The sequence below is a fragment of the Muscardinus avellanarius genome (genome assembly GCF_963383645.1).
Source record: "Muscardinus avellanarius genome assembly, chromosome: 16".
Lineage (NCBI taxonomy): Eukaryota > Metazoa > Chordata > Mammalia > Rodentia > Gliridae > Muscardinus > Muscardinus avellanarius.
The window spans coordinates 24,270,756-24,342,390 of NC_137802.1; the positions used below are offsets into that span (position 1 = coordinate 24,270,756).

Genomic DNA, 71,635 nt, shown 5'->3' on the forward strand with positions numbered 1-71,635 from the left:
ATTGCTCCAGTATTATTCCTCTTTCCCATGATTTTGGAAGTTTGTGCCTTCTCTGGGTTCTTCCCTTGGGTCACTATGACTTCACTTAAGGTGTTCTGGATCTCGAGTCAGTATATCTCAGACCCCACTACTCCTTTACTGGGTTGTATCACAGAGTCTCCGACCCAGAGAGTCGATAGAGGCTGCTTTAGACTGTGGGGGGTGCCAGGTTGCACGTTCTCCTATGGTGTGATATCTCTGCCACCGCCCCTCCTCCACTGGGTCAAGTCCCAGGGAGTACAGTACTGGGATTTCTCCTCTGTGGCCCGCAATTTGACTCACTGTTCTTGAGTACGCAGATGTAGCTGTACTGGCTTCGCTGAATTCGCTGCTGCTGCCGCTGGTGGCAATATGGCGCCACTGCTACACCCTCGGCCGTGGGGCTGGTATTTTTTCTTCTCTGGTTTTGATTTCCACTCTGAATCCCTGCAGCGTGTGCTGAGCTCAGCCACTGGGAGCTGTAGATGCTCTCTGCGCCGAGAAATCCTGCCTGGCTGTTCCGCAGCGGTTCACCTCAGCTTGCTGTAGCCGCCCGGTGAACTCCCCGCTGCCACCGGCAGTAAAGCATTGCTGCCGCGTCTGTGGCTCTGTTCTCAGTCTGCTTTCTCTCTGGAGCCTGGTGATTTTTTTGTTTCTCTGGTGATGGTGTTTTCTGGCTATGAAAGGCGCTGATTTTGTGGTAATGGAGATTGGTTGTTAGCAGGGCTCTTAAGCCCCGCTTTTCTCGGTCGCCATCTTCCCGGAAGTCAAGACCCTGTTTTAAAACAAAAATAAAATCTGGGTGTGGTGGCGCACGCTTGTAATCCCAATACTTGGGAGGCTGAGACAGGAGGATCACACAGGTTTGAAGCCAGCCTTAGCTACTTAGTGAGGCTCTCAGCAGCTTAGTAGACCCTGTTTCAAAATAAAATGTAAAATAGGTCTGGGGGTGTAGCCTGGAGGTAGGAATTCCCTGGCTTCCATTCCCAGTACCACAAAAATAAATAAATAAATAAATAAATAAATAAATAAATAAATAAATAAATATGTTCTTTTTCATCAAAGTAGAAGCAGTTGACCAACACATGACAAAGATTAGTTGACAGCAAAGGAGGGGACACAGGATGAAAAATTTGCCTTGAGACTAGCCCTGTTTACTTTCCCTGGGTAGAGCCCCAGAGAAGCAGAAGGCTTAGAAGCCTATGTGCAGCGGTAGACGGTGCTGCTTCACGGGGCTTCTATTTTCTTTTCGAGTCTTATGGCTCTCATATTAGAATTCTCTTCCTTTGTCCCCATAAAATCCCACAAATGCCTTTTGGCTGGAGTTAGAGGAGTGGGTCCTGAGAATTCTGTTCTTGGGGGAATGTCTTCCTGGGAGAGTCCTTAGGGGCAGGCTGCTGGAAAACCAGTTTGATTCTGCACCTCCTCTCGGTGCCCACATGGGGGCTGAGTATATGGGTGTGAACTGCTGGGCAGAAGGCTGCAGGAAGGGTGCTACCCTGGCAACAAGAGCACAGCAGATCTGGGGAAGAGATGATGATAGGAATCTCTGGGCAGAGGGTGGGGAAATATAATTACTGGCACAAAAAGGGCGGCAGAAGTTGTAAAACTGGTCCCCTCCACCTTCCCCGCGATCTCGTTGCCGCCTCTGCTCCTGAACTCTGAGAGGAACGATGCCTCCTCTCTGACGTACCTCCAGCCCCTCATCTGAGCCGGCTCCCTCGGTGCGTCTTCCAGCTGACACGCGTTCTTCCTTCCTCCCCACAGGGCTCCCTCGAGTCACCTCCCTCTCGGCCACTGCAGTGTGGCTTCTGCTCACCTTCCACGGCAATGCCCTCCCGATTTGGCACAGGCTTGGGCTAGGGTACATGGCTTGGCAAGCCGAGCTCGGACTAGACTTCAGCCCCTGCTCACCACACCAGCCTGGTGCTCTGGTACCCTGAACACCCTGCGCGCTGCAGCCCTGGTCCTGTCCTTGGTCCTCTTCCTTTTCTTGTTCTATCTTTTCCCCCTCTGCAACCTTGTTGATTTTTATGGTTTCAGCACTAACCAGTGTGTCATATCTACTCTCTAGATATCTTTTCATAGGCTTCCTAGACTTCTCTTCCTGGATTTCCCATAGGCACCCCAAGCTTACCATAGCTACAACTGAATTTCAGATCTGCAATTTACATACTCTCAAATATGCCTGTTTTTTTCTGGGTTTCTTTCTTGGTTAATGACACCACCTTCTCATTCAACTGAAAACTTCAGGGTTATATAAGACTCTTCCCTTTCTGCAACCCAAGACTTTTGTTACCTCCCAAGTAGGATACTGGAACGACCTTCACAAGTTTCTCCAGAATCTCTCCCTTTCAATTACCCTCCCCTTTGCTACCAGATTTTTTTTTTCTTTGTACAGATCCTAGCATGTTGCTCCTTTGTTTAAAAAACTATTTGGAGCCGGGCGTGGTGGCGCACACTTGTAATCCCCGCGCTTGGGAGGCAGAGACAGGAGGATCGCGCAGGTTCGAAGCCAGCTGCGCGCGCTGGCTTAGGAGACCCTGTTTCCAAATAAAAAAGTATAAAAAATAGGTCTGGGAGTGTAGCCCGGAGGTAGAAGGGCTTCCAGGAACCCCAGTACCACCAAAAAAAAAAAAAAAAAAAAACTATTTGGAGCCGGGCATGGTGGCGCACGCTTGTAATCCCAGTGCTTGGGAAGGGGAGACAGGAGGATCGTGCAGGTTTGAAGCCAACCGCGCTGGTTTAAAGAGACCCTGTTTCCAAAAATAAAAAAAGTATAAAATAGGTCTGGGAGTGTAGCCCAGAGGTAGAAAGGCTTCCAGGAATCCCAGTACCACCACAAAAAAAAAAAAAAAGATAAAAAAAGAAAAAGAAAAAAAAAGAAGCTATTTGGAAGCGGGGCGTGGTAGTGCATGCACTTCATCGTAATCCCAGCACTTGGGAGGCTGAGACAGGAGGATTGCAGGTTTGTGGCCAGCCTCAGCTACTTAGTGAGGCCTTCTGCAACTTAGTGAGGCTCTGTTTCAAAATAAGGGATAAAAAAAATAGGACTAGGAATGTAGCTTAGAGGTAGAATGCTCCTGGTTTCCAGTCCCAGCCGCCCCCCCATCTCTCTCTCACACATACACACACTTTGGGCTTCTAATTAAATGTAAGATAAAGTCCAGATGCTCAGATGTGGCATATAAAACCCTTCATATCCTAGTCCAAACCTACTCTTCCAGTCCTACACACCCTGCCTCTGATCTCAACACACTCTGCTCTTAACCACATCAGCTTATGATGCACAGTAGCTTGAGTGTGATTTCTGCCACGTGCTTTGAGGTCTTGGTGCCTCAGTTGGCACCTTGAATAATCCTCTCCTGTTCTTTGCCTCGTAAAATCCTACCCACCCTTGAAGCTTATGCTCGTGTGTGTGTGTGTGTGTGTGTGTGTGTTAAACAGAATCTCACCAAGTTTCTGAGAATGACCTAGAACCTGCAATGATTCTGACTCAGCTGCCCAAGTCCTAGAATTATAGGCATGTGCTGCCGTGTCCGGCCTCACCTTGTTTCAGAGACCTGTGGCCCAAATGAACAGTTCTCCGTGGCTTCTACGGTGCTTCTACGGTGCTAGTGGTATATTACTATAGACTGTCTAAAAGTTGTTTTACATCTCTCTCCCACTAGATTATTGAGTTTCCTAAGGGCAAGATAAAGTTTGTTAGTTTTTATATTCCAGTACCTGGTATATGGCAGATACTGCATAAAATTTTATTATTTGACCTGGGCAGGGAGCTTGAACACCATTTTGTGGAAAGACAGATACATTCTTTCAGCATATATTTTAGCCTGTTCCTTTTCTTCAGAAAGGGAAAGAATCTCAGAATAGGATGTTTAACGTGCTGCCTTGGAGACAGTTGCTATGTTATAATGCCAAACTTTAGCTCAGTCCCTCTAGGGACAGAGACTGTGATTTCTCAAATGCCTGATTGGAGTCTAGATATAGATTTTTCCAGATATCAGAATTCCTTAGATTCAGTGATGATTTTCAATCTAAGCCCTAGATTCTCCTTGTTTTGAATAGCAAGGTTTCAGTGTTGAGCCAGAGCTATGTGTACTTATTTTTATCTCCCGTGGGTCCCCAAAACCCTGGGAAACTGCTGAGTGACCTTCGGGGGGGGGGCGGTCACCATTTACAGGTTTGCAAAGAGCCTGACAAAACATCCTCTGATGAGTAAGACCTCCGTCACTGTCCTTAGCACAGGCTGCGCTGCCCAGGAGACTCGTGGATGCGGTGAAGCCTGGAATATGTCGTTTTCTTAAAATGGGTGGTAGTAGCTTTTGAGCGGGTGGGAAAGAGATTGGTTCCAAGTTCCCTTCAAGTAGGAGAACTTGGTTTGGACTGGAATGCAAGCAACAGGTTGCCATGTAAAACCCGGCGGCTGGTCAGCACCGGACGCCCCTACCGGAGCCCCGGGGCGGATTTCTAGCGATGGGTGGGCTGGCCCAGCCCGGCCGCGGGCCCGGCGCGGGGTGGGAGCGCGCGGGCTCGGGCGGAGGCCGGCGGCGGAGGCCCTCCCCGGGGCGGGGCCGCGGCGGCGCTGACTCAGCAACGCGCGGGGGTAGTTTTGTCCCTCCGCGGACCCCGTTCGTCGGGCCTCCGCCGCCAGCCAGCCGGCTTCCTTTTCCGGCGCTCGGGTGCGAGAGCAGGTCGGCCGCCGGGCGCGCGCCGCAGCCTTCCCAGCGCCGTCGAGGGCCCGCGGGCAGCGCGCACCATGAGCAGCGCGGGTGAGGCCGGGCCCGGGCGGGCGGGGGCCGGGGGCCTCGAGGCCGCGCCGGGCGGCCGTGCCCTCCCGCCCTCCGCCCCACCGCCCGTCTCTTCTCTCCGCAGGACTGAACTCGGAGAAGGTGGCGGCCCTGATTGAGAAGCTCAACTCCGACCCGCAGTTCGTGCTCGCGCAGAACGTCGGGACCACCCACGACCTGCTGGACATCTGCCTGAGGCGGGCCACGGTGCAGGGCGCGCAGCATGTGTTCCAGCACGCCGTGCCCCAGGAGGGCAAGCCGGTCACCAACCAGAAGAGCTCAGGTGACGCCTTCAGCTCCCGCGCGCCGGGCTCGGGTCTTAGCTAATGGGCCTCGGAGAAGAGAGGTTTGTACTGAAAGAACTTGTAGTGAGTCTCCAGGGAACAGGCCAGGGTCAGCCCAACACGGCGGGCTGCTTCGGTGCGCCCTGGCTAGTTGGCACAGTTAGTGTGGGCGCTGACCGGACGAGCCCACGGTCGTCTGTTTGAAGGCAGTTTATTATATTTGGTCTCGAGGTTCGGTGACAGTCGTAGCCCCGTGGCTTGCAGATCCATTTGTGTTCTTGGTCACAAAACAGACCCTGCCAGATTGTTTATGCCCCAGCGGACTCCCCAGAATGGCCCTGAAAGCATACACTAATGTATGAAATAGAAAAGACACGTAGTTATATCAAGATATCATCAAATGTATTTCTTTTTCTTTTTTCTTGTACTGGGGATTGAACACGGGGCATTCTATCTCCGAGCTATACCCCCAGCTATATTTGAATTTCATTGGAAACAGAGTCTTGCTAGGTTGACGAGAGCCTTACTACTTGCGGAGGCTGTTCTCAAACCTGTGAGACTTCATTCTCAGCCTCCCACGTACTGAGATTACAGGTGTGTGCCACCACACCCAGTTCGAATATTATTTTAAAACACGCTCCTATGTGCTAATAGGCCCGGTTCCTGCTAATAGGCTAGTTTGTAATACATTAAAAAAAAAATTAAGTTCTCACATCTTACTGGTTAAGAGCTCTTGGTCTTGCTTTTTGTTTGTTTGTTTTCGTACTGGGGATTGAACCTAGAGGCATTCTACCTCTCAAGTTATACCCCCAATTCAATGGTTTTTTTTAATTTCTTATTCAGAAACAGGGTCTCACTAAGTTGCAAGGTAGGGGTGAGGCTTGAACCTGCCATCCTCCTGTCTCAGCCTCCCAAGTATTGGGATTATAGTGTGCACCACCACGCCTAGCATTTATTTTTTATTTTGAAACAGGGTTTTACTAAGTTGATGAGTGTCTCATTACTTGCTGAGGCTGTGACCCTCTCTTTCAGCCTCCCAGGTACTGGGATTACAAGTTTGGAAGTTGAACACCCTTGGGTTAAATCCCCAGTACCGCAAAAAAGAAAAACTACTCCCAGTCTCTATATATTGACAGGAAGCACATTACTGCTTACTTAGAGACAGTCAAAACTCACCAAATGTGCTTTTAACATGAATCTGTTTTATTGTATATAAATTGTACCTCAGTAAAATTGATTTTTGTGTGTGCGTAAGGTGCTGGGGATTGAACCCAGGGGCATTCTACCTCTGAGCTACAACCCAGTCCTATTTTATTTTTTATTTTGAAACAGGCTCTCCCTAAGTTGCAAAACTGGTTTTGAACCCGTAGTCCTCCTGTCTCGACCTCTCAGGTATTTGGATTATACGCATGGGGCACTGTACCCAGCAATTTTTAAATTTAAGGAAAGAAATCATGACGTTGCAATAATTAATAGCTTGCTATGGTAGAAAGTGCTTGAGGTGGTGTGGACTGTCGGACTATAAATGGACCAGTTGGTGATGTCACAGTGGTTCTGCACAGTATAGGTTGCAGTGACCTCCCAGGGAAAATATGGAATAGGTCAGATCTTATACATTGTATCATTTTATACACAAAATATGCAAATGGCACAGGAGCTGTGTAGTTTGTTTTCAGTTCAGGTAGTTTCCCTCTACTAGAAATAGAGAGGAGAAGCCAGACTTGGTGGTGCATGCCTATAATCCTAGTACTTGGGAGGCTGAGCAGGAGGATCACAGTCTCAAGGCCACCCTCAGTAACTTTGACCCACTGTAATCTAGTGAGACTCTGTTACAAAATTAAAAAAAATAAAATAGGGTTAAGAGTATAGCTCAAAGGTAGAATGCTCCTAGGTTCAATCCCTAGTACCTCCTGCCCCCCAAAAGGAAGAAGAAATAGAGCAGTGGCATGCAGATAAACCTGAGGTGAAGATGAGCTATACTCATTTTAATTTAAGGCATTGGTGACTTTCGGAAACACTATTTAAATTTTCTTTCTTTTTACAAAATTATTCTTGTTCAATATAGAAAATTTGCAAAGTGCCAAGTGGAGAATTTTTTCTCCATATGAATCTGTCAGGTCTTTAATCTGTGTGTGTGTGTGTGTGTGCGTGTGTTTGTATCTCTAGTATGATTTGGTACCGGACATATTTTTTTTCTTTTTGCCTTTCTCACCCACATATTGTGAATATAGTTGCATATCAGTAAAAAAAAAAATTATACCCGCTGGGCGTGATGCCTCACGCTTGTAATCCCAGCATTTGAGAGGCAGAGACCAGAGAATCGCGGTTTGCGGACAGCCTCAGCTACTTAGTAAGGCCCTTTGCAACTCAGTAAGACCCTCTTTTAAACATAAAAAGACTAAAAAAATAGAGCTGGGGGTGTAGCTTGGAGGTAGAATGCCCTTGAGTTCCATCCCCAGTACCAAAAATAAATAAATTATACCCAAATATAAGTCCCAATTTTTCCCACTGATTTTCCTTCAGAAAAGAGAAAACACTAGCTGGGCATGGTGGTACACGCCTGTAATCCTTATACTTAGGGGACTGAGACAGGAGGATTGCAGGTTTGAGAACAGCCCGCGCAATTTAGCAAGACTCTTCGCAACCGAGGGATACCTGTTTCAAGAACAAAAAATAAAACGAATGGGGATATAGCTTGGAGGAAGAACACCCCTGGGTTCGATTTGCAGTACAAAAAAAAGGCTGTAGGTTAGTGGCCAGCCTTAGCTACTTAGTGAGGCCCTCCACAACTTAGTGAGACCCTGTTTCAAAATAAAATATAAAATAATAGGGCTAGTAGTGTAGCTTGGAGGTAGAATGCCCCTGGGTTCCATTCCCAGTACCCCCACACACACACACATATTGCCCTATAATCAAGGCCTTACAAAGACTTTCAGAATGAGTATAATAAATTTATCTTGAAGTAGCAAATAATTTGGCAAAAACACTACTATGAAATAACTTCAATCCATACAATTTTGGAGGCTTACATTTGATTGAATCTGTTATTTTTTCATTTTTTGTACGGGTCTGGAGATGGAACCCAGGGGCATTCGACCTCTGAGCTACACCCCCTGCCCTATTTTTTATTCTTTTTTCTTGAAACAAGGTTTCACTAAACTGTGAAGGGCCTCACTAAGTAGCTGAGGCTGGCTGTGAACCAGGATCGTCCTGTCTCAGCCTCCCGAATGCTGGGATTACAAGCGTGCACCACCACACCTGGGTTAAGAGGCAATAAAGTTAGATATATAGTTAGTATATTCCTAGTTATATTCCTAGTTAGTTAGTATATTCCTAGGACATGAGCTCACATGGAAATGTTGGGTATCATTGTTAGTAGATCGTTTAAATTAGCATAGGAAGTGATGACATTGTAGAGTTTCTGATTATTTACAGATTTTTTTTTTTTTTTTTTTTTTTTTTTTGCGGTACTGGGGATTGAACCTAAGGGCATCTACCCCCAAGCTACACCCCCAGCCCTATTTTTTTATCTTTAAACAAGGTCTTACTAAGTAGCTAAGGCTGGCCAAAAACCTGCAGTCTTCCTGTCTCAGCCTCCCAAATACTGGGATTATAAGCATGCACCACCGTGCCTGGCAATGAAGAATGTTTTTGTAGAGTTGATGCTTGACATTAGATTTTCAGGACAGCATAATGAATGGATTGAGAACATTGTTACAATTGAAACATGCAAAATGGGGGAAAGATGATATTGTCTGATTGATAGTGGCCCTAATAATGGCAAAGTCACTGATGGCAAGATATACAGAGTGAATCAGTGTGAAAATAAAGTAGAAAAGTGGGAAAAACAGTACTTCTAAATGAGTTTATTATGTTAACATGATTTCAATAGGTAGACAATTATATTTCATCTATGTTTTAATTTCTTTATATTTATTTTAGAGATGGGGGTCTCCCTTTGTTGGGAGCTGAGTCTCCATGCTGGCCTCAAATTCCTGGGCTCGAGTGATCTTCTACCTCAGCCTCCCAAGTATTATCTAAATCTTTACATGTTTATAATCCAGTTAGCCAAATACTACCTTTTTTTTTGGCTCATTACTGAACAAATAGGGGATTGCTTTATGTTAACGTTACTTTTTATTAAAGCATATGCTGTATATTCCAGGTAAAAGGGTAGGGCTAGTTATAGTTTTTGCTAGGTATTATAAAATTGCTCTCGGGAAATATGTACCTATTTAGCTCACCATCTAGAATGATAACAATGCTTATTTCCCCAAGTCGTTGTCAATATTGGATATTGTCGATTAAAAAGAAAGGTTCCCCCATTTACCAGGTGTCTTATGATGAACTTTAAAAATTGTTTGCCGCCGGGCGTGGTGGCGCACGCTTGTAATCCCCGCGCTTGGGAGGCAGAGACAGGAGGATCGCGCAGGTTCGAAGCCAGCCGCGCGTGCGCTGGTTTAGGAGACCCTGTTTCCAAATAAAAATGTAAAAATAGGTCTGGGAGTGTAGCCCCGAGGTAGAAGGGCTTCCAGGAACCCCAGTACCACCAAAAAAAAAAAAAAAAAAAAAAAAATTGTTTGCCATTGGATCTTTTTTGTCCACTGAATGATCTGTTCATGATCTCTGTTCATGTTTTTCTTCTGGTGTTTCTTTGAGGTGATTTGTAATGGGTTCTTCATGTGATATGTATATTTTTTAATATTAAAGATACTAAACCTTTACATATATATATTGAATATAGTAATTCCTACCTGTCTTTTGTTTTTAATGTTTTTCTTTCTGATTTAGTTGTGTGTGTGTGTGTGTGCACACATGTGTGTGCATGTGTTACTAGGGATTGAATTTAGGGGCATTCTACCTCTGAGATATATCCCCAGACTTATTTTATATTTTATTTGGAAACAGAATCTCACTAAGTTGCCCGGAGCCTTGCTAGGTTGCTGAGACTGGCCACAAACCTACAATCCTCCTGTCTCAGCCTCCCAAGTACTGGGATTACTACTATGCACCACCAGACACAGCTCTGATTTAGACTTAATTGTCCAAATGTTGTCATGGGTTCAGTGTTAGGAAATACAGTTAGAGCGCTGTAGTCTATGTGAACATTAGTAATTACTTGTTTTGCTTTCTTGTTTTAGGGCGATGCTGGATCTTTTCTTGTCTGAATGTTATGAGACTCCCATTCATGAAAAAATTAAATGTTGAAGAATTTGAGTTTAGTCAATCTTACCTGTTTTTCTGGGATAAGGTATGGGATCGATCTTATAAGATTTTTTTGTTTCAATAACAACCTAAATAGGAACTACCTCTTCATTTCCTTCCTTTCCGGGTGGGACATCATTTTTTCTGATTTCTAAAAATCAAAAATTGACTCTTTTAAAGGGAAAACATCCCTGTGCATGCATGCGTACGTGTGTATATGTGTGTGCGCCTATTCGCATGTGTGCATGTGTTTTGTTGGTGGTGATTATCAAACCCAAGGACCCAATCCCCAAAACTGCTTTTGGTTGGCAGGTGAATACTTTTTGCAGTAGTTATTTCTACTGACTCATCTTACTGCTTGTATTTCTTTATTTAAAAATTTATGTTCTAGCCAGGTGTGGTGGCGCACGCTTGTAATCCCAGCATTTGGGAGGCTGAGACAGGATGATCGCGGTTCGCAGACAGCCTCAGCTACTTAGGCCCTCTGCAACTTAGTGAGACCCTGTTTCAAAATAAAAAATAAAAATTAGGGCAGAGGGTGTAGCTTGGAGGTTGAATGCCTCTGGGTTCCATTCCCAGACCCGGGGGAAAAAAAAATTATGTTCTGTTTTAAAATCTTGAAAATATAGATGTCTAATAGATGTTTATAATGGAAGGCTATATTTTATTTTAATATTGGAATATTATACACAGTATGTTGAATACTTTATATTTTTATGAAGCTAGATACTGATATTCTGTTTCCAGCTTTAATTGCAAAATACCTATTATATTGGATTTGTGGTAGTTCCAAGATTCCCATTCTGTTGATAATGCCAGTTAAGTTATTGCCTCTGTTTTCCTTTAATTTTATTTAACTTCTGTTACTAGGTTGAACGCTGTTATTTCTTCTTGAATGCTTTTGTGGACACAGCCCAGAAAAAGGAGCCTGAGGATGGGAGGCTGGTGCAGTATCTGCTTATGAATCCTGCAAATGATGGTGGGCAGTGGGATATGCTTGTCAATATTGTTGGTAAGAGCCTTTCTCTAACAACTGGCACCCAGCATGATTGAGCAAGACTTTGTAGTTAGGGATAAGCCATTTCTTTGATGGTTTTGTACAGAGTAGAATTGGTATTCCAAGAAGGCTATATGGTTAGCTCTAAGAACCCATATTTTACATTCTCATCTGCAAAGTACCGTTTTTGTGGGGGGTGGGGGCTTTTTTTCTTTCTTTCTTTTGGTCCTTTCTTTTTGGTACTGGGGATCAAACCCAGGGCAGTGCTTTTATAAAGCAATGCTCCCAGCCCTATGAAGTACCTTTCTTAAATGAGTGATAATGACAGGTAGGTATTCTTAATAAGGAGATGTGAAGTGTAGATTGGGGAAGAAAAGTCAGTATTTAGTAGAACTAACTGTCTGTAATGAAGTTTTATCTCTTATCACATAATTAAGAAACACATTAAAACTTCCAACTGTTTGAAAATGCCCTTACTCAGAATACTACTGTTTGGGAAAGTGTCGTGGAGCTGAGCGCTCTACACAGTATGATAAGTGCCAGGCACGGTGGCGCATGCTTATAATTCTAGTATTTGGAAGGCTGAGACTGAAGGGTAACAGGTTCAAAGACAGTGTCGAGAAGCAGTGAAATTCTCATCAACCTAGCAAGACCCTGTTTCAAAACAAAAATAAAACAGGGCTAGGGATGTAGTTCAGAGTAGAGTGCCCCTAAACTCAGTCCCTAGTAGCTTAAAAAAAAAAAAAAGAAACAAAGTGTGATAAGCAAAAAGAATTATCTGGTGAGGTGGCACAATACCTATAATCTCAATATTTGAGAGACTGAGATAGAAGGATCACAAGTTTACGATTAGCCTCAGCATCTTACTGAGGTTCTCTGCAACTTAGTGAGACTCCGTTTCAAATAAAAAATTAAAAAAATAAAAATAGGGCTGGGTGTATAGCTCAAAGGTAGAGTGCCTTTGTGTTCAATCCCCAGTACACAACACATACACACACGCGCGCTATTTTATTTTTTATTTAGAAAGAGTGAGACCCTCTTTCTAAATAAATAAAATAGGGCTGGAGGTATAGCCCAGAGGTAGAATGCCTCAGGGTTCACTCACTAGCTGCACACACACACACACACACACACACACACACACACACACGAATATAATTAATCCTAAGATAGATAGATAAACATGCACATTAAAATTTTGTTTAATAAAGTCGGGCATGGTGGCACATGCTTGTAATCCCAGTACTTGGGATACTGAGACAGGAGGATCAAGGTTCACAGCCAGCCTCAGCTACTTAGTGAGGCCCACTGCAACTTTGGTAATACCTTATTTCAAAATAAAGAATAAAAAAATTGGGCTGGGGGTGTAGCTTGGAGGTAGTGTCCCTGGGTTCCACCCCTAGTACCACACACACAAAAAAATAGCAATTGTTTAATAATATCAAGCATTTGATTTTCTCAATTAAACCAGTAAAATACAGCTTATTTTTAAAGCAGTGGTTATTTTTGCCAGGGTATCTAATACTGGAATATACTTTTACATTATTGAACACTAAAATTTATTTTTCTTTAGAAAAATACGGTGTTGTCCCTAAGAAATGCTTCCCTGAATCCCATACAACAGAGGCGAGCAGACGGATGAATGACATTCTGAATCACAAGGTACGGCATGTGGGACGGGGTGGGCTGGAGTTCAGTGTACTTACCTGAAAGTTTCTAACTGGTACCAGGCATGGTAGCTAGCACACGCCTGTAATCCCACCTAGTTGAGGGGCTGAGGAAGAGGATATCAAGTTCAAGACTAAACTGGGCAACTTAATGAAACCGCATCTCAAAATTTAAAAAAAATTTTTTTAAGGGCTGGGAGGCCGGGCTTCGTGGCACACACTTGTAATCCCAGCGCTTGGGAGGCTGAGACAGGAGGATCGCACAGGTTCAAAGCCAGCCTCAGCTACTGAGTGAGGTTCTCAGCAACTTAGTGAGACCCTGTTTCCAAATAAAGTGTAAAATAGGTCTGAAAATATAGCTCAGAGGTAGAAAAGCCTCTGGGTTCCACCCCCAATACCACAAAGATAAATATATATATATATATATATATATATATATATATATATGTATGTATGTATGTATGTATATACACACACACACACACACACACACACACACACACACACACACACACATATATATATATATATATATATATATATATATATATATATATATATATATATATGGCTGGGAGCCAGGCATGGTAGACCATACCTGCAATCCCAGCATTCAGGAGGATCATGGTTTGAGGACAGCCTTAGCTACTTAGTGAGGCCCTTTGCAACTCAGTGAGACCCTGTTTCAAAAAAAGTAAAAGACAAAAAATAGGGCTGGGAGTGTAGCTAGGACGTAGAATGCCCCGGATTCTATCCCCAGTACCGATAAAAAGGCGGGGGGGGGGGGGCTGAGGATGTAACCTCAGTAGTGGAACACCTGTCTAGCAAGGGTATGGCCCTCTATTCAGTCATCAGTACCACAAAACCAAACCAAAACAAAAAACTTAACATTATAGAGACGTTTCAGTACAAAGTAGCTACTCATGTCAGTGCCTTTCAAAAGCAGTGTAGCTGCATTTATTAACTAAAAATAATTGGCATTAGAATTTTCTAACACTCCCAATTCATTTCTCTTGATCTTAATCTTTCCATGGATTACGTTGGAAGATCCTCAGACCAGATCTTCAACTGAAGATTTCATGTAGCCGCTAACTGGGTTGTTTTTTTTTTTTCATTTGCTTACTTGTATTTTTGTTTTGTTTTGTTGGTGGTGGTACTGGGAATCGAACTCAAGGGGTCACACATGCTAGGCAAGGACTCCGTTACTGAGCCATCCCCATACCTTTTTTTGTTTGTTTTAAGACAGGGTCTCACTAAGTTGCCCAGACTGGCCTTGAACTTGGGATGCTCCTGCCTTAGCCTCCCCAATTTAGCTGGCATTATAAGCATGCATCACCATGCCTAGCTTGAACTGTTTTTTTTACTGCTTCAGTTATCTTAATGAATTATTTTCATTTCTCCACATAACCCATTTTCCCAAGGAGGGTTATAAATCCTATAAGGATGCTGCTCTGCTAGCCAGGCATCTTTTTTGAGAACTAGGAGTTGCCAACATCTGCTGTCCTTGTCTATGCAGCTAAAATTGGATCTGTCATCCCTGGGAGAAAGATTACATTTTAAAATAAATACAGATGTATTCTACTATTATTAGAATTAAGTTATTTTCTATCCAGAAAACCCTGGGGATTCTTATCCAAAGGCTAAAACATCATTAATAATATAGCTTTACATTCCATTTTGAGTAGAAATGAGATCCTCCTTAGCACTGGTTAAATTTCAGGCTAGCCTTTTTGGGGGCATCTCTCAAAATTAAAAGCAACAAAAACGAAAACTATGTTGGAGGGTACATAGCCATGGTCATAGTGATTCCATGGAGAAGGTGAAGTGGACAACTAACAAAATACCAAAACAAATCTATTAGAGTGACTTAGTGCAGTAGTCATCTTACCTCCTGCTTTTTCTAAGGTGAAAGGCATTATGGAGGCATAATTTTTTTCCCATGCCTGTACAGAGATTGCTCTTAGCTGCAGTACAGGGACTTAGTGTTTGGGGGAATAATGTATGTCTTACCTTCTTATGGAAAGTATTTTTTTTTTTTTTCTGTGTATTTAAGTGAACTGATTGGGGAAAAACATACTTTGCTTCTGTAAACTTTATCCTGGGTCTTGACTGAGTTTTACTTCAAAATAGAATGAGTATTGATCTTACTTTAGGCTTATTTACAGTTTGGGTAACTATTTGGAGTGCTGAATAAGTTTCTGTCATAGATGAGAGAATTCTGTATACGACTACGGAACCTGGTACACAGTGGAGCAACCAAAGGAGAAATCTCAGCTACGCAGGATGCCATGATGGAGGAGGTAATGATAATTGCTTGGATTTTTGTGACTCTTCTGCAGAACTCTGAGAATATGCCCTTCTGTCAAACTGAACTGATTAGGAAGTGTAGTCAATGCAGTGACTAATTAAGTGAAAACAACTTATTTTACAGCCAAAAAATATCTGAGATTTAAAGCCGGGCGTGGTGGTGCACACTTATAATCCCAGCACTTGGGAGGCTGACAAGAGGATCGCACAGGATCAAAGCCAGCCTCAGCTATTTAGTGAGGCTCTCAGCAACATAGTGAAACCCTATTTCCAAATAAAGTATAAAAAAAAAAGCTAGGTCTGGGAGGATAGCCCAGAGGTAGAAAAGCCCCTGGGTTCCACCCCCAGTACCAGAAAAAGAAAAAAAAAATCTGAGGTTTTATTTATTTTCTTTTGGTATGGCTATTCATTCTTTTATGCACTTTGTAGATACTGGATACCTTCTGTGTGCTTGGCACTGAGGAAACACAGGTGGCAAGGTCAGTCTCTGCTGTCAAGGAGCTCAGACTTTTGGGAAGAGGAAAACACTTGAATAATTACAGTAAATCCTATCCTAGATGTGTCAAAAAGGATTTGGTGATTATAGAGCAGGAGTGACTAATTCAGAGAGCTGAAGGTAGGGAGGTATTTGACCCGGTTCTTACAATAGCAGTAGGAATACACCAGGTGAGTAACAGGGAAGCCCATCCTTCCCTACAGGCAAGGGATTGCACATAGTGACAGGGGAGGTGAGGGGTCTCGGGTAGATGGCCAAAACTTTGGGTTTATTCTGTAGGAATAAAGATGAGGAGCTACCAATGGTTATATCATTTAAAATAATGTATGTGAAACATTTTGGAAATTTTAAAAAGCACCAAACAAAGACAAAGTTAATATATATTATCAAGGCAATTAAGAATCTTCCTTACTTAATACTAGCTATATCCTAGCCAGGCATGGTGGTGCACAGGCTGAAACAGGAGGACCACAGTTTCAAGGCCACTGTGTGGTAACTTAGACCTTTCAAAATAAGAAATAAAATAGGGTTGGGGTGTAGCTTGGAGGTAGAATGCCCCTGGGTTTTATCTCCAGTAACTAACTAGCGTGCACGCGCACGCACACACACACACACACACACACATATACACACACACTCTTGCTCCCCCTCCCCTCCCCCTCTCCCCCTCTCCCTCCCTCTATTCCCCTCTCTCTCTACTGGCTGTATCTAGAATGAATATGCATAAAACTATGGAATTGCTTCAAGCAAATAACATTTCTTTTTTCCGTCAGTGGGCCCATTAGTAGATCTCCTTTCAAGACAATTTAAGATGGTTTGTTTTTCACTGCATGGAAAACACCAATCCTTCTCTCATGTTTTCTTTTACATTTTAGAGAAGCAGTACACAGTAGAGGCATAGTCAAGAGCGTAGTCGATAGTCAACTGAGTTCTGGTTTTCTCTTTGCTGAATAGCTGTGTCCCCTCATTCATGTTCAAGCACATGTGGGCCCAGTGCTTATAGTTACTGTTTCTTTTTTGGTGTTACTGGAGGTGGAACCCAGAGGCTTTCTACCTCCAAGCTATACTCCCAGACCTATTTTCTATTTTATTTGGAAACAGGGTCTCACTAAGTTGCTGAGAGCCTCACTAAGTAGCTGAGGCTGGCTTCGAACCTGTGTGATCCTCCTGTCTCGGCCTCCCCAGCGCGGGGATTACAAGCGTGCGTCACCACGCCCGGCTTATAGTTACTATTTCTTACATATTTTTTGAATGGATGAATGCAAAGGTTTCAGTTACCAAACATATTAAAGTTACCTTATTTATTACTCTTTACTTTTTTTATCTTTTTTAATGTTCCTATTGAAGAATGATGTCTTAGTATAGTAGGTGTAAACATAGGCTTTGGAGTTAGATGTACATGAATTTAAATTCTGACTTTCTTTTTTGTGTGTATTGTGGTATTGGGGATTGACACAGAGAAGTTCTACCACTGAGCCACACCCCCATCCCTATTTGCTAGGTTGCTGAGTCTCACTATGTTGTTGAGGCCGTCCTCGAACCTGTGATCCTCCTGTCTCAGCCTCACAAGTACTGGGATTACAAGTGTGTGCCACCATGGTTAGGGTTTTTGTTTGTTTGTTTGTTTGTTTGTTTGTTTGTTTTGGTTTGTGATTTTTTTTGGGGGGTGTACTGGGGATGAAACCCAGGGCATTCTACCTCTGAGCTACCCCCTCAGTTCTTACTAAGGCCTTACTAAGTTTCTGAGGCTGACCACAAACCTGAGATCCTCCTGTTTCAGCCTCCCAAGTACTGGGATTACAGGCTTGTGCCATCGTGCTTGGCTTAAATTCTGACTTTCTTACTTAACCACCTGTGATCTTAGAGAGCTTGCTTTACTTGGGTTTTAAAATATTTTCCTCCTAGAGTTTTATGATGGTGAAAGAAGGGATTAAATATAAGAATGCAGTGCATAGTGCCCAGCACATAGCTGGGATCCAGCAAGTGTTAGCTCTCCTTTCTTCCTGCTGAGAATGGTATTTCTTGCAGAGGCCCTATCTCCTACATAATCTTCCCTCCTCTATGAATAGATGAAGATGGGGGTTAATAGCAGAGATGAAGGTTCTGTAAACAGTTAGGAGAAACGTCCCATATAATACCTTATAGATCCGCCGGGCATGGTGGTGCATTCTTGTAATCCCCGCGCTTGGGAGGCTGAGACAGGAGGATCGCACAGGTTCTAAGCCAGCCTCAACTACTTAGTGAGGCTCTCAGCAACTTAGTGAGACCCTGTTTCCAAATAAAGTATAAAATAGGTCTGGGAGTATAGCCCAGAGGTAGAAAGCCTCTGGGTTCCACCCCAGTACCACCAAAAAAACCTTGTAGATCATAGCATCCTTTTGGCCTGTGCAGTTTGCTTTAACAATTTTTGGATTAATGATATGTCTAAGGTCCATGTCTTTTTTTTTTTTTTTTTTTTTTTTTTTTTTTCTTTCTGTGATACTGGGAATTGAACTCAGGGGCATTCTGCCTCTGAACTCCACCCCAGCCCTATTTTTTTGCTTTTTGTTTATATTTTGAAACAGGGTCTCACTAAGTTGTAGAGAGCCTCGCTAAAGTTGCTTAGGTTGGCCGTGAACCTGTGCTCCTCCTGTCTCAGCCTCCTCAAGCAGTAGGATTATAGGCATGTACCATCACATCTAACTTAAAATCCTTTTTTTTTTCTTTTCTTTTTTTTTTTTTGTGGTATTGGGGATGGAACTCAGGGGCATTCTACCTTCGAATGATACCCCAGACCTATTTTTTTATTCTTTTATTTTGAAACAGGGCTTCAATGAGTTGCAAAGGGCCTCACTAAGTAGCTGAGGCTGGTTGCGTACCGAGACCCTCCTGTCTCAGCTTCCCAAATGGTGGGATTACAAGCATGCACCACCACGCCCGGCTTCCTCAGCCTTTTTTTGCAGTACTGAGGATGGTACCCAAAGGCATTGTACCTCTAAGCTACATCCCCAGCCCTATTTTTTAGTCTTTTTATTTTTGAAACAGGGTCTCACTGAGTTGCAAAGGGCCTCGCTAAGTAGTTGAAGCTGCTGCAAACCACGATCCTCCAGTCTCAGTCTCCTGAATATTGGGATTACAAGCATGCTCCACCATGCCTGGCTTCCTTAGCCCTTTTATTTATTTATTATTTTGAAACAGGATCTCCCTAAGTCACTGAGGCTGGCACCAAGCCTGCAGTCCTCCTGTCTCAGCCTCCCAGGTACTGGGACTGCAGATGTGTACCACCACGCCCAACTAAGATTCCTGTCTTAACCATAGGGTTGGTAGAAAATCATAAGTGACAGATTAATATTAGGGCAGATATGTATTTTACATGTTTTTTTCTCTCCTACTCCTACCTTAGAGAAATAGTATACTACTTTACCAAGTCCTAAGTTTAAGTGTATTATAGGGTTGCTTACTTAATAACTCTGCCTAAACTGTTCACTACAGAATTTTATGTGGTGATGTTTAAATCTTTACAATCCCTCAAATGACTCCTCTTTACTGAACCTGACTCTTTGTTAATGAAGAGTTTAGCTTCTTAGCCACAAATTAGTACCTGTGATTTGCTAAGCCTTGTGGGCAAGTCAAAATAAACAGTCAGGAAGCTCAGGCTGCTTTGAATAAAATATTGATGCTAAAGTCATTCTTTCTGAGAGAAGTGCAGGATATTTGTGGAAGTGATAGGGTAGATCTCTTTTAGAAATGTGTACTTACTGCCGGGCGTGGTGGCGCACGCTTGTAATCCCCGCGCTTGGGAGGCAGAGACAGGAGGATCGCGCAGGTTCGAAGCCAGCCGCGCGCGCTGGCTTAGGAGACCCTGTTTCCAAATAAAAATGTAAAAATAGGTCTGGGAGTGTAGTCCGGAGGTAGAAGGGCTTCCAGGAACCCCAGTACCACCAAAAAAAAAAAAAAAAAGAAATGTGTACTTACTATTTAGTGACTATTGGATATGTTTTCTCCATCTGTCCACTCTAAATCTCTAGTCGCCTTACAGTTATTAACATTCTCTGCTAAAATCCTGTCTGTTAAAAACAAATCTGAAAACAGAGACCAAAATTAGTATTTATGCCAGGCGTGGTGACACACACCTTAAATGCTAGTACTTGGGAGGCTGAGACAGGAGGACTGCAGGTTCAAGGACAGTCTCAACAACATCGTGAGATTTTCAGCAACCTAGCAAGGTCCTCTTTCAAAGCAAAAAGTAAAAAAGGGCTGGTAGCGTACCTTGGCTGTAGAATACACCAAGGTTTTAAATCCTAGTACCGCACTCGCGCGCACACACACACAGACACACACACACACACAAATAGTATTTGTGTCAGTGCCACGAGAGAAGGGAGAGGAGGCAATTTTGATATTGGCCTCCAACAGGAAATTCTATAATGGTAGCTCTCAGCTCTTAAAATAATATTTAGGCTGAGCACTGTGTGCATATCTGTAATCCCTGCTACTCAAGAGGCTGAAGCAGGAGGATCACAAGATGGAGGTCAGTCTTGACAACTTAGCAAGACTCTGTCTCTGAAAGACCTGAGATGTAAGCCAGGCGTGGTGGTGCGCACTTGTAATCCCAGTATTTGTGAGGCTGAGACAGGAGGATAACAGGTTCGTGGTCAGTCTCAGCTATTTAGTGAGGCCCTCTGCAACTTTAGTGAGACCCTATTTCAAAATAAAGAATTAACAAATAGGGCTGGGGGTGTGGCTAAGAGGTCGTTTGCCCCTGAGTTCAGTTTCCAGTACCACCAAAAAAAGAGTGCATGCTAATCACGTGGGGATCTTGTTAAATGTGCAGATTAGAGCCTGGTATGGTGGCACAAGCTTAGAAGACAGGAGCATCACAAGTTCAAGGGCAGCCTCAGGAATTAAGATCCTCAGCAACTTAGTAAAATCCTGTTTCAGAATAAAAAGGGCTGAAGGTAGAGTGTCCCTGGGCTCAATCCCCAGTACCAACAGTGGTAAATAGAAATAAAATACAGCATGATTGAGTAGGTCTGGCGTGGAGGCAGAAGAGTCTGCTTGTCTGTTTCTTTTAATCCCAACACTACTCTAAAGCAATCTTAAGATTGTTACTTGACTCTTAGCTACCCAGATGAGCTCATTCCCTCTATCTTCCTAGAAGGAGACATACCTTGAGAGTCGACCTTTACATGGCTTTCTCTGCTGAAAATACACTTAATGCCTGCTTTTCCTGCTCAAGTGTTGGTTGTGTTTTTAGCAGATCCTTGCCCTTCTCTCACTCTCCACCAGGTAGCAGTAGTGAGCTGTAGCTCTTCGCTCCCCTTTCTCTGCGCGTCTTCATCAAGTTCACTTACTCCTTCCTCTAGTTCACTACCCACGTCCCTGATGTGCCTTTAGAATTTACTCTTTTCTGTGACCATTTAGTATCTTTATTCCCACACTATGATTAATAGATTGTTTTAGCTTTGGTCCTAGTTTCTTGATCAGTTAAAAAAAAAAAAAAAGTAGCCAAGCATGGTGGCATACTCCTGTAATCCCGGTACTTGGGAGGTTGAGACAAGAGGATGGCAGGTTTGAGACCAGTCTCAGCAGGTTAGCTAAACCCTCTGCAACTTAGTAAGATCCTGTTTCAGAATAAATAAAGTAGGCCGGGCGTGGTGGTGCACGCTTGTAATCCCCATGCTTGGGAGGCTGAGACAGGAGGATCGCACAGGTTTGAAGCCAACCTCAGCTACTTAGTGAGGCTCTCGGCAACTTAGTGAGACCCTGTTTCCAAATAAAATATAAAAAATAGGTCTGGGAGTATAGCCCGGAGGTAGAAAGCCTCTGGGTTCCACCCCCAGTACCACCGGAAAAAAAAAAAAAAAAGAATAAATAAAGTTGGACTGGAGGTAAAATGCCCCTGGGTTCAATCCTTGGTGCTACAAATAAAGACGGGGTAAATGACTTAAGAGCATTGCTGCTTTGCATTTTACAACAGTAGAAAAACCTAATATTTTTGTGTGCTTTTGACTTTATTGCACATACTTTTAACAACCCGAATTGCCAGCAGAAAAAGAAGGTTCTAACATTCTGTGACTTCTGCAGTGGTTCCAACCATTGAAATCTTCTAGTCTACCACTTTTGCTCTCTTTACAGGTAGTTTGAGCATCTTGAAACTATCTTCTCCTTCTAACCTTTCCACTGACTGTGTCTGCCTACAGCTAGCTTTAAGCCCTTCTAAGTATTCCTGATTGACTTCAGCCTCTTATACCCATGCTCCTCACCTGGCTACCTTGCTCCCTTCCCAGACTCAGCCGTGGAACAGATGGGAATTGACTTGGTCTTATTCCTCTTCAAACTGGGATCTGTACATTCTGTCCTCAAGTTCCCTAGCATGTTTTCTATGTCTTTTCTTTTTTTTTTTTTTCCCTAGCCTGATTCTATTATTTACCATGTTAGACTTCAGCAAATCTTTTAAAATAAATGTCTTGTTGGGCATAGTGGCACATGCTTGTAATCCCAGCACTTGGGAGGCTGAGACAGGAGGATCGCACAGGTTCAAATCCAGCCTCAGCTACTTAGTGAGGCTCTCAGTAACTTAGTGAGAACCTGTTTCCAAATAAAGTATAAAGAAAAAGTCTGGGAGTATAGCCCAGAGGTAGAAAAGCCCCTGGGTTCTACCCTCAGTACTACCAAAAAAAAAAAAAGTCTCCAGTTGGACATGATGCACACCTGTAATCCCAGTACTTGGGAAGCTGAGATAGGATATCAGTTTTGATGCCAGTATGCAGTAACTTAGCGAAACCCTATTTTAAAGTAAAAAACAAAAAGGTTTGGGGGTATACTTAGTGGTAGTATGCCCCTCTGAGTTCAGTCTCCAGTAAAACACAAACACACACACACAATCAATCTCTCTTTCTCTCTCTCTCTCTCTCCCTCCCTCCCTCTTTCCCCCTCCCTCCCTCCCTCCCTCTCCCCCCTCTCTTCCCTGCCCCCTCCCTCTCTCAGAGGAAGATGTGTTTAGATACCAATTTCAGTGGGGTTTCTTTATAAAATTAGTCTTGAAAAGTTATACCCTTCTTCCTAATTTGTACGTCTCCTTCTTATGAGATGTATTTAACTAAAAATAGTACCCGATATCAAAGGTAGCTTTTCTGATGTGTTATAAGTTGGTAGAAAGGGATTACTTAGCCACAAAGTAAGATTAGATTAAACTTCCATTTAATTAGCAGGGATATAAAATCTTAATCAGAAGCCATATGGTCCTAAGAGGCAGGTGCAGATGCAGCTGTCTCAGCATGGTTTCCACTCCTTGCCCGCCCCCACCCACTGCCAGGGTACAAGGGAAGTCTCAGTGGATGAAAAAATTTAGGATAACTTTCTCTAATAATCTATATTTAGAAGAATAATTACAGATGCTGGATTCTTTATGGGAGGAAGGGTACTAACATTTGAACCCAAGGCCTCACATATGCTAGGAACACTCCCAGCCACTTTGTTTTGTTGGTTTTGTTAACCAAATTCAAAGTCCAAGACCACATTGTTTTTGAGTTGGAGAGTTGAGAACAGAAGTTGAGAACAGAGAGGTTGGTTCACCTCTCTGCTGTTAGCATTCCAGCACTGTGGAAAACTCATATTCCCTGAGCCTACCCCCCTTTACTCTATTTTAATGTCTTATCCGGTTGGTTCTGATATTAAATTTGGTCTGAAGTCACGATCACAAGTAATGTGTTCAGTAAATATTTCTTTCTTTCTTTTTTGGTGGTACTGGGGGTATAGCCCGGAGGCTTTCTACCTCCGGGCTATGCTCCCAAACCTATTTTATATTTTATTTGGAAGCAGGGTCTCACTAAGTTGCTGAAAGCCTCACTAAGTAGCTGAGGCTGGCCTCGAACCCGTGCGATCCTCCTGTCTCAGCCTCCCAAGTGAGGGATTACAAGTGTGTGCCACCACGCCTGGCTATCAGTAAATATTTCTTTGCCACATGTACCTGGCACTGCTCTGGGTATTGGGGATTCAGCAGTGAACAAAACATAAAAAGTCCCATCTCTGTCTAGTTTACTTTCTAGTAGGGAGATAAAACAAAAAATACAAGAAACATAATATGCCAGAAGGTAAGTGCTGTGGAGAAAAATAAAGACTAGAAGTACTGAGAGAGAGTATGCTATTTTAGTTAAATCACAAATAGAGCTGGGCGTGATGGCACGTGCCTGTAATCCCAGTACTCAGGAGGCTGAGACAGGAGGATCACAGGTTTGCAGGCAGCCTCAGCAACTTAGACCTTCTACAACTTAGACCCTGTTTCAAAGTAAAAAATAAGGCTGGAAGTGTAGGTAGGAGGTAGAATGCCTCTGGGTTCAATCCCCCCAGTACCACAAAAAAAGGGAAGAAAAAGTTCACAAATATATTTTCCTCGTTGGGCTAGTCGTGGGTTTCAGTATGTGATTATACCCTGAGATTGGCTGTACTGTTCTCTACGTAACTCATGTTTAATGGCCAAGACCTTGTTTTGTCCTGAATGCCAAGTGCGTTTTGTGAAGTAGGTGACACTCCTGCATTGCCCACCAGGGAGCAGACTTGGATATCCAGAGCTCACTCTCAGTTTTGTGCCGTTGAGAATAAGCAGAACTCTTATCAGGGACCTTGGAGAGTATACTTTAGAGAATTTTTTTAAATTAGAGTTCATTTAACTAACTATTGTTACTTGAATCAGAGCCCAAAATACCTATTTGAACCAGAGTCAAATATACATAAATATACATTTATATGACACACTAAGTGTTACATAAATGTGAATAGCTTTGGATAACACCCATTGTATTCAAATAGTATAAAACAAAGCCATGGCCAGGTGTGGTGGCGCACGCTTGTAATCCCCGCGCTTGGGAGGCTGAGACAGGAGGATCGCGCAGGTTCAAAGCCAGCCACGCGCGCTGGCTTAGGAGACCCTGTTTCCAAATTTAAAAAAATTGTAAAAATAGGTCTGGGAGTGTAGCCCAGAGGTAGAATGGCTTCTAGGAACCCCAGTACCACCAAAAAAAAAAAAAAAAAAAAAAAAGCCACCGGTCTCAAGTTCAGAGTCTATTAGTATCTAAGAAGAAGGAATGTCACTCTTATCCGCATATATGTCTTAAATGTATATCTGATAAAATTCACATTTACAAAGCATTTATGATAGGGCATAAATATTGTCTTACAAAATGATTCACCTTAGAATCACTTAGAATTCATTTAGATAATAGAAATGCAGATTTTCTTTAATGCCATTTTAATTTTTTTTTGTCAGTGCTGGGGCTTAAACCCAGAATTTATTTTTTTTTTTAATTTTTTTTTTTTTTTTTTTTTTTTTGGTGGTACTGGGGTTCCTGGAAGCCCTTCTACCTCCGGGCTACACTCCCAGACCTATTTTTGCATTTTTATTTGGAAACAGGGTCTCCTAAGCCAGCACGCGGGGCTAGCTTCGAACCTGCGCCATCCTCCTGTCTCCGCCTCCCAAGCGCGGGGATTACAAGCGTGCGCCACCACGCCCGGCTAAACCCAGGATTTATGCCTGTTAGGCAAGTATTCTCCCACTGAACTTTGTCCCTAGCCCCACCAGTGCATTTTTTGGGAGAAAGAAGGAAGAACTTAATACTTTGTACCTCAGATAGGGAGTCAGATGCACAGGAAGGTACTATATAAAACATTCATATCCATCTTTTGTGTGTGTGTGTGTGGTACTGGGGTTCCTGGAAGCCCTTCTACCTCCGGGCTACACTCCCAGACCTATTTTTACATTTTTATTTGGAAACAGGGTCTCCTAAACCAGCGCGCACGGCTGGCTTCGAACCTGCGCGATCCTCCTGTCTCTGCCTCCCAAGCGCGGAGATTCCAAGCTTGCGCCACCACGCCCGGCTTCATATTCATCTTTAACCGAAATTCACTTAGTTATCATAGCCTTCATTGATCCTGACCCTGGATTCCCTCCCATTTCGGCCAGAGCCTGGCTGAGCCTGATTCACCACCTGGGAAAACTGAGAATTGAACGAAATGGTTTCACAGATACATACACATACATGTATGACAGTAATTCGTAGCTGAAAACACAGTCTGTAGCCCTCCTAATCTTGATATAGTTCAACTACACACTTATTATCATCGATAGCTACCAGTGGCAATAGCCTCCTCATAATGATATATTCCTAAAGCTGCCCTTTGTAGCCTGGGTCCTGGGCATGCACAGGGACTCTGATCTCTGTGAACCCCAGGCAAAGCTTATTAATCCATGGCTGGAGTAACAATTACAGTTGTATATGTGCTTCCTCGCCTCTTCTCTGTGCTCAAAACCAACCCCAGAAGGATGCACTTTAAAAGAGGGGCAGTTTATGGACCAGCTGTTCAGCCTCATAAAACACACAGTAAATCTAATAAAGGAAGGTTCTCTCTTGGAAAATAGAACAAAACAGAATGAAAGGCAAGTAACCTCTTTTCTAAGTTAACCTTCTTCTATAAAGATAGTAGAATTGCACGGGGGGCGTGTCACGCACGCTTGTAATCCCTGCGCTTGGGAGGCGGAGACAGGAGGATCCTGCAGTTTCGAAGCCAGCCTAGGCTGGCTTAAGAGAACCTGTTTCCAAATAAAATATAAAATAGGTCTGGGAGTGTAGCCCGGAAGTAGAAGGATTACATCCCCAGTACCACCAAAAAAAGATAATAGAATTGTAACAGTAAAGAACAAATTGTTTATACCTACAGCAACATGAGTGAGTCTCACAGACATGTGAACCAAGGGAAGCCAGACACAACAGAGAATATGCTTTATGATTCCATTTATATGAAGTTAAAAGAACAGGCTAAATGAATCCATGGTTACAGAAGTCAAAATGGTAGTTACCTTGGGGAAGTTGTCAGTTATTTACTGCAAAGGAGCCAGGAAACCTATTTCTGCAAGTTCTGTATATTGATATGAAAGGTGGTAAGTGTGTACATATTTGTTTAGAGAATTGAATTTAACTGTACATTTAAGGCATGGTGGCGCACACTTGTAATCCCTGCGCTTGGGAGGCTGAGACAGGAGGATCACACAGGTTCAGAGCCAGCCTCAGCTACTTAGTGAGGCTCTCGGCAACTTAGTGAGACCCTGTTTCCAAATAAAATATAAAATAGGTCTGGGAGTGTCACTTGGGGATAGAAAGCGCCTGGGTTCCATCCCCAGTACCCCCCCCACACACACACACATAAAAAACACAAGTTTTATAGTAAAAAAAATAAAAAGACAAGGACATTTGAGATAGGGAAGGGAGTACTTTATATATTTTGATCTTGTACAGGGCTTACCTCTAGAGTTCTGTTTTTGTCATTCTATGAAATGACAGTAAACATTCTTGGATTGCATTGATGCTACTTGAAGATGTTGTGATCATCATTAGAAAATATGTTGAGTCAGGCGTGGTGGTGCATGCTTGTAATCCTAGTACTGAGGAAGCTGAGACAGGAGGATCTGGGTTTGCAGCCACTCTCAGCTTATTTGGTGAGGCCTTCCACAACTTAATGAGACCTGTTTCAAAAATAAAGAATAAAAAATGTGGCTGGGGATGTAGTTTGGGGGTAGAATGCCCCAGGGTTCCATCCCTGGTACTGCAAAAAAAAAGAAATATGTTACTGTTTCACAACCTAAAAAAGCACGATACTATAAATTCTGCTCTAATATTTTTTAAAAGGTATCATCATCCAAGCTTCACCTGAAAAGTTTATGACTATTCTGAGTACAAACCCCTGCCGTAATCAAAGGAAAGAATGTATAAAGAGAAGGAAATTTATCTGCAAAATATGTCATTTGTACTTGAAAAGTAATCAGTAGAGCAGCAACTTAGACCTTGTTGGGTGTCAGTGGTGAGCAGTTTCTTAGCTAAGGAAGTTTAATTTGCAGGACAAGCACTGAGCCATAAATATTAACATTACAAAATTGCATTGTTCAGTGTTATATTTGAGAGCTGACTGAACTTATATTTGATAGCAAGTTGACTGATACCAAGTCCCGGACATCAGCTTTCCAGTTTTGGAGCAATACTAGATTTCTTGTGAACTTTCTGGCTTGAATTTAGTCACAAACTTCTTATGTCCCTCAAGCTTGATAAAAACAAAGAGGTTAAAAAAAATCTTTCCTCCTAGCCAATGCTCACCCATCCTCTTCCTCTGTTCCAGGTATTCCGAGTGGTGTGCATCTGTTTGGGTAATCCCCCAGAGACATTCACCTGGGAATATCGCGACAAAGAGAAAAATTATCACAAGATTGGCCCCATAACACCCTTGGAGTTTTACAGAGAACATGTCAAGCCACTCTTCAATATGGAGGATAAGGTTGGAGACTGGCACTGGCAGCCCCTGGCTGTTTACTTTTCAAATGTCTGTTGACTGCAAGAAAGGGTATACGACTCTTGAATCAACATGCAAGGTCATCAAATTAGACACTAAGCAAACTTTTTCTTTCTTTTTCTCTGAAGTATTTTATGCACCTAATAAAGCTGGCCATGCCGAGATCTGTATCACCTTTCCACGGTGTTTCTCTTCAGAGACTGTAGGCCAGCAGTTTAACTGCAAGGTGCTCCTCTAATTTGGGCCCAGAATCATTCTCAGGTTAAGAAAGTACCCGATGTTTCTTACCATGGATTCTGAGCGTCTTCATGCTGCAGGCGCCTCTGGGAACTTTCTTGTTGAAGGGAGCATTGTCCTGTGCTGCGTCTGCCTGACAGGATGACCAGAGCCTCCTTCCTTTGTTGGCTTCTTGACCCTCTTTTATTTATCTTTTTTTTTTTTTTTTTTTAACTGGGGTTCCTGGAAGCCCTTCTACCTCCGGGCTACACTCCCAGACCTATTTTATATTTTTGAAACAGGGTCTCTTACGCCAGCATGGCTGGCTTCGAACCAGCGCGATCCTCCTGTCTCCGCCTCCCAAGCGCGGGGATTACAAGCGTGCGTCACCACGCCCGGCTTTATCTTTTTAATGGTGCTGGGAATTGGACTCAGGGGCATTCTACCTCTGAGCTATACCCTAGCTTTATTTTTTATTTGGAATCAGGGTCTTGCTAATTTTCTGAGGCTGGCTTTGAACCTGTGATTGTCATGTCTCACCCTCTCAAATCCTGGGATGACAGCTTTATTTTTTATTTGGAATCAGGGTCTTGCTAATTTTCTGAGGCTGGCTTTGAACCTGTGATTCTCATGTCTCACCCTCCCAAATCCTGGGATGACAGGAATGTGCCACCACGCCAGGCTTCTTGACCCTCTTCTAAGCAAATGGCACTGAGGAGTTGTTGGGCCTGTGAGAGCAGGGGTCTTACAGGGATGAGATCTCCATATTTCTTTACTCATACATGCAGATTGTGTGTGGGTATGTGCATGTGCACACATGCTCTGTGGTCTGGGGATTAAACCCAGTGGTGTTCTACCACCGAGCCACAACCCTAGCCTTTTTTCTTTTCTGTTGTTTTTTGGTTTGGTTTTTTTCTCTCTCTCCCTTTCTTTCTTTCTTTCTTTCTTTCCTTTCTTTCCTTTCTTTCTTTTTTGAAACAGGGTCTTGTTGCTTTACTGGGTGTTTGCTTTGAACCTGTGATGGTCCTGTCTTAGCTTCCCAAAAATGGGGATTATAGGTATGCACTACCGTACCTGGCTGCGTATAGTTTTTCATAATTAATTTTGGGTCAGCTGTTGAAGGTAGGAAAAACAGACTGATGCAGCTCCCAAGTGTGTCCTTTGCAATAATTAGAATTTTCAAGGACCTGTCTCACATGCCCGTTGCCTCTTTTTGCTTACTTTACAGTGAGACTGTAGTGCTTATTTTTGTAAGCAGAGGTGACAGCTTGATGAGGACAGAACCTAAGGAAAAATGCATCTTGCTTGACATTCCTGGTTTTGTGCTCTAACCAGTATGTTCTTGATCTCAAAAGATTTGTTTTGTGAATGACCCACGGCCCCAGCACAAGTACAACAGACTTTACACAGTAGACTACTTAAGCAATATGGTTGGCGGGAGAAAAACTCTGTATAACAACCAGCCCATTGATTTCCTGAAGAAGATGGTTGCAGCCTCAATCAAAGATGGAGAGGTTGGTATTGTTTTATGTCTCCAACACTGGTTAAAATAGCTTCTTTAGTATAATAGGAAGATAGGGTTTGTGCTGACTTTCTTCCTCTGTCCTCTATTTCTAGGCTGTGTGGTTTGGCTGTGATGTTGGAAAACACTTCAATGGCAAACTGGGCCTCAGTGACATGAATATGTAAGTGCAGTTAATTTAAAACAGTCATTTGTGGGCGTCACTGTTAGTGTTAGTGTGCTCTTGGTAGAGAATGACTCCTGAGGTTCATCTGGAGATTAAGGTTGGCCTAAGGGTGGGTCTCTGCATACTGTTGCGTTTGAGGTCTCACAGCAGAAATTTCACATACTTAGCTGCTGCTCTGATCCAGGAAATCAAGACTACACTTCAGCAGAACTATTGGTCCTTCTAAAAAGCCATTCTATGTGAGGAGACTATTTTCAAAATACTGGTGCACACTTGTAATCCCAGCATTCAGAAGGCTGAGACAGGAGGATTGTGCAGGTTCGAAGCCAAGCCTCAGCTACTTAGTAAGGCCCTTTGCAACTCAGTGAGACCCTATTTCAAAATAAAGAATAAAAAATAGGGCTGGGGGTGTAGCTTGGAGGTAGAATGCCCCTGAGTTCTATCCCCAGTGCCGCAAAAAAAAAAAAAAAAAAAAAAGGTCTCCAATATTTGTGGTATAACAGTAATATTTAAATTTCACAATTAGCAATGGTTAAATGAATTCAGAAACTGGGTTGTTCTACCAGTCAGAAAGAGACCACTTTTGTAAGAAGTGTAAATAAGTATAATTAACCTTTCTTCATTATCTTTTATTTATTTTTGAAACAGGGTCTCACTATTTGCAAAAGGTCTCATTAAGTAGCTGAGGCTGTCCTCAAACCATGATCCTCCTGTCTCAACCTCCTGGATGCTGGGATTACAAGCGTGCGCCACCAAGCCCGGCTCATCTTTTTTTTTTTTTTTTTTTTTTTTTCTTGATTATCTTTAAAAATTTTCTCACCAAACTGATAATGCAAGCTGATTTTTTTTTCCAGTACTGAGGATGGAACCCAGGGGCATTCTACCTCCAAACTACATCCCCAAACCTATTTTTTTGTTCTTTATTTTGAAACAGGATCTCACTAAGTTGTGAAGGGCCTCACTAAGTAGCTGAGGCTGGCCATGAACCTGAGATCCTCCTGTCTCAGCCTCCCAAGGACTGGGATTGCGAGCGTGCTTGTGTCACCACTAAAAGAATCAGAGCTGATATGGGGAATTTTCTTCATTTGTTTCTTATTTTTCTGCATACTCTTGTAGCACATAAAGAATGGACTCTCATTGAGAGACTAAACTTGCATGCACCATATTTCCTCTGAAGAGCTATAGCAAGAGCCCCTACTTATTTGGAGTTGTTGAACCTCTTCGGTTTCTTCTGTGTTGCTTTTATAATCAAAAGCCACAATTGTACGCCCTTTATTTTGTACTATTATTGTTTACAGCTATGACCATGAGTTAGTGTTTGGTGTCTCCTTGAAGAACATGAATAAAGCTGAGAGGCTGGCTTTTGGTGAGTCACTTATGACCCACGCCATGACCTTCACTGCTGTCTCAGAAAAGGTACGTGTCTGGAATGCCTGCAGCAGCGTTGACACACATGGGTCCACATTCTCCCACACGCTCTATCCAGCAGAGCTTTATTCATGGTATACATGATTTCTCTTAAAAATTAGCTGCCAACTAAAACATTGTACCTGTGTCACTTGGGGTTTGACTATATGCTGAAATGTAGTAAAAATAGGAACAGAGGATTTTTTTTTTTTTTTTTTTTTTGGCAGTACTAGGGATGGAACCCAGGGGCATTCTATCTCCGAGCTACACCCCCAGCTCTATTTTATTCTTTATTTTGAAACAGGATCTCACTAAATTGTGGAGGGTCTCACTAAGTAGCTGAGGCTGGCCTCGAATCTGCAATCCTGTCTCCCTAGTGCCTCCCAGGTACTAGGATTACAAGTATGGGCCACTATGCCTGGCTCTGTAGTGATATATAAAAGGAAAATGAAGCCAGGCGTGGTGGCACATACCTCTGTACCAGTACTTGGGAGGCTGAGATGGGATTGCAGGTTTTAAGACCAGCCTCAGCAACCTAAGAGAGCTAAGCAACCTAGTAAGATGAGATCCTCTTTCAAAACAAGAAATCAAAAAGGGCTGCGGTGTCGCTCAGAGGTAGAACAGCCCTGGGTTTACTACCTAGTGCCAATACACACATGTGCACAACATCAGACACCTAATTTGCCAGCCTTAGAAACTGTAGTTTAATGTTGTTAGTACGAGTGTTTGAAACTTGTAGATTTGTTTGTTGGCTAAATCTGAGCCTGAAAATTACTGAGATCTAAGAAAATTGCAACAGAAGAGTGTTCAGGTCAGCAAAGCCAAAAGGAAACTAATCCCAAGTAGGTAGGACTCATCACGCAGCGATATGCAAATGGGAGTTGACAGGTGAGGTCACTAGCAGATAGTACAAGGGTCAGCGCTTTTCTCTTGCTATGAAGGTTTCAGTGGCTTCAACATGGGCATGTCCTGGGTTCACATGACAGGGAAGCCTTTCCTCAACTGGACCCTACATTTCGCCCCTCTGTGTCACTGTATAAGGGTATAAATGAAGGTGTTCCTAGTGAGTGTCACTGCCTCTTTAAGAAGATGAAAATTGAGCTTCTTTTATTAATGAAGAAAGAGGAATAATGAAACTGCTTTGGTTTTGTTCATAAAAATGGTCTTTTTATTTTTGCTTTTCCGTTCAATCTGTTATGTTAAATTCAATAATTATGTAACTGAATTGGTAAAAGAACACATTTGGAAGTATCATTACTTGGTTTCCTTAAATAGAAAATCAGGCATTATGATCAGAATATGTGCATTTTATTTTGTTTTTTAAAAGCACTGACCAAGCCAGATGTGGTTTCACACACCTGTAATCCCAGTATTTGGGAGGCTGAGATGGGGATCACAAGTTCAAAGACAACCCCAGAAACTTAGGCCCTCTGCAGCTTAGTGAGATCCCATTTCAAAATTAAAAGAAGAAAATAGGGCTGGAAGTATAGCTGAGAGACAGAGAGAGAATGTGACCCTGAATTCAGTCCCTAGCAACACACAGAAAAAAACGTTCTGACCAGGTCTCAGAATTGTTTCTAGAACAAAAGCAATAGGATGCCTTTTCAAGTAATTTAAAGCAAAAGTCCCTAGTTTCATATGTTGTTCACTGCTTTTAGTAATTTAGTATATCTTGTTTTTCTTAGCCAAGTAGCATTTTTATGTTTATTTTCTATGTGGAATAGAATGCAAAGGAGAAGTGTTTATTGCTTTGTTAGCTTTATTGCATTTTTACCTCAAGAGATTGAATTCTGCTTCTTTTGGCACATCGCTTTAGTGATAGTGGGAAGTGTGTGGCCCTGATCATGTGTATTGTCACTGTGTTGAGCAGGCTGGGTTTTAAGCCCTTCTACCTCCGGGCTGCACTCCCAGACCTATTTTTACATTTTTATTTGGAAACAGGGTCTCCTAAGCCAGTGTGTGTGGCTGGCTTCGAACCTGCGCGATCCTCCTGTCTCTGCCTCCCAAGCGCAGGGATTACAAGCGTGCGCCACCATGCCTGGTTTGTTTTTTGTCTTTTTTTGTGGTACTGGGAATTGAATCCAGGGACATTCTACCTCCAAGCTTTATACCCCCAACCTTTTTTTTGGTGTTTGTTTGTCTGTTTGTTTGTTTTGAAACAGTCTTGCTGAGTTGCTGAGGCTGATCTCAAACCTGCAATCCTCCTTTCTCGGACACTCAAATATAGGATTACAGGAGTGCACCACCACACCTGGCTAGACTGTTCATTCTTAGTAGTTGCAGAGGAGCTAAAATGACATAACACCTCAGGGGGAAACCTGGTTTCAGACTAGACTGTCATCTATTTTTTTACAGGATGATCAGGATGGTGTATTCCTTAAGTGGAGAGTGGAGAATTCATGGGGTGAAGACCACGGGCAAAAAGGTGAGCTTAATGTTGAAATGCTGCTACCAGGTGACTGGGTCTGCTCCACTCTGCCTCTTTGGGTGGAAAGTTGCTGTACTATGGAGAGTTTTTTAGTAATTGGCCCCATTGGCTAATGTGTTCTACAGAAACGTGAGGATCTGGTTCATCCCAGGGTTTCTCAGCCCCAGGTTGTGTCTGAGTCAAGCCTGGTGGCATTAATTAGTTCCAAACCATGCTGACTCTACTGGACTGCTATAACAGAGCCCTGTGGTTCACAGAAGGCCGGGTGCCCCTCGCCAGGGTGCTTGCCACATGGTATTTGGGGTGCTTTCGGCTATCTCACCGGCACCAGAGAGAGAAGCTTCTGAGTGAGAGAACAGGATTGGCAGGAAACTGTATTCAGATATTTCTGAGGACTCTTTTTTTTTTTTTTTTTTTTTTGGTGGTGATACTGGGGTTCCTGGAAGCCCTTCTACCTCCGGGCTACACTCCCACGGGCTATACTCCCAGACTTATTTTATTTTATTTTTATTATTATTTTGGTGGTCTGGGGGTGGAACCCAGAGGCTTTCTACCTCCAGGCTATACTCCCAGACCCATTTTATATTTTATTTGGAAACAGGGTCTCACTAAGTTGCTGAGAGCCTCACTAAGTAGCTGAGGCTGGCTTCGAACCTGCGCGATCCTCCAGTCTCAGCCTCCCAAGCACGGGGATTACTACAGCGTGCGCCACCATGCCTGGCATCCCAGACCTATTTTATACTTTTCTTTTTTTTTTTTTTTTTTTTTTATGTGGAAACAGGGTCTCTTAAGCCAGCACGGCTGGCTTCGAACCTGCGCAATCCTCCTGTCTCCACCTCCCAAGCCCAGGGATTACAAGCGTGCGCCACCATGCCTGGCTCTGAGGACTCTTTAAAACCTGTGAAGTTAGCCGGGCGTGATGGCGCACACTTGTAATCTCCACGCTTGGGAGGCGGAGACAGGAGGATCGCGCAGGTTCGAAGCCAGCCTCACCGGCTTAAGAGACCCTGTTTCCAAATAAAGAATATAAAAAATAGGTCTGGGAGTGTAGCCTGGAGGTAGAAGGGTTTCCAGGAACCCCAGTACCACCAAAATAAATAAATACATAAATAAAAAAGAGAGCCAGGCAGGGTGGCGCATGCTTGTAATCCCAATACTTGGGAGGCTGAGACAGGAATATCAGTTTCCTGGCCAGCCTGAGCTACTTAGTGAGGCCCTCTGCAAATTAGTGAGACTCTGTTTCAAAAGTAAAGAATAAAATATAGGACTGGGCTGTAGCTGGGAGGTAGAATGCCCCTGGGTTCCATCCCCAGCACCACAAAAAGTAAGTAAATAAATAAATAATTTAAAAAGAAAAAGGAAGTAAGGATCTTGGTTACTCTTTGCTGTTGCCCCTCTGTGTTTAGAATGGTAACATTCCAGGCCAGGTGTGGTGTCACAGGCCTGTAATCGCAGGACTTGGGAGGCTGGAACAGGAGGATCACGTTTTCAAGGGGAGCCTCAGCAGGTAGTCAGATTCTCAGTAACTTGACGAGGTCCTGTGTTTTAAAAAATAGCAGTAAAATTGGGCTTGAGGTATAGCTCAGAGTTAGAGGACACCCCTGGTTTCAATCCCTAAGACTCCTCCCCCCAATTAAAAAAAAAAGAATAGTGAATACTCAGCCATGTTTCTCAGATCCCTGGAATTTCCAAAAACAAAGGTGAAGGAGGGTTGTGGAAGTTTGGAAGTGAGCAGAGGAGGCTTTCATGGCTCATGTTTGAGAACTGTCTTAGCAGAACCTGTTAACTATGTTTTAACTTGACATGACTTTGGTATACTGGAGCAGCCCAGGCAAAATCTGAAGGCTTCATCTGCCATTCCAGGCCTTTTCGTCTCCTCATGAAGCCGAGCATTGGTAGCTTTTGGTAACTGTCCCTGGTTGCTGCTGTGAGATCCAGCAGCTCAGTGTTTACATAAACAAGCACAAGCACTGCTGGTGCGTTCTCTTCAGCATCAAATAGTTGCACATCCCTCTTCTGGGATTTCTGTGATATAGGGGTGCTTTTTTCTACCTCTGAGCTACACCCGCAGCCCTATTTTTTATTCTGTATTTTGAACCAGGGTCTCACTGAGTTGCAAAGGGCCTCACTAAGTAGCTGAGGCTTTCTGCAAACTGCGATCCTCCTGTCTCCGTGTCTACTAGCATGCACCACCACGCCAGCAGGAGTGCTTTTTTCAATATAGTTGTCTTTATTACTCTAAACCTAAATGCCTGCTCTCAGAGAGGACACTGGGCCACTTTGCTGATTTATTTCTCCATTCAACTGCATCTCTTTACTGCTACTCAAGGCAGGTTGTGCTACTCCTGCTTAGTCATTCCATTATGTCGAAAGAACTGGGATCTCAGTCCCTAGACTGTGCTTGTAATCCTTCCTAGGAAGTCTGTACCAATCTAGTAAAGATTCAACTAATTTTTGTTGTTGTTGTTGTTGTTGTTGTTGTTGTTGTTGTTGTTTGGTGGTACTGGGGATGGAACCCAGGGGCTTTCTACCTCCGGGCTATACTCCCAGACCTATTTTATATTTCCTTTGGAAACAGGGTCTCACTAAGTTGCTGAGAGCCTCTCTAAGTAGCTGAGGCTGGCTTCGAACCTGTGCAATCTTCCTGTCTGAGCTTCCCAAGCTCTGGGATGACAAGCATGCACCACCACGCCCGGCGTTGTTGTTCTTAAATAATTGCCCAAGATTATACAGAGCTAAAGCATTTCAGGAGAGAGCCAAAAGATAGGAAAGTGGAGTGGGAGTGGGGTAGGGATAGTTCACCCAAAGCCAAAATAAATTAGTCTTGTGTATTTCTTGGTAATGTTCTTTCTGACTTAACAGGAAGGAAGGAAAGAAAACATGATCTAATTTAATTGGCACACTTAGCCTGACCTTCAGAAAGCGCCTAGCGTGTTATTCTGGTGGCGACATGTGTTTACCCCCATGGCCCTCCTGTCTCATCCTGGTGGGCATTGGCGGGCACAGCTAAAGCAGGACCTCTTTGTCCTCTTTTAGAAGACAGGACAACCTTAAGTAACTGGGATTTTGTTCTATAGATAACATTGTTAGCAGTTTGTTACTATTCTCCTTGGAATTTCTGCCTGTTAAGATTGATGTTTGTGGGGAGAAAGCAAGGCTGATAATAAAGCAGGAGGTAAACAAAGCAGAGATACTTGGGCAGCCCGCCCAGCCCTCTGCCTGCTGGCTTTGATCTTCCCATTGGTCTGTTCATGCCCTTTCCTACCTAGGAACTGTTATGTAATTCAGATAACCTTTCTGTTTCACAAAATGGGCAGATCCCTTCTGACCCGGAGAGACATTATAAGAGAAATTAGTTGTTATCTTGTTGTACCATTTGGGTTACTTCATGTTGGTGAATTTGAGCATTCATATACTGAAAGTCGAATACATGCGTATTGGGCATGTGCCCCAGTGTGGCATTTTTTTCTTCCCTGTTTGTGGAAAAACTGTGTGTTTTGTATCTTGTTTACAGATCATATCAGAAGTGGATTTCAGAGTTAGATGAGGGAACAGATCTTGATTTTACAATTAGATGAAGGGATTAGGATTGGGATTCTCTCTCTCTTTCTTTTTTCTTTTCCTTTCTTTTTTCTTTTTCTTTTTTGTGTATTAATGGACATTCTACCTATGAGCTATACCCATACTAACCCCTTTTTATTTATTTTTTTTGTTTGTTTGTTTTTTGGGTTGTTTTTTTTCGGTACTGGGGTTCCTGGAAGCCCTTTTATCTCCGGGCTACACTCCCAGACCTATTTTATATTTTTTATTTGGAAACAGGGTCTCTTAAGCCAGCGAGGCTGGCTCCAAACCAGCGCGATCCTCCTGTCTCTGCCTCCCAAGCGCGGGGATTACAAGCGTGCGCCACCAAGCCCGACCTTTTTATTTGTTTTTGAAATAGGGTTATGTTAGGTTGCTGAGAATCTTGCTACATTTCTGTAGCTGTCCTGTCTTAGCCTCCCAAGTACTGGGATTAGAGGTGTGCCACCATTTCTGGCTGTTATGTTTCATTTTTAAAAGTGGATACAGTAAAATATTTAAGAATTTAATTTTTTTGTGGTACTAAGGATGGAACCCAGGGACATTCTACCTCCAAGCTGCACCCCCAGCCCTACTTTTTTATTCTTTATTTTGAAACGGTCTGAGTTGCAAAGGACCTCACTAAATAACTGAGGCTGGCCGTGAACCCAGATCCTCCTGTTTCAGCCTCCCAGTGCTGGGATTACAAGTGTGCACCACCATGGCCTGGGTAAGAATTTTAAATTTTTTTAAAAAGAATTTAAATTAGAAGAAATAACCATTGGTTGCTCTAATTTTGAGTCAGAAATGCATCTGAGAAGAATCTTTAGGCAAAGCAAGCTGCAAGCTCCCTCGCTAATCAACAGTGAGCCAGTCTGGCACCAGAGCCACTTTTCTTAACCACTAAACTACTGTCTTTCACCTTCTGTGTTGTGCTCCTACCCAGTCCACTCATGGAAGGTCAGTTCAGAGTCACTGGTGATCAGAAACACTGGCTGAGGGGAGATAGACTCTATCAGGGGTCTGGACACATCCTATGAAGTCCTGATGCCAGGAGAAAAGGCTCCTAGCACGTCATTCATGGCTGGCAGTCTGGGTAAGGGGCAGGGAGTGTCTTGTGAAGGTTTGTGTCCAACATTAGCACAGGTGAGTTGGGAAGTAAGAAACTGTACATCCACCCAAAGCTTCCCTCAATTAATTTTGTTCATGCTCCTTTTTAACAAGGTTTGGGGTTTTCTTAACTTTTTATCATGGACAGTTTCATACATCAAACATACAGAATATTAAACATACAAGTGTGTGTGTGTGTGTGTGTGTGTGTGTGTGTGTGTGTGTGTGTATTTATTATACAGGAGGTTAGGAAACCTCCCATGGTCCTGTCACCCAGCCTCAGGTATCAACATTCTGCCATGCATGTAAAAAGTGTTGTTGGTAGTCAGTAGATTAAGTACTTTGTTGGTCTCTCTAATTGTTTAGTCTTATTGTGGAACTTTTTTCTTTGAGGTTGGTTCATTAAGCCTGAGATTGTATTCCTGTTATAAGCCCAATACAGCAAAACTCTTAGTGTAGAATTCTCATAATATAATTCTCTCTTTTTTTTTTTTTTTTTTTTAATGCAGGACTGGGGATAGAACCCATGGGCATTCTACCTCCAAGCTACATACACCCCCAGCCCTATTTTTTAGTCTTCTCATTTTTTGAAGCAGGGTCTTATTGAGTTGCGAAGAGCCTCGCTGAGTAGCTGAGGCTGTCCACGAACCACAATCCTTCTGTCTCAGCCTCCCAAATGCTGGGGTTACAAGTGTGTGTCACAACACCCGGCTTTGAAAGCATTTTTTAGACTGCATACAATTACACAAATCTTAAGAGTTAAAAGAAGCCGGGCATGGTAGCACATGCTTGTAATCCCAATACTTGGAGGAGGATTGCAGGTTCGAGGACAGCCTCAGCAAGTAGTGAAACTCATCAACCTAGTGAGACTGTTTCCAAATAAGAAATAAAAATTTAGGCTAGGTACATAGCTCGAAGGCAGAATGCCTCTGAGTTCAATCCTCAGTACCACACACAAAAAAAGAGTTAAATGAACATTCCATATTTTGTGTGTGTGTGCATGTGCACACACATACATACACGCATTTTCTGGGTTCAACCCCAAGTTCCAAAAGAAAAAAAAAAAGTTTGCTAATGTGTTTGTATTTATTTCTCTTCATTGCATCAAGGTAGGATAACCAAACTGAACGTGGGTGGTTGTACCATGCTTTATTGTGAAGGTACTGAAACTTATTGAAACTTTTTTTTTTTTTTTTTTTTTTTTGGTTGGTTAGTTGGTTGGTTTTTTTTTGGGTGGCACTGGGGTTCCTGGAAGCCCTTCTACCTCCAGCTACACTCCCCCGGGCTACATTCCCAGACCTATTTTTATACTTTTTTATGTGGAAACAGGGTCTCTTAAGCCAGCAAGGCTGGCTCCGAACCAGCGCAATCCTCCTGTCTCTGCCTCCCAAGCTCAGGGATTACAAGTGTGCGCCACCACACCCAGCTATTGAAAGGTTTTGACTTATTTAGGTTGTTCTGGATCTGGAATAGAATTGGAATTCAGGTCTCACAGAGTTCCTGAAAGTATATATGATTTATAAGAATAATTATTTGCTGATCTGTCTGTGGTTCACATCTGGATTTCTAGGTCAGATAATATAAATTATAGGCAGTGTTGAATTGCACTTGGTGAAACAAGAATAAATTGTAAGCCGAACACAGTGGTGCACGCCAGTTATCCAGTATTTGTAATCCAGGAGGATTGCAGGTTAGAAGCCGGCCTCATCAATTCTAAATAAAAAATGAGAGGGCTGGCAGTGTAGCTCAGAGGTAGAACTCCCCTGGGTCCCATCCCCAGTTCCCAAAACGAAGGAAAGAAAAAAAGATAAATTATATGAACTAAAAATAGAGATTTCAGCCGGGCGTGGTGGCGCACGCTTGTAATCCCAGCATTCGGGAGGCTGAGACCGGAGGATCGCAGTTCACAGGCAGCCTCAGCTACTTAGTGAGGCCCTCTGCAACTCAGTGAGACCCGGTTTCAAAATAAAGAATAAAAAATGGGGCAGGAGGTGTAGCTTGGAGGTCTAATGCCCCTAGGTTCTATCCCCAGACCCACAAAAAAAAAAAAAAAAAAAAACCCAGATTTCTAATTTCCTTTAAAAAGGCAAGGTGCACGAGTATTACGTCAGAGTTTTCGGGTCTCTCCAGGCTTGAGGAAAGTGCTGCTGCCATCAGAACTAGATACCTGAGTTCCTTCTGAGTACTTTTTATTGTCTGTCTTCATTAACCAAATGGCCTATGTGACTCAGGTATGCATGCTTGCACTTCCACCTGGCTCTAACCTTGGTCATAGTACTTAGCCTTCCAAGCCTCAGCCTTCTCATCTGTAAAACAGGGATAACACATTTGCTTCACAGGTTGAAGTGAGAGCCGTGTCAGACACAGAAGTACTCAAGACTCCTAGCTGTCACTTCGCTCTGCGAGTGCTAGCTGTGGCCTAAGGTGAGCAGGAGCAAGAACAGCAGGCTCCCTCCCCTCCCCTTCCAGAGGAGAGCTGTCTAACTCGCCCAAAGCTGATCGCACCGATCTCGCAAGAGCCCCCGCCAGCATGGCCACTGTGATGCGTCGCTGGAGGGATCTGGTTGTATGGGTTTAGTTTCATGGGAGGAAGTACAGAGATGAATAAGCCTGGTGCTGAGGAAAAACCATTAGCCATGGCATCAGCTCACGTTTATTGACAGGATGCAGGGAACCGTGCACGAGCTGTGCCAGAATGAACATCTCTGGCCCTCAGAGGAATTTATACCGCATCACCTGGGACACGGGAACGGGATTTGAAAGGGGCTGTGATGTGACAGAAGTGGCATTCGTGGTGTGCTCCGCAGACTGTAAGATATAGGATAAATAGACCGAGAAACGCAAAGAGGGCTGCTGTCTCCAAGAAGGCAGACGACAGATAAAGAGGAAGCACCAGGCAGAGCCCTCAGCAGGGAGGCAGTAGGAGGACTTCTAGGTGAAGGTTATTGGGAGGGCGAGGGATGGAGAGGGGCCCCAGAAGCCAGAGGACACGGTGTCAGGGAGAATGTGGTGGTGCTTAGTGATATAGTGCGGCAGACAGGAAGCGAAGCGGGGGGAGATGTGGGGCTGGACTTGAGGGTGGTTAGGACGCTTTAGGACAGGTAGGGTGCTAACTAGCCCAGCCATCCAGTTCACAGGACTTTGGTACCCAGCTCCTTCAGATGCTAGGTACGGGAGCAGGGGAGATTGAGGCGGTAGATCTCCATCCACACATACGACACATGAGCACTGGAGGAAGCTCAGGGAACGGTTGGCAGGGAGAGGGCGAACCACTGGAACTGCAGCTTCTCCTTGGGGCTTCTCAAGGCTGAGCCAGCTTTAGGAAGGTTAGGGCTTCCTGTTAGGCTTGTGGCTTTTTTGGAACGGTTTGAAGGCCAGCCAGGGAGATAGTTGAGAAGGGCAACTCTTGGCATAAGGAGCATGCTGCGGACAGGTCAAAGGCATGAAGCCAAGAAATAATACAGCCTGCCATCCATGGAGCTTTTGAGGAAAGACCAAAAAGCAGGCTTAGCCTGAAACAAATAGAAGTAGTGTTAGTCCTGGGGTCAGAGAGAAGTCATTGAGACTTGGTGAGAAAACAGACCCTTGGATGACATCGCACTTTGTGCTTTCCTCTGCTGGTTCCACGTCAGAGATCATGCCTGAGCCGGTGTGCTCACCAGCTGGGGAAGGAGAAGCCAGCCCTGCGGTCACTGGGCTCTTTCTGGGCTCCTTAGTAGAGGACACTTCCGTAGGACATGTGCGTGTCTGCTGGCTGAACTTTATTGTGGCTTGATGGCTTAAAAAAATGCAAACCACAAGCCCCAACATCTCCTTTTCCCCACTGCATTTTCCACTACGAGTTTTTTCTGGTATCCTTACTAGGGAAACAGTACCTTCTGTAGCCTTTGTTTCTGAGAGAGGCCACCAGTAATATCCGGCTCTGCGAGTATCTCTTCTTTAATCAACAAAAGGTTCACAAACATAAATGTGTCCTCACCCCAGAGCCAGACTTTATGTTTATTCTGGAGGAAGAAGGAGCCTCCTCAGATCATTGTCCAAATGCAGTCATAATTGAAAATAGTTGTTTGGTTCTTTTCCCCAGGCTTTTTTTTTTTTTTTTTTTTTTTTACCTCTAGCCCATTCCATTCTCCTCTTTCTAAATGCACACACTTAAGACATGAGGCAGCTCTGATTTAGAGACCAAATACCTCATAATGGACCTTATGGAAACTGTTCCTGGCTGTTGACATGGCGTTATGAGCACACAGGGTTGACTCCAGACAGGTCCTGAGATAGATTGATAGTCTCCTCTGTCACTCAAGCCGTAACTACTGTCAGGGCTCTGTGCTGCTGAGAGCTCTATTTGAGGAAGCCGGAGCCCTATGGAATTAAGACCTGGGTTGATGTGGGCTTTGCTTCCTGGCTGTGTGGTTAGACTACTGAAGTCAACCCTGCCTGCCTCGGTGTTGCTGTGAGGGTTAAAATCAAAGCATGTGGGCCACTTTCCACTTCTAGAAATGGACCATTCTAGATCCTTTCTCTGAAATGTAACCCCTTTCTCATGGCCTTCTCTTCAACTTTGCCCCCACTTCCCTAAATGCTTAAAAAAATTCAAAGCATTATGAAGTGAAAGTTCCCCACAATGTGTGTAGATATTGTTTGCTATAATTATTTGAATAATAAAATTGCATTGTTCTAAAATCAAAACACAAAAGTTACATAGGAAGGAATCTTGCTTTCATTTCCGTCACTCTCCACTCCAGTCCCTCTCCTCCCCTCGAGGGCTGGCATTCCTTTTCATCTCTGCTGCACCTTTCCACTCCTGTGTGTGCACTCACACATGCACACACGTGTGTTTATAAATCCACTCTTGCTTCTTCTGCGAGAGGTGGCCTGTCTCCCCCGCCCATGTTTCTCCCCCTTCTTGGAGGTGCGCCTTGGCGTTTCCACATCAGTGGCTTCCATTGTCAGGATGGACCAGGTTTATAGCCAGTTCTCTTAGCAGTGGAATTGAATGGTTTTCATTCTGTCGCTTTACAAACCCTGCTGCATGAGTTAATGTGTGTTCAGTGTGTGGGACAGTGCCTCGCCCTCCTGAGTGCTGAATGCATGTAACGGTTAGGACTCATGAGTAAATACATACTGTGTGGGTGCAGCTCTGCGCACATAGGGTGCCGCCCTGGAGCCGGCATTGCCTAGTGGAGGGGGAAATGCACCTGGGATTTTTCTAGATTCTGCCAACTTCAGTTTCATAGGATTGTATCACTTCGCACATTTGCAACAGACTAACACGTTTCACACATGGGGACCCAACTACAGGGGTTCACATTTGGCACTTAATTATATATTGAAATTATTATTTTGTTTGGGGACTAGATGTGCCCAGGCCTCAGTGAACCTGTAGGGTTTTACATTAAGACTGTTTCTCATGATTTTTTTTTTACCACTTTCCCTACTTTTTTTTGTTTATTTTTTCATTATAAAAGCAGGAAAATGCAAGAATAAAGTTGAAGTTAGAAACCAAAAAGGACTTCTTTTATAAAGAAAATATTAATAAATAAGACTTTATAAGAACAGTAAATTTTAGTAGGCCAGAAGATGTAAGCTAAATTAAAAGGCATATACATAATAGGAAGAAAAGTTTGCAGCCAGTATAAATTTAGAGTGTGCTATTATTGGTCACTAATTAAAAAATGGGCAGATATCTCAAACAGGTACTTCATAAAAAAAAACTATACAAACTTATAAAAAGGTTCAGTTGGACCCAAAAGAAAGTTGGTAATTATATATAGCAAGTATTGGTGAAGCTATAAGAAAATTAAATAATATGAATATGTATAAAGATTTAGTTAAGCCGGGCGTGGTGGCGCACACTTGTAATCCCAGCACTCGGGAGGCTGAGACTGGAGGATCGCGGTTCGCGGACAGCAGTGAGGCCCTTTGCAACTCGTGAGACCCGGTTTCAAAATAAAGAATAAAAAATAGGGCAGGGGGTGTAGCTCGGAGGTCGAATGCCCCTGGGTTCCATCCCCAGACCCACCAAAAAATAAAAAAGATTTAGTTACAGAAATATTTATTAACAATCTGTATTCCAACAATAGGTGATTGGTTAAACATATTTTGATTTAATCATGCAGATTCAACACTCAAAAATTATGATGTGAACCAAGTGTGGTCGTGCACGCTTGTAATCCCAGTGCTTGGGAGGCTGAGACAAGTGGATCGCAGGTTCTCGGCCAGCCTCAGCAACTTAGTAAGGCCCTCTATAACTTAGTAAGACCCTGCCTCAAAATAAAAAATAAAATAGGGCAGGGCATGTATCTAGGAGGTAGAATGCCCCTGGGTTCAATCTCTAGTATCACACACACACACATAAAAATTAGGGTGTAGGTAGCTATTTTTCTTTATTAAAATGAAAATATTAATTAGAAAAGCAACATGTGTGGTACTTTGTAATAAAAGAGCACATATGATATATTGTTTTAATGAAACATGTAGAATCTACATGTAGAAACTATCAAAGAAGGTTTGTAAAATTTGAATAAGTTTTATCCCTAGGTTGTAGGCAGTTTTTAGACTTATCTTCTCCTCCTTCCCTTATTATGCTTCAAAATTTTTTTATAATGAGATTGAATTCTTTGTATAATGTTTAAGGTGTCAGAAAGCAATTTGACATTTTAGAAATTTGGGGGAGAAAAGTCACTTACCTTTATTCAAAATTACCATTTTAGCCGGGCGTGGTGGCGCACGCTTGTAATCCCCGCGCTTGGGAGGCTGAGACAGAAGGATCGCACAGGTTTGAAGCCAGCCTCAGCTACTTAGTGAGGCTTTCAGCAACTTAGTGAGACCCTGTTTCCAAATAAAATATAAAATAGGTCTGGGAGTGTAGCCTGAAAGCCCCTGGGTTCTATCCCCAGGACTACAAAAAAATAGATTTAAAAATTATCATTTTGTAATTGCTTTTATGTTCATCTGTGTTAATATAATTGTAATTATATAGGTTATACCATTTTATATACTTTTATCACTCAACCTTTGTACATTGCTAATCTTTGTAACTTCATTTTATTTATTTTGTTTTTTTCCCTTTTTTTGTAGGTCTGGGGATGGAACCCAGGGGCATTCGACCTCTGAGCTACACCCCTAGCCCTATTTTTATATTCTTTATTTTGAAACCGGGTCTCACTGAGTTGCAGAGGGCCTCATTAAGTAGCTGAGGCTGGCTGTGAACCACGATCCTCCGGTCTCAGCCTCCCGAATGCTGGGATTACAAGCGTGCGCCACCACGTCCGGCGTAACTTCATTTTAAATGATTGGCTATTGTTCAATAATGAGGTGGTTTCTTATTCTATAATAGGAAATTTAGAATGTCAGACAAGTAGCCAGGCATGATGGCACACACTTTTTTTGTTTGTTTTGTTTTGTGGTACTGGGGATGGAATCCAGGGTTGTTCTACCTCCGAGCTATACCTCTAGCCCTGCTTTTTATTCTTTATTTTGAAACGGTCTCACTGAGGCTGTGAGCCCGGATCCTCCTGTCTCAGTCTCCCGAATGCTGGGATTACAAGCCTGTGCCACCACGCCCAGCTGGCATACACTTTTAATCCCAGTACTACAAAAAGAGAGAATGTGAGTCAAGTAATGTAGGAGGTGTGATGGACACCCCTGTAATCACTGCAACCTGAGAAGCTGAAGAAGGAGGATCACACACTCAAGGCCAGTCTAAGCAAAATTTAGCAAGAGCCTGGCTCAAAATAAAAATGAAAAGGTCACCAAGCATAGTGGCGTAAGCCTGCAATCCCAGTACCTGGGAAGCTGAAACATGAGGATCATAAGTTCGAGGCCACCCTTAGCAACAGCATTTTAGCAAGGTCTCTTGGCAGTTTAGTGAGACCCTGTTTCAGAATGAAAATTAAAATAGGGCTGGTTGTATAGCTCAGAGATAGACTGCCTCTGAGTTCAACCTCCAGTACCAAAGTAAAATAAAAGGGCTGGAGGTGTAGCTCAAAGGTAGATTACCTGGGTTCGGTCTCCAGTGCTCTCACACAAAGGGAGGGCAGCACGGGTTTGCTTTCCTTGCTGGAGCCTTCAGCCTTCAGTTAGGACCCCCGGCTGAGAGAGTGGCGTTGACTTCCTGAGGTCTGCCGTCAGCTTCCTTTGGTCCATGCTTCTAGACCATCCACCAGAGCAGAACAGATAACTTGGTTTTATCAATTTTTTTTTTTTTTTTTTTTTTTTTTTTTTTTTTTTTTAGTGGTACTAGCATTCCTGGAAACCCTTCTCCGGGCTACCCTCCCAGACCTATTTTATATCTCAAATATTTTTTAAAAATAACAAAATAATAATTAATCACAGTCATCTGTTACTGAAAATACCTCACAGAGCAAAGACAACAGAAATACAAAATATTTTAAATGCAGCCAGTGTGGTGCATATTTGTAATCCCAGTTCTTGGGAGGCTGAGAGAAGGAGGATCACAGGTTCAAGAACAGCCTTAGCAAGTAGTGAGACTCATCAACTTAGTGAGACCCTGTTCCAATATAAAAATAAAATCAGGTTGGGGGTGTATCTTGGAGGTAGAATATTCCTGGGTTCAATCCCTAGTTCAGCAAAACGCATGTTTTTTAAATGCCTAAGCAATATTCATAAATGAAATTTGTCACCTTATCTAGTTTGAGAGGTATAAATCCCTGGCAGGACTTCAGAAAACTGTTTTCTCTGGCCAGCCTTTCCTTCTCACTGTTCCGACAGATCCTGCTCTTTCTCTTAAAAAATACATTGCCAGTTTCTTTGAGGGACTGGTCACTTATTTTCTTTCTCATTCCATGTAAGACATCAAAATTTAAATTTCACCTTAGTTTCTAGAGTTTACTTTTTGTGTGTGTGTGGTACTGGGGAGGGAACCCAGGGACATTCCACCTCTGAGCTACACCTTCAGCCCTGTTCTTTATTTGTTTTTTTGAATTTATTTGTTTTTTATTTTTTTATTTTTTGCAGGTCTAGGGATGGAACCCAGAGGCATTTGACCTCCGAGCTACACCCCCTCCAATTTTTTTACTCTTTATTTTGAAACAGGGTCTCACTGAGTTGTGAAGGGTCTCACTAAGTAGCTGAGGCTGTCCGCAAACCATGATCCTCAGGTCTCAGCCTTCTAAAAGCTGGGATTACAAGCGTGCGCCACCACGCCCGGCTTCCTATTCTTTATTTTGAAACAAGGTCTCACTGAGTTGTAAAATACCTCACTAAGTAGTAGCTGAGGCTGTCTGCGAACCCTAATCCTCCTGTTTCAGCCTCCCAAATGCTGGGATTATAAGCATGTGCCACCACACCCGGCTACAGTTGACCTTTTTAATTCATTTATCTTATGTATTTTCCTCAGTGTTAGTCTTGGGGTCCCATTTTGCCTTCTTTTCCTTCTTCCTTGAGGAGTGCCCTTGTTCATGGCCAGAGTGCTCACACTAGCTTCAAGGGCTGGGACCGTGGCCTTCCTCAGTCCACTACCACTGTGCCCGCCACTGCCCTGCTCCTCAGGCAGCCCAGGTTCAGACACTGATCCTAATCTCAGTCAAACTCCAAGATGCGGTGTCAACAGTTAGAGCAGCCACAGTCCGTTATCTGCTCAGGGTGCAATTACTTGGCAACCACCTAGACCGTGAGGTTTTTGTGGCCCCCAGAGAATTCATATCCTGAAGAGAGACACTAATCAGGCAGGTCCTCTTGGCGGGGACATTGAACCAGCGCATTACAGTTGATAGGAGTTTTAATTTGTGAGAACTTAATCTGATCTGCTTTGGAACAAGATAGTGTAGATGTACTTCTTGTCCATTTTCTCTGGGCTTTCTTTGAAGATTCATTTGATCGTATGTTGATAGGATTGTTATGAGGACACAGAGCTTTATTACATGAGGCTGCCTCTGTCCTGCCCAGTGCTGCTGCGGGGCACATCCAGCCTGGTGGCAGGGAAGAGGGCTGACACCTCAGTGGTGTGGTGCAGGCATCCTGCTGCCTGCCCTCCCACAGCTCCTTTGGAGAAGGCAGAGACTTGAGTTTCATGGGAAGCAAATCCTTGCAGTGCAGCAGGAAGTGGACTTGGTTGCTCTTCACCTGACAGAGCTTAGGTTGCTAGAACCAGGAGGCGCTGGTGTAGATGACATCAGGTCCTGACTGACTAACCCAAGCAAAGCTGGGGGCTTTGGGTGTGTGATGGGGACAGACCAGAGCACTGGCCTCCAGCACTTCCTTGATTTATTTGCTGTTTTTGTATTTTGTAGTGCGGAGGTGGAACCCAGGGCCTCACACACTAGGCAAGCGCTGTACCGCTGAGCTAGGCCCCAGGCCCCTCAAGCACTTCTGCAGGGTATTGTCTCTTAAGGGTAAACATGCATCACATCAGAGTGAGCTACCTGACTTCTGTCAAAGGTAGAAAGTGGAATTGGGCACACCCAAGCAGTGTCTTCAATTTAATGATGTACTCTGTCGTATCATTTAGCTTCCAAACTGTTGCCTTTTAATTATTTAAAGCAGTCTTAGCCAGATGTCGTGGTGCACGCTTGTAATCCCAGCATTCAGGAGGCTGAGACAGAAGGATCGAGGTTCATGGACAGCCTCGGCTTCTTAGTTAGGCCCTTTGCAACTCAGTGAGGCCCTGCTTCAAAACAAAGAATAAAAAATAGGGCTGGAGGTATAGCTCAGAGGTAGAATGCCCCTGGGTTCCATCCCCAGTACCGCCAAAAAAAAAAAAAGATTAATAAAGCAGTCTTAAGCAAGAGCAGCAGTTCCCAAAGTATGGACTGAGGCCCCGTGAGTGCCAGGGACCCTTTTAGAGGGTTCAGAGGGTCTTTCCTTCACCAACAACACACCAGTGTGAGGCTGGATTTTCTTCATCCACTTCGACAAAATAGCAGATTCTTACAGGTTAAGCAAAGACACAAGAATTCAGCTGTCTTCTATGAAGCCAGACATTGAAATGAAAAAACAGTGCTACTGTTCTAACTAAAACTGTTCTTATTTTGAAGAATATAATTATTTTTTCTAAAAATATTTGTATTAACATTTTTAATTTATATTTTTAAATGAGTTGTTTTGTTTTTTGGTTTTTTTTTGAGGCACTGGGGATGGAACCCAGGGTCATTCTACCTCCAAGCTACACCCCAGCCCTATTTTTTATTCTTTATTTTTGAAACAGGGTCTCACTGAGTTGCAAAGGGCCTCACTAAGTAGCTGAGGCTGTCTGCGATCCTCCTGTCTCAGCCTCCCAAATGCTGGGATTACAAGTGTGCACCACCACGCCTGACCCTTGGAGTCCTCATTTTAAGCGTATAAGAGAAAGCTAGGCATGATAGCACACCAGGTGTCACTGAGTTGCAGAGGGCCTCACTAAGTAGCTGAGGCTGTCCGCGAACCACGATCCTCTGGTCTCAGCCTCCCGAATGCTGGGATTACAAGCGTGCGCCACCATGCCCGACTGAGTCCCAGCTTTCTAACTGGTAAAAATGCAGCCCTGCCTGTCCTGTCTGCTCACTGGAGTACTAATAAGACTTCAATTACTTGATTGTAGGGGGAAAGCTGAAGAATAGGTGCAAACGTTAGCCTTGTAAAAGGCGTCTTCGTGGCACCCACCCGGGCCTGCCCTTCGCCCGCCCTCTCAGTTCACAGATTCCTGCTCTCTTCGCAGGTTACCTGTGCATGACCGACGAGTGGTTCTCCCAGTACGTCTACGAAGTGGTGGTGGACAGGAAGCACGTCCCAGAAGAGGTGCTGGCTGTGTTAGAGCAGGAGCCCATCGTCCTGCCGGCGTGGGACCCCATGGGGGCTTTGGCCAAGTGATGCGGCCTCCAGCCCCTTCCTCCTCCCATGGGACCTGACGAAGCTGCAAAGGACAGATCAGGGACTGGAGCCAAGTTACACAGGCAGCTGTGTCCCCGCAGGACACAGTCAGCTTGGATTCCCAGTCTCCTCCAGGAGCCTCTTTGGGAAAATGTGCTTTATGCTGAAACAAAATATTCATAAAGAAAAACAGTGGGAAAGATCAGGTCATATTCTCTACTCATCTCCAACAGCTCAGGATCTCTTAGCGTTCTAATCAGTTGTAATTGTCTTAACTCTGTCCTAAAGGTCTTCTGGGGGCTGGGGTAACGCTCAGGGGTAGACCTTGCCTAGCATGAATGAGGCCCTGAGTTCAGTCCCCGCTACCACATACACAAAAAGGCCTTCCATGCCTGCTGCGGTAAGAGGCGGGGATGAGCAGCCGAGGTGTATGGAGAGACCTAGCGCTCCTTATTCCTAGCTTACAGCGGGTTAGGGCTGCCTGAGATTTGAGCTCCCGCGTCAGCATGCGGCCTCCCAGGCCACGAACAGGAGGTTGCTGGGGTCTGACATGGCTCCTCCCTGTTCTGATCCCTGGGCGCAGCTCTGCTGAGTCAGGTTAAACGGAGGCTTAGCTTAGACAAGGTGGGCCAGAGAACAGCCAAAACCTTATCATGATTTCTGCTGGAATCATTAGGCGGAGCTCCAGCCAAATTTCAACCTCTGCCTCTGAGTTGGGGGTTGGGCGGGCAAGAAAAGGTCATATTCATTCTTTCTGACAACTAGATGGTGCTGAGAAGCTTTTGAATAAAACACTTTGCTAAATGAGAATGTGTTGGCTTATTTGATCCAAAAAGTATTTATTTAGCTACAAATGAAAGCAACCAGGTGGCTTGTTTTCCAAAGTAAAAGGCAGGAGGCACTCAGGGCCCCTGCCTCAGCTCCTCGGTGGGTGTCTGGTCCTGCTCACACCGGCCCTCCCTAGTGCTCCCAGCGCCCCGCCGTGTCACCAGCCCAGCTCTGGTCCCTAGGAGGGTGAGAAGTGAGGCTGTGCCTGCCGGGCAGCCTTCGAATGAGCTGGAGCGCAGGTGACGCTCTAGGCCAGCTCATGGGCTGCAAAGGAGCAGAGCCCTGGTCCCATTCCTTCAGTGCCTGGGACTCCTGCTGGCCAGGCTCGCCAAGACAGGCTTGCCAAGAATTTCCCCAGGCCTAGAAAGGGATGTTGTCTGTCAGAGCACTTTACAAGTAAAATTAGATAAAGGTTCAAGCTTTAGCCAAAGTGTTTCTAATATTCCAGCAAGACTTTTCGAAGCAGGATAAATTCATTTCTAGATACATCACAGTAAACTAAAAGCATCTAGGAAGAGGACAGATAGCCTCCAAAATGAAGACAATTAGATTGACAGAGAACTTCTCAGCAGCAACTGTACGTACTAGAAAACAGTGAGAGGCTTTAAAGAGCCGTGAGAAGCTCGCTGTGAACCTAGAATTCTCTCCATTCAGTAAAACTCTTTCAAGAAAAGGTTGAAATAAGCGGGGCCTGATGGTGCACGCCTATGACCCCAGTCCTGGGAGGCTGAGGCAGGAGGATCGCGGGTTCAAAACCAGCTTCAGCAACTTAGACCCTCAGCAATGTAACAAGACCCTGTTTCAAAATGAATTCTAGGTCTGAGTACTTGGGAGGCTGAGGCAGGAGGATTACAGGGCAGAGCTTCTCACGGCTCTGAACCTGGGTGTGGTGGTGCCCACTTGTAATCCCAGTACTTGGGAGGCTGAGACAGGAGGATCACACAGGTTCGAAGTCAGCCTCAGCTACTTAGGCCCTCTGCAACTTAGTGAGACCCTGTTTCCAAACAAAATATTAAAAGTAGGTCTTGGAGTGTAGCCTGGAGATAGAAGGCCCCTGGATTCCATCCCCAGTACCACACACACACACACACACACACACACACACACACACATACACACACACAAGATCTGAGCTGGGCGTGGTGGCGCACATTTATAATCCCAGTATTTGGGAGGCTGAGATGGGAGGATCGCGGTTCGAGGACAGCCTCAGCTACTAGTTAATGAGGTCCTTTGCAACTCAGTGAGACCCTCTTTCCAAATACAGAATAAAAATAAATAAGGCTGGGTTCCATCCCCAGTACCGCAAAAAAAAAAAAAAAAAAAATCTGTAGTTTACTGTGAGGTGTCAAGAAATGAATTTATTTATCCTATGATGTGGCTCAGAGGTAGAACACCCCTGGGTTCAATCCTCAGTACCAAAATTAATAATTTTAAAAGGGCTAGAGATACAGTTCAGAGGCAGAACACCTGGATTTTTTTTGGGGGGGTCGGTACTGGGTTGCAAGGGTCCTCACTAAGTAACTGAGGCTGTCCACAAACCGTGATCCTCCTGTCTCCGCCTCCCGAATGCTGGGATTACAAGGGTGCGCCACCACGCCTGGCCAGAACACCTGGATTTAATCCCCAGTACCACACACACAAAAAAAGATGTATCGAAAACAGTACTTAAAGAACTTTTATAGCATTTGAAATATCAATAGTGTTTGCCGGGCGTGGTGGCGCACACTTGTAATCCCCAGGCTTGGGAGGCTGAGACAGGAGGATCACGCAGGTTCAAAGCCAGCCTCAGCTACTTAAGTGAGGCTCTCAGCAATTTAAGTGAGACCCTGTTTCCAAATAAAAATATAAAATGGGTCTGAGAGTATAGCCCGGAGGTAGAAAGCCTCTGGGTTCCACCTCCAGTACCACCAAAAAAATAAAAAATGAAATATCAATAGTGTTTATTAGAATATAAGGCTTAAGATTAAGCTATTTATTTGAAGAATTATTTTTAATGGTACTGGAGATTGAACCCAGGGCCATTCTACCTCTGAGGTACGCCCCCAGCCCTATTTTATTTTTTACTTTGAAACAGGGTCTCACTGAGTTGCAGTGGGCCTCACTAAGTAGCTGAGGCTGTCCACGAACCTGTGATCTTCCTGTCTCAGCTCCCCAAGTACTGGTATTACAAGTGTGCCATCACACCACGCTATTTCAAGAAATTTGAACAGCAAAATAAACCTAAAGGAAAATATGTACAGAAATTAAGCATAAAATCCAATCTAAAAGTTAGCTCATTATTTTTTTTTTAAATAAGCCTTTAACAAGACTGAGCAAGAAAAAAAAAGCACATGCACTGGGGTGTGGTGGTGCCCACCTGTGATCCCAGTACTTGGAAGGCTGAGACAGGAGGACCACGGGTTCAAGGCCAGCCTCAGCAACTTAGACTCTCAGCAATGTAGTAAGACCCTGTTTCAAAATCAAAAGAAAAGGGCTGAGGTTGTAGCTCAGAGATAGAATGCCTCTAGGTTCATTCCCCAGCATCTCTCCATCCATACCCCTCTCTCTCTCTCTCTCTCTCTCTCTCTCTCTCTCTCTCTCTCACACACACACACACACACACACACACACACACACACACACACACGGAGGATATCATAGATGCTTGCAGATGTGGAAGAGACAAACTACTAAGCGACGGTGAGAAGACATGTTGACGTAAGTCCACCTGCTCTTGAAGACCAGGCAACAGTCGTGTTTGAAGCTGGGAAGCAGAGGGGATGTTGGGTAGCCGGGCTGAAAAGGCTGACTCCTGAGCCAGTGGCAAAAGCCAGCGATAAAGCGGCCAATTTACAATGCACAGCGCCAAAGCTCAGAGGGGACGGCGCCAGGCCTCCTGAACTGGGGGTAGGAGGTGCCTGAAGGGCTGAGTATCTGTTAGATCCCTCCCTCCTCTGGCATCTGAGTCACCACCCTCCTTCATCACCCATTAAAGATTTCCCTGGAGAGGGAAAAATGGCCGATGGTGTAGAGGTTAGGAAGAGGGGGAGACTGGGCCCTCACGAGGACATTAGTAACTTTCACTCCTGGCTGTGCTTGGCCCGTGGAGCTGCCGGCACCCTAACGGGGACATGGAAGTCTATGCGGAATCTTGATTAGCCCAAAAGGAAAAACTAGTTTATGAGCCTAGACATAGATTCCCAAAGTTAGTGCTAACACCCCGCAGAGGCGGGGATGCCGGAACAGTCCAGGGGATGGTAGTAGCCTTTTGTTCATTTGTTTTGAAAAGGGGGTGGTCAGCCAATAGGTTTAGGAATGTATGGGCCTCACATAAACCGAACAAAGATGGGAGGGAAAAAAGAGACAGGTATGGCGCACACCTGTAGTCCCAGTACTTGGGAGACTGAGACGGGATTGCAAGTTCGAGAACAGCCTCAGCAATACAGCAGGACTCAACAACCTAGTAAGACTCTGTTTCAAAGCAAAAAATAAAAAGTCTGGGGTGTAGCCTGGAGATAGAATACCCCCTGGTTCAGTCCCCAGTAACACACACACAGATAGAAAAAAAAAAAACTTACATACAAATCTCCTAAATGTAGATGCAAAAGTCCTAAACCAAATCAATCAATGTATAAAATATAATAATCTTCATAAGCAAATACTTAAAAAGCCATTTCACCCATGAGGAGAAACAGAAGGCTGAGGGCTTTGCTGGAGGTGTGAGCTGGGGGAGCTCGCGAATGCGTGCGCGCGTGCGCGCTGGGAAACAGGCCCTCGTGAAACTGTCCGCCCTAAGCATGAGGTCGCCGGCTGACATCCGGAAGGTCCAGCCAGCCCAGGCCCTCAGGGTCAGCCCTTAGCGCGACTCGCTGCAGGGTGCGCGCCTTGCGCTCCTGTCCTCCGGGAGGGGCGCGGCGTCGTTCCCAGCGCTGGCTGCGGTCCTTAGTTTAGCTGGATGCGTCAGCCAGTCCCGATGAGCCCCCTCATGGGTGGCCACTGGGAATAAACTGGCCACAGCGCTTCTCTCCCTTCTCAGACTTCTTCACACATGGCCACAGATGGAAAGGAAGGAAGGGGGAGCCGCCGCTCCTGCCGGCAGGTCTTTGGGGGCAGGGTTGGTGGAGGCGGCAGCCCCTGCGCTCTTGTCCCAGGTCCTGCGTGAACGTCCTTCTCACTCCTCTAGAGAAGCTCGCTCCCGCTGGACGCGATGGCGCACACGTAACCCAGGATTTAAGAGGCTGAGTCGGGAGGGCCGCAGGTTTGAGGACAGCCTCAGCAACTTAGTGAGGCTCTGAGCAACTTAGACTCTATCCAAATAAAATATAAGAGCTGTTTGTGGTGGCGCACGCTTGTAATCCCCGCGCTTGGGAGGCGGAGACAGGAGGATCGCGCAGGTTCGAAGCCAGCCCCGCGCGCTGGCTTAGGAGACCCTGTTTCCAAATAAAAATGTAAAAATAGGTCTGGGAGTGTAGCCCGGAGGTAGAAGGGCTTCCAGGAACCCCAGTACCACCACCAAAAAAAAGTATATATATATATACACACACACACATATATATATATATATATATATATATATATATATATATATGTATATTGAGAGAGAGAGAGAGAGAGAGAGAGCGCTGTTTGTGGTGGTACATGCTTGTAATCTTGGTATTTGAGAAGCTGAGACAGGAGGATCAAAGGTTCAAAGACAGCCTCAGCAACTTAGTGAAACCTGGTTTCAAAATAAATAAAATAGGGCTGGGAGTGTAGCTCAGAAATAGAATGTTCCAGGTTCAATCCACCGTACCACAAATAAATAAACGAATAAACAAACAAACAAATAAATTAATAAAGAGAAAGAAAGAGAGATAACCTAGCTTCATGGTACAGCTTGATGTGGATGGCATTGGCTCTGGAGCCATCTCTCAGGTTACCCCATGACAGATATGAGTGTGCGTGTGTGTGTGCGTGTGTGTGTGTGTGTGTGTTGTACTGGGGATTGAATCCAGGACTTTTCATCTCTGAGATATACCCCCAACCCTATTTAAAAAACAAGTCTTGCTAACTGGGTGTGGTGGCGCACGCTTGTAATCCCAGTATTTGAGAGGCTGAGACAGGAGGATTGAGGTTCATGGACAGCCTCAGCTACTTAGTGAGACCCTCCACAACTTAGTGAGACCATGTTTAAAAAATAAAAAATAGGGCTGAGGTTGTAGATCATAGGTAGAGTGCCCCGGGTTCAATCCCCAGCACTGCAAACAAAACAAACAAAACAAAACAAAACAGGGTCTTGCTAAGTGCTGAGGGTACTGCTAAATTGATTGCTGAGACTGGCTTCAAATGTGAGGCCCTCATGCTTCAGCCTTGCAAATACTGAGATTACAGGCATGCATCACTATGCCCCTTCCTTCCTTCACTCCTTCCTTCCTTCCTTTCTCTTCCTTTCTTCCTTCCTTCCTTTCTTTCTTTCTTCTTTCTTTCTTTTTTCTTTCTTTCAGCAACTGCTGTACAGAAGGATAGGACAGCTGCACAGGGTGGACAGAGCGAAGCCCCAGGGCTGGGGCTGTGGCTGAGTGGCAGAGCACTCACCTGGCATGTGCAACCCAGGGGGAAACTTGCATTTCTGCTTCTCACCTGTCAGGGCCGTATGAACCACTGGTCTAAACAGAAGCCGTTTAAGTTCTACTTGGGCACATTCAGCTTCGGGGATGCACAGCCCCCACTGTGCTCACCACCCCCCCCCCGGACCCAGCCCACGAGCTGGCCCTGCTCCAGCCAGCCGCCCACCTGCTTTGCCCTCACGCCTCACCCCAGCCCTGCCTCCTGCGGCCCCAGCCTCCCTGGGCCCTGTGTGTCTGGCTTCTGGTCACTCAGTTCAGGCTCCCCCGCCCTGCCTAAGTAGCCGACTTCCCCTCCGCACCTGTCACCCGCCCGCCAGTTCTTGGAGTCTGTTTTCTTCCCAGTACTTAACATCACTTTCTGAAATTACCTTGTTTACTTATTTATTTATTTACCTATTTATTTATATATTCATTGCTGTCCCCCAAATCAATAGTCCCTGTCAGCTTCCCAAGGGCAGGGATTTCGTCTTGCCCACCGGGCTCTGGCGCCTGGCTGGTAGTAAATACCAGGAGGACGACTGATTGAACGTGCCCTACATTCCGACAGCTACGATCGTTTAAAGGTTTATACTTAGATCTGACGTCTGCTCCCCTGTAACCGGCTGGGGCGGGGACAAGAACAAAGCCCCGGCAGATGCTTAACAGAAAGGCCCGGAGTCCTCGAAGGCTGCTTGCACTAGGGGAGCAGGAGAGGTGAGGAGAAAGCCACAGAGCCGGCTTCGCTTTCTCACTTCTGAGCCTTTCTTACTTCAGATCAGCCCAAGCCAGTGGGCAGAGCCCGCGAGCTCAAACTGGCCTCCCAGGCAGAGGCTGTGCAACCCTAGAGGAGTCATTCAGCCTCTCTGGGCTTGTTTCCATCCTACCTGTATTGAAATCCTATATTAAAATGTATTAAATATAATTAGGTGTGGTGGTGCACACCCATAATCCCAGTACTTGGGAGGCTAAGACAGGAGGAACTCAGGTTTGAAGCCAGCCTCAGTAACTTTGTAAGGCCCTCAGCAATTTAGCCTTTTGCTAAATTTAAATTGCTAAATTAAATTGCTAAATTTAGCAATTTAGCAAGACCTTGTCTCCAAATAAAAAATTAAAAGGGCTGGGAGTGTAGCTCAGAGATAGAATGCTACTGGGTTCCATCCACAGGGCCAAAATAAAATTTAAAAGTTGCTTTTCTGACAAAGTTTTATGAAAGTATAACCTGAACCTGGCAAATACATTAGTACAAAAGGGCGTCCAGGGGAAGGGGCTCCCTCCTGCCCCTGCTGACACCCCACCAAGGCACGCTCTGTCCTGTTTCTTCTATACACTAGAAGACCTCTCCACACATCAGCCCCGCCCGCTCACTCTCAACAGGAGTAACTCCTGACCTGGGCTTTGATTTTTGCTTTATTTATCAATAAAATCAGCCCCTGTAAAACTGCCTTTGCTGATAACCAGAATTTCCTCTCCAGCCTCTGGCAGCACTGTGCTGGCTAGAGGGAGCGGTGTCTTCCCGGCCCTTCGCTGCTGAGTCGTCTGCGGGACGCTGAGTGTTGCAGATGCGAGACCCTGTCCCTGGGGCTCCGAGCCTCCTGAGGGTTGGGGCGTCTAGAGGGCGGGGTGTGCTCCGACAGGAGCACACGGGCCTTCTGGGGACTCTGCCCCCCCCCCTTCCCCGTCTTCAGCACCGAGGGAGAAGGAATCTGCTGCCCTGAGGGAAAGGAAGCTGCAGGGAACCTGGGCAACTTAGCAAGACACTGCCTCAAAGTAAAAAATAAGAGGGCTGGGGATGTGGTCAGGTAGAACGCCCCTGGGCTCAATTTCTAGAACCACCACCAAAAAACTAACAAGTCTAGCTGTTCTTACTAGCATTAGGATTTGCCTGACAGTAGTCCTGGGAAGGTTTGGAGTGCTCACAGGGCATGCAGTGTTGGAACTGTTTCGGTAAAGGAGCCGTCTAAAGCCAGGCATGGTAGTGCGCATGCCTATAATCCCAGTACTGGGCAGGATGAAACAGGAGTATCACAGGTTCAAGGCCAGCCTCAGCAACTTAAAGGAACTCTCAGACACTTAGAGAGAATCCATTTCAAAATAAAAAGTGGGCCGGGGGAGCCAGGCGTGGTAGTGCAAGTATTTGAGAGGCTGAGACAGGAGGATTGTAGCTCAAGGATAGCCTCGGCTACTACTTAGCGAGGCCCTTTGCAACTCAGTGAGATCCTGTTTTAAAATAAAGAATAAAAAATAGGGCTAAGGCTGTAGCTTGGAGGTAGAATGGCCCTGAAGTTCCATCCCCAGTACTGTAATAAATAAATAAACAATTTAAAAAGTGCAATAAGAGCCGGGTGTGGTGGCGCACGCTTGTAATCCCAGCATTCAGGAGGCTGAGACTGGAGGATCACGGTTCGCGGACAGCCTCAGCTACTTAGTGAGGCCCTCTGCAACTCAGTGAGAACCTGTTTCAAAATAAAGAATAAAAAACAGGGCAGGGGATGTAGCTCAGAGGTCAAATGCCCCTGGGTTTCATCCCCAAACCCCACACACAAAAGAAAAAAAGTGCAATAGGGTTGAGGATGTAATTCAGAAGCAGAATGCCCCTGGGTTCCAGCCCCAGCAACATACACACACACACACACACACACACACACACACACACACACACACGAAGGTGCAGTCTAAGAGGAATGCTCAGAGTTGTGGAGACTGAAGGGGTGAAGCCACCCACACTGCCTTCCCGAGTCATCACCTCTCCCTGCCCTGGGAGGACGGGGTGTATTTAGCACTTGACCCTCTCTGTGTCTAGGTTCATAAAGAATTGTTGAGAAGGGGCCAGGGAAGGCAACTAAAGTCCACCTACCGCCGAGTGAGTGTTTTCCTCCGTCCTGGTGCTAAGCCCGACTCTGCCATTCCTCTCCCACACCCAGCGGTCACCCTGCTGCCCTGGAATCCCCTTACCTTGCGTCTCCCTCAGGCGGGCTGCACAGGTGGCTGCAAGGGACCTTTGCAGGGATCAGCCCAGGGTCACCGCGGCCGCAGAGGGGACCAGGAAAAAGAGGATTTGGGGATGTGGATGGGATGGAGCAAGGACTGGGCATGCTGTCAGCCTTTTCCTGGGCCTTGGAGCAGAGGCAGGTCACATGGAGGGCAGGAGGGCTTCCAGAGGGAGAGGCTTGGTCCACAGGCTTTGTTCTTGCCTGGCTAAACAGAGCAGCAGAATCACGACTGGGTGTTGAGACTTCCAGGAGTGAGTTCTTCTTGGTGCATTGCAAGTGGACAGATATAAACTTTTTTTTTTTTTTTTGGTGGTCCTGGGATGGAACCCAGAGGCTTTCTGCCTCCAGGCTATACTCCCAGACCTATTTTATACTTTATTTGGAAACAGGGTCTCACTAAGTTGCCGAGAGCCTCACTAAATAGCTGAGGCTGGCTTCGAACCCGTGTGATCCTCCTGTCTCAGCCTCCCAAGCGCGGGGATTATAAACGTTCGCCACCACGCCCGGTCAGATATAAACATTTAAATGTGCTTCTTAAGATATACACAGTTGCCCATGCCTGTAATCCCAGTACTTGGGAGGCTGAGACAGGATTGCAGGTTCAAAGACAGTCTCAGAAAGTAGTAGTGAGACTCTTAGCAACCCTGGGGGGTGGCAGGAGGAAGAGAAGACACTCGTTGGATAGAGGGTGGCCACCTGGATCGATCTGGTGCTACGCCAGAGGGGCAGTGGGGATGAGGATGCGCTGCAGGCGTGGCTGGTGTCCTTTCTGAACACCCCTCAGCCAGGCAGCAAGAGGACGGGAGATGCCTGGGGAGGCCCCAGCTAAAGAGAGGATGGGCTAGGCATCCCCTGGGAGAAAAGGGCACGGTAGGGGGCTCCCTCCCCACAGCAGGCTGGGGCCACCATTGTTATCATGCTATCTCACAGATAAGGGTCAGAGCCGGGGTTTCAGCAGGCACCCAGAACCCCCTGCCCACACCAGCACCCATACGGGGAGGGCAGCATGGGAGGGGCAAGGGCGCCCAGAAAGCAGGCCAGGAGTGGAGAGGCTGACAAACCCACGAGACTGGACAGCCATATCTAAATCACATTGAAGCCGGCGCACGCCTGTAATCCCAGACACTGGGCAGGCTTGGGCAGGAGGATTGCAAGTTCCAGGCCAGCCTCAGCAACTTAGCAAGACCCTATCTCAATGTAAAAAAGAAAATGTAAAAAGAGCTGGGGGTGTAGCTCAGGGTGGAACACCCCTGAGTTCAATCCCCAGTACCCCCCCCCACACACACACAAAGTTGAGACACATGAGGCCAGCTGGGGTGGAATCCAGAGCTGGGGGGGGGGGGGCTTGTTTGGACTGTGACTGATTAAGGAAGTAGAGCCTCCTCCATTCTGCAAGAGGTCGCAGAGGTCGCGCAGATACAGAGGGGTGTCGAGGCTCCCCTGCATGAGCTCAGGCCCCAGCAGAGCTTTGGGGAGGCAGAGTTACCCCCAAGAGCCTTCCTTTGCTTTCGGACCCCTGTCTGCCCTGCACCTCCTGGGAACTAACTACCTTAGGTTTGGGCGGCCCCTTTACACAGTACCTACACCTTCATTAAGGAAAAAGGACGCACAGACCATTGCGTCCACCTGTCATTGACAGAGACATGGGACACCAAAGACTGTCCATGTGACGCCCGCGCCAGCCAGGTCCCCGGCATGCTGGGGGCTGAGAACACTCGCCGCTCTCCTTGCAGTCCCGGCCCTGGCGCCTAGGTGGCACCAAAACCTCGTTCTTGTCCCTCTGGGAGGGACCCGCCCACACCTGCGCCCCGAGGTCCGTCTCAGGCCCTCCCGGCGCTGAGCTGGGCACCTGGGCTTTCTGGGCTCGGTTCCTAGATACCAAGGGGCGACAGTTCCGACTGTAAACCCGTCAGTACTGCTTCCATTGTGGCTCTGAGTTTGCTACAGTCCCTGCCTGGCTGGTCAGGCTCGGCCTTAGCCCGAAGCAAGTATTCCATCTATTCTTAAAAAAAAATTAACTTCATTTTAGTTTAACAAAGGTAATGTAATAATATTACACTCAGGTCTTATTTTATTTTATTTTTGGTGGTTCTGAGGATGGAACCTAGGGGCATTCTACCTCCAAGCTACACCCCCAGCCTTATTTATTTGCTTATTTACTTATTTGGGAACAGAGTCTCATTAGAGCCTCGTTACTTGCTGATGCTGTGCTCGAATCTGCAATCCGCCTGTCTCAGCCTCCCGAGTACTGGGATTACAGGCATGTGCCACCACGACCAGTTTACATTAGTTCTAAAGCGTGTTTTTTTTTTTTAATGGAAAATTATCAACAAGATAAGCTCGTAGTTCAAAATAATGCTCTCCTATTGAACTGTGAGTTAGTTCAAATGTCGTAGTATTTCATCCCTGTCCAACACCACGGGCAAAAGCGCTTGTGCAGATTAACCTGTGTACACTCTTGGTTTGAAAATCGGGGTGTGTGTGTGTGTGTGTGTGTGTGTGTGTTGCTGGGGATGGAACCCAGAGGCATTCTACCCCTGAGCTATGCCCCCAGCCCCATTTTATTTTTTTATTTGGAAACAATAAAAAATTGCTGGAGCCTTGCTACGTGGCCGAGGCTGGCTTCGAACCTGCGGTCGTCCTCAGCCTCCAAGTCCTGGGATGACAGGCTCGGCGGGCGCAGCCCTCCACCTGCGGGGCGGGGCGGGGGCTCAGCGAGCGGCGCGCGGCCGGGCGGGCGGACCCCGAGGGCGGACCCCCCCCACCCCACCCCGCCCCGGGCAGCCTCGGCCCGGCCCCCGCCCCGGGCAGCGGCGGCGCAAAGTTGATCCGCTTCGAGGTGACGCAAAGGCTCGTGCGGAGCTCCCGGCTATCTGGAGATCAGACCATGTGAGGGCCGGGGGTACAAATAGGCGGCGCGGCGCGGGCTGGCGGCGGGCAGGTGGCCGCCTGGCGGGCTCGGGCTCCTCCACGGCTGCGGCTGCGGCTCCGGCTCCGGCTCCCAGCCTCCCAGCCTCCCAGCCTCCCGGGCTCCCAGCCTCCCTGCCTCCCGGCCTCCCGGCCTCCCTGCCTCCCTGCCTCCGGAGCCCGCGCCCGGCCTCCCCGGGAGCCCGCACAGCAGCCGGGGCTTCTCCAGCGCGGGAGCGCCCAGGACTCCGGGTAAAGCTGGCCTTGAGCGAGGCGCCGGTCCTAGGGTTGGCGAAGTTGCTGGAGTCCCGCGCGTGGTGTAGGTTTAGTCTCTGCTCGGCCGTCGGGGCGGGTGGCTTTCCAAAGAGGCGCGTCCGCACAGCCGGAGAAATCTTTGCGTGACCTCGGTCCGCTCGGGCGGCTGCGCTGCCGCGGGCTCAGATTCCTCCCGGGCCATTCAGAATTGATGTGACACTCCAGCGGGCGGTTCCACACGCCGCTGAGATGTGGAGCCCTCGGCGCTGGGGAAGCGTGCACCTTCAGATCTGCTGTGACCGAGCTCTCCAGGGCTGAGGCAAGCCGAGGGGATTGCCTCTAGCACCGGGACTTTTGCAGGTGGAAGTGTTTCGGGTTCCAAAGAACTTGCGAGGGGGAGACTTTCCAAAGGGTCAGGCATTACAAAAGCCTGTATGTATTTTTATGATCAATTTTGTCCAGAAAAATGAACCAAGTCAGTGGATTATTTATGAGCCTGCTAGCTCTCATCATAGTAAAACGAGATCAAATATTTAATGTGTTTTGCCTTCAGTTACATAGGGGAAATGTCTAAGAAGCCCATGCTGGGATTTGTGTTTAAGCAAAGCAGAAGAGCTAAGGGCAGCCTTGGCTCTGGGTGCAGGGGTGCAGGGAAACACGGGCTTTGACTCTGTGCCATCGGTTGTTTTGTGTGGATCGCTGATGCCTGAAGGTCCAGGTTTTCCTCCCACAGATCCAGGGGTGGGCCTGAGTGTTCCCCATGGATGAGAGGCAGATTTTTTTTGGTAGCATGTGCAAGTTTACTTGTATTCTCATTCTTTCTCTTTCTTCTTTTCTTTCTTTCTTTCTTTTTCTTTCTTCTTGGTCCTGAGGATTGGACCCAGGGGCATTCTACCTCCAAGCTACACCCTTAGCTCTTTTTTAAAAAAAATTATTTATTTATTTTCGTTGTTCTGAAACAGGGTCTTATTATGTTGCTGAGAGTCTGTCTCACTGCATTGCTGAAGCTGTCCTTGAAACTGCAATCCTCTTGTCTCAGCCTCCCAAGTACTGGGATTACAAGCGTGCACTACCATGCCCGGCAGTGCTGAGAATGGAACCAGGACCCCTTACATGCAAAGCGCGTGCTCTGCCAGTCAGTTATACCAAAAGAAATGGGCTTGACTATTCGGGCTGGTAGTTACATACATTGCAGAAATGCCTTTGATGGTCACCTGAGCGTTTGATTCACCGTGAGGTAGGAGAAAAGGAAAACCCACGCCCAGAATGGCTTGCGCAATGGGATGGGAGTTTTTCTCCCCCCTCCCCTTTTTTATTGAACTTAAATGAGAACAGATTGAAACTACTTCACAATAAATGAAAAGTGCCTCCAACACTGGTGATCCATCCAGGATGTTCCAGAGATGGAATTACCAGCTCAGACATTCAAACCCTTTTTCTCAGCCTCCTTGTTTAAGGAAAATATCTACTAAGGCTGGGGGCCAGGAGACAGAATAATGTTGACGTTTTAACAGTATTGGGAAGACAAGCAACGCCTCTTTGGACTTTCTTTAGGAAACTTCTGCGGCACCTGAGCATTTGAACAGAGAGGCCCCGGAAGGGTTTGGCAGATGGGGCGAGCATGGGCTGCGGGTGTGAGGCCGGAGGGCGTAGGGACGTGAGGTGGGCTTTCTCTATGGCAGGCTTGCAAACCACCATGGTTGTCCCCACCAAAGAGAAACCCAGGTAATACCAGAAATGAAACCAGTTCTCCTCCGTCCTCATGCAGTGGTATAATCAGAGAGCACCAGGCAGTGGGGCCGGCGGGGCAAAGGATGTGGTCATGACTTGACTCCTTCTGGGGAGGCCTGGACGGGTGCAGCTGCTTGGGGCTGAGAAGGCAGCTCACGCCTTGGTTCTTCCCAGCAGATGTCAGGCCTTCTGGGTCTCATGATCCTGGCTCCAGTGAGTGGGGAGCAGGAGTCCTGGAGAGCAGATGTCCAAGTCCCCTCCAACTCATTCTGTGTTGGTGGCCCTAACCTCTCTGCTCTAAGAAAATACAAAGCTGGCCGGGCATAGTGGCACTCACGGTTCGGGGATAGGCTCAGCAATTTAGCAAGACCCTGTTTCAAAATAAAAACAAAAGGCTGGGTGTGTGACTCAGGGTAGAAAACCCCTGGGTTCAATCCCCAGTACCAAAAGAAAAAGGAAGAAGAAGGGAAAGGAAGGAAGGAAATAAATAAAGCTGTAACACTGGTGGGGAAAGGCCTGAGTGCTTGGGCTCTACCCAGATGTGCCGTGTGATAGGATCTCCTGGGGACCTCAGGCTCCACGCTAGGGGAGAGACTGCACACCCCGACATCTGGAAGGTCTGTCCTGCACCTCAGCCACGCCCCCACAGGTCCTCAAATTCCTGCACTCCCCTAGTGCCTTTTGCAAGATGCCCAGGGTATGGCGCGGTAAAAATAGCCATCAGAAGCCGTGCATGGTGGCGCACGCCTGTAATCCCAGTACTTGGGAGGCTGAGACCAGAGGATGGCGGTTCCGTTAGTGGCCAGCCTCAGCTACTTAGTGAGGCGCACTTTCTGCAACTTAGTGAGACTCTGTTTCAAAATAAAGAAAGAATTTAAAAATAGGGCTGGGGGTGTGGCTCAGAGATAGATTGACCCTGCATTCAATCCCCAATTACACACACACACACACACACACACACACACACACACACAAAGCCAGGCATGGTGGCACAGCGTTTGGGAGGCTGAGACAGGAGGATTGTGGTTTGAGGACAGCCTCAGGTACTTGGTGAGGCCCTCTGCAACTCAGTGAGACCCTGTTTCAAAAAAATAAAGAATAAAAAATAGGCTGGGGGTGTAGCTTAAAGGTAGCCCCTGGGTTCCATTCCCAGGATCTTGTTAAAAAGGCAGATGAAGCCTGGCATGGTGGCACATGCCTATAATCCCTGTACTTGGGAGGCAAAGAGAGGAGCATCACAAGTTCAAGGGCAGCCTCAGGAACTTAGATCCTCAGCAATTTAGCAAAATCCTGTTTCAGAATAAAAAGGGCTGAAGGTAGAATGTCCCTGGGCTCAATCCCCAGTACCAACAGTGGGTAAATAGAAATAAAATACAGCATGATTGAGTAGGTCTGGCGTGGAAGCAGAAGAGTCTGCTTGTCTGTTTCTTTTAATTCCAACACTACTCTAAAGCAACCTTAAGATCGTTACTTGACTCTTAGCTACCCAGATGAGCTCATTCCCTCTATCTTCCTAGAAGGAGACATACTTTGAGAGTCGACCTTTACATGGCTTTCTCTGCTGAAAATATACTTAAGGGTGTATTCATTCGAGTCACCCCTCCATACCAGTCTGGTATGGAGCTGTACCTATCCTCTGTATTTCTTTTAAATCTTAAAAAAAAAAGAAAATATACTTCATGCCTGCTTTTCCTGCTCATGTGTTTGTTTTGTTTTTACACAGATCTTTGCCCTTGCTCAGAGGTAGAATGCCCCTGGGTTCAACCCCCAGTACTGAAAAGAAATAAAGAACCTGTCCCCTCATACTCTCATACTGGAGACAGCGGTACAGACTCACCCTGCTCTCATGGGGAGTCAGTTTCTGTGCACCCCTGGGAAAAATAGCACCCTTGGGAAATAAAACACATCTTTCTAGGAGAGGTCCAGGTGGAAAAATACATAAAATGAACCTTTCAAAGAAACCTGGTACTGGGTATGGTAGCACATACTTATAATAATCCTGGTATTTGGGAGGCTGAGACAGGAGGATCACATATTCAAAGACAGCCTCAGCAACTTAAATGCTGTTTCCAGATAAAAAATAAAACCAGGCTGGGGGTATAGCTCAGCAGTAGAATGCTCCTGGATTCAATCCCCAGAATGAAGACGAGAAACGAAAGAAAAGAGAAGGAAAAAATAAACTCTGAGCCCGACGTGTGACGCCCCTGCGATCCCAGTCTCTGAAGGCTGAGGCATGATCACAAGTTTGAGGCCAGCCTGGGCAACTTAGCAAGACTCTGCCTCAACATAAGAAGGACTTGGGGTGTAGCCCAGCAGCAGAGTGTCCCCGGGTTTGATCCTTGGCGTTGTGGAAAGAAAGCTGCTTTTCTCTGAGCAGAGCGGTAGCTGCACGTCTAAGGCCGGCGCGGGTGGACCTGCTGGTCTGTGGGTAATGTCTCTGCAGCAGCCACGCGGTCCCTTGGCCTGGGCTTCTTTTAGCTCTTGGCGGCTGGCAGATGCGTGCTCATCAGTTGGCTGTCAACAACCTGAAAGTCTCTCCCAGCCGTGTCTAACAAGGTGAGGACGTGCGCAGGGGTGCGGCGCACGTGAGGCTGCTGGCTGCAGCTTTGCCTCGCTGTTTTCCTTCTTTCCTGCATCACCCTGGACTGGAGCAGCAGCGCCTAGCCCCCCAGCCCAGAGCCATGGGGACTTGTTAGTGGGTATTTAAGCCATAGGCATGTGTGTGTGTGTGTGTGTGTGTGTGTGTGTGTGATACTGGGGGTGGAACCTAGGGGCTTTCTACCTCCGGGATGTACTCCCAGACCTATTTTATACTTTATTTGGAAACAGGGTCTCACTAAGTTGCTGAGAGCCTCACTAAGTAGCTGAGGCTGGCTTCGAACCTGTGCGATCCTCCTGTCTCAGCCTCCCAAGCACTGGGATTACAAGCGTGCGCCACCACGCCTGGCTCTAAGCCATAGGCTTTTAAACTCATAATGGGATGGGCCTCTGAATCCCAGAAGCCCCTGGATTGCAAAGCCAGAGATGCACCCAGAAGACACAGACACGATTGTCCCGGGGCCTCTGGACACTGGCGGTGCCAGATGGCAAGGGGAAGGGGCCCTGTGGTCCTGGGCTCTCATTCTTCATGCAGAGGTGAGAGAAGGTTACAACAGGCCAGGCAGGAACCTGGGAGAGCACTTTCTGGCCAGCTGGGGAGGGAGCAGCTGGGTGCTCTGGAAGAATGCAGAGTCCCAGGCCTGTGGGTGCCAGGAGTGTTTGCCACCTTGTGTTTCTGTGCAGCCTCTGGGGACATATTGAGCGAAAAAGAGCACTTTATTTCCTTTGTTACTGACCTGCTGAATAAAATAAAATGAATTGAGGTTGGGTATGGTGATGCATGCCTGTAATTCCAGTACTTGAGAGGCAGGGACAGGAGGATCACAGGTTCAAGACCAGCTTCAGCAACCTAGGGAGACCCTGCTTCCAAACAAAATAAAAACAAACAGTAGGGCTGGGAGTATAGCTCAGAGGTTCAATCCCCAGTAAAAACCAAACAAACAAACAAACAAAAAAAAAACAAAAAAACTGATACTTTTTCTTAACTAGGAGAATTTTCCCCCTCTAATTCAAGGGCCTAGAATTAGCAAATGGGCCACCGTGGTGGCACATACATACTTGTAATACCAGGACTTGGGAGGCTGAGACAGGACGATTAAAGGGTTCACAGCCAGCCTCAGCTTCTTTGTAAGGCCTCCACAACTTAGTGAGACCCTATTTCAAAATAAAGAACAAAAAATAGGGAGGGGGTGCAGCTCAAAGGCAGAATGCCCCTGGGTCTCCCCCGCCCAGTATCCCCACACACACACACACATACACAAGAATTGGCGAATGGACAAAGGCGGGCTGGGGGTGGGCGGTGAGGACGAGGTTTGCTGAGTTGCCCCAAGGTCTCAGGGCTGAAGCTCAGCTTTCCTGAACTTTATTCTCCTTGTGCTTGCAGTGGGCCTGGTGTCTTTAAATGGCCATCAGATTAGCTGCTCTTTCCCGTGTTTCAGAGGAAAGGAGCGGGGGAGGGGAAGGAGGGAGGAGGGAGATAAGCTATTCTGGTGCTTCCCGGGCTGACAGAGGCTTCCCCGCGCTGCTACAAGGGCTGAAATTATGTTTCTTCCAGTTTTTTCTTTCAAGAAATTGCCAATGAAAAGTTAGAGAAATCCAATTCCACCAGTTGTTAACATTTCCCACATTTGTGCAGGAAGTTGCTCTCTCTAATTATACACATTTCTAATTTTTGTCTATGTAACAGATAAAATTTGATATCTTTATACTATATAAGATCCTTAATACAATCATGCAGTTTATATATCGGTATATAACTTTTTGGTACTGGGGATTGAACCCAGGGCTAGTCTACCTCTGAGCTATACCTTCAGCTCTATTTTATTTTTTATTTGGAAACAGGTTCTCACTAAGTAGTTGAGGCTGGACTCGAACCTGTAATCTTCCTATCTCAGCCTCCCAAGTACTGGGATTACAGGGGTGCACCACCCTGTCTTTTGCTTTATCATTTCACTTCAAATCCCTTTGTCCTCCACACTTTCCTCTTCCTCTATCCGCCACAAGTCAGCCCCTCATTCACAACACCCTCTTTCTGGGGCTGATTTTCATCCCTCTCTGGACCTCTTCTCCCTTTCTTGAACCCTTTTGTGTGTCTAATTATTTCTGCTTCACATAAAGATAGTTTTAAGAGCCGGGCGTGGTGGCACACGCTTGTAATCCCAGCATTCAGGAGGCTGAGACCGGAGGACCTGGATTCACAACCAGCCTCAGCTACTTAGTGAGGCCCTTTGCAACCCAGTGAGACCCTGTTTCAAAATAAAGAATAAAAAATGGGGCTGGGGGTGTAGCTCGGAGGTAGATGCCCCTGGGTTCTATCTCCAGTACTGGAAAAAAAAAAAAAAAGTAGGGCTGAGGGTGTAGCAAACAAAAGTTTTCCTAGCCGGGCATGATGGCGCAGGCCTGTAATCCCAGTACTTGGGAAGCTGAGAATAGGAGGTAGAATGCCCCTGGGTTCAATCTCCAGTACTGAGAAAAAGAAAAAGAAAAAAGAAAAAAAAAGAAAAAGGAGAGCAGTTTTCTTTAAGAACCAGAAAGAAGGTTAAAAATAAATGAATGACTTCGCCCTGCATGGCGGCCCCCTGTGGGGCGGTGCTGCCTGCTGGGTCCCACGGCTTTTGCTTCACATGTTTTCATTTATAACCTTTATTTCTGTGGGTAGTAAATATGTTCCAGGATCCAAACACCCGAGTCATAAATGGGCCTCGAAACGGGGCGTGGTGGGTGTGCTGCGGGTCCTTGTCTCAAAGTCAGAGAGAACTGCGCTCTCTTCTGATCCTAGACCAGCTGGGCTTTTCCAGTCTGGAGTCCTCAGGGCTGTGACCCCGCTGCTCAGCGCCTGGGGCCTGCCATCTGACTCGGCCCCGGGAGCCAGGCTGTCTCACTGGGGCTCAGGTGTGTGCCCACCCAGGGACCAGGGCTGAGCCCCATACCAGCCCGCCAGTGCTGGGGCACAAGAAGTGGACATCGTGGCCCCGCTTTCCAGGAGGGTGTGAAATCAAATACAAAGCCGGGCGTGGTGGCTCACGCTTGTAATCCCCGCGCTTGGGAGGCTGAGACAGGAGGTCGCGCAGGTTCAAAGCCAGCCTCAGCTACTTAGTGAGGCTCTCGGCAACTTAGTGAGACCCTGTTTCCAAATAAAGTATAAAATAGGTCTGGGAGTATAGCCCGGAGGTAGAAAGCCTCTGGGTTCCACCCCTAGTACCACCAAAAAAAAAAAAAAAAAAAAAAAAAAAAAATCCAAATACAGAGGCGGCTAACTGGTGACACGTGAGGGTGGATGGGGTGTGAGCAGCGGTCCCGGATCTGCTGGGCATATGGGAGGAGTTTCCAGGAGGAGATGGAGACTCTCCAGCCCGGAGTCAGAGGATACTGGGTGTGTCTGGGGTGCGTTCGCTCCGGAATAACCTGAGGTGCCGCTAAAGTTCCAGATGCTAGTGGGCACATGCCTGAGCTTGGGAGGCTGAGACCGGAAGATCATGGCCTTAAGGCCAGCCTCAGCAATTTAGCAAAGTGCTTAACAACTAGACCCTGAGTTTGTTTTTTTTTTTTTTTGGTTTGTTTGTTTGTTTGGGTGTTTTTTATTTATTTATTTATTTATTTATTTATTTATATTTGCCGTGCTGGGGATGGAACCCAGGGGCATTCTACTCTGGGCTACACTCCTAGACCTATTTTATATCTTTATTTGGAAACAGGGTCTCACTAAATAGCTGAGGCTGGCTTTGGACCTATGTGATCCTCCAAGTACTGGGATTACAAGCGTGCGCCACCATTTGAAATAAATAAAATAGGTCAGGGCATGTAGCTTGGTGGTAGAATGCCCTGGTTCAACCCCAGTACAAAAAAAAAAAGATGCCTGGCACCCACCACTCTCTTGAATTAGTATCTCTGGGAAAATGGCCTTGGGAGCTGTTGTTTACAAGTTTCCCAGGTGATGCCCACTCCTAAATTGAGAGGTGGCAGGAGCCGCCGAGGCCCAGCCGTGGGCCTGACCTGTGGGCCACTGAGGTTGCAAGTCCTGTGGGCCTCAGTTTCTCTGCTTGGAGACGAACGGGTGGCCCAGGGCAGTGGGGGTGGAACGCACCTATGGCGCTTCGACCTCTTCTGAGTGTTGGATGCCCAGTCAGCGTGTGTCATGCTTTTATAATTCCCACAACAAGCTTCAGCAAGCAGGAATCTTAAGGATCTGCTTTTAAAAGGAAAGAAACGGAGGCTCAGAGAGATCAAGTGACCTATCCAAAGTCACACAGCCAGTTCCCAGCGCGTGTGGATCTGTGGGAGAGAGAGGAGAGCTCCTGCAGTGCGGGTTCAGAAGCAGAGGCTGGAGGCTTAGCCCAGCTGACTGGTAGGGACTGGAGGAGGGGCCGGCCTGCCGACACCCTGTCCTTTCTGTTTAGAGAAGTCTTTTTTTTATTATTTTTTTTATTGGTGCATTGTAATCATATATCACATTGGAATACGAGAC

General features: G+C 45.7%; 1 protein-coding gene across 1 annotated transcript; it reads left to right on the forward strand.

Moving 5' to 3' along the window:
- Positions 1-4,494: 4,494 nt before the first annotated feature.
- BLMH (bleomycin hydrolase) lies at positions 4,495-50,729 on the forward strand (the record flags this gene model as incomplete). Its single annotated transcript, XM_080713997.1, has 12 exons — positions 4,495-4,790; positions 4,832-5,091; positions 10,234-10,343; positions 11,168-11,309; positions 12,868-12,956; positions 15,169-15,261; positions 27,909-28,064; positions 29,651-29,809; positions 29,913-29,980; positions 31,282-31,399; positions 33,746-33,815; positions 50,143-50,729. 12 exons carry the CDS (start codon positions 4,495-4,497, stop codon positions 50,292-50,294), a joined length of 1,713 nt encoding a protein of 570 aa, XP_080570123.1. The 3' UTR covers positions 50,295-50,729.
- Positions 50,730-71,635: the final 20,906 nt, after the last annotated feature.